Below are 71,015 nucleotides of genomic sequence, written 5' to 3' on the forward strand. Positions count from 1 at the left end.
CAAGCGTCTAAAAGAGACTGCGAGTGGGTTCACTGAGTGCCAGGTGTTGCCCAAGATACTGAATGGGGCGTTGAGGAAGCCAGGCCCCTGCCGGGTGGGGAGGCTCCCCGTGAAAGCAGTCCCAGCTCCGCTTGTCAGCATAAGGCAACCGCTCCACGCTGGGCTCTCATCGGGCTTCGCTCAGACATCGTCCCACCGTGGTCAGGACTGAATTAAAGGGGCCAAGGCCCAAGGGGACAGGAGGCTGCCAAGGGATTAGGGCAGTGCCGTGGAGAATCTACTGTTAGCTTGGGTCTCGGAGATAAGTAGATGAACTCACGGGTAGGAGAAGGGAACAGCCTTCCCGGCAGAAGGACAACAACGTGTGTAAAGGCACAGAGGCTGGGCAAGAGTATCCAGGCCATGCAATGGCTTAGAGGTGGCCAAAACTCATGTCAAGACCTAACAGTGTTGAGGGGTTGGGAATTTAGCTCAGTGGCAGAGCGCTTGCCTAGCACGCACAAGGCCCTGAATTCGGTCCTCGACCCTGAAAGGAAAAAAAAATTAATGGTGTTGAGAAGTAGTGGGACCTTTAAGAGGTGCTGGGTCTTGTGGATCCCTTCCTGATGAAGAGGGTTCCCGTGAGAGTGGGTCCGTTGCCTTGAGAGCAGTTTGCTCTACTTCCCTTCTTTCCTACCAGGCTCTTGGACCTCCAGAACCATGAGCCCAAAGAAACCTTTTTTATGTATATAAATTACCCAGTTTCAGGTCTTCTGTTGCAGCAACAGAAAACAGGCTAAGACAGGTCATCATGGCTGCTTGGTGTGGGCTGGAATGTAGGGAGCAAAGGTGGACCGGAACTGGTCTGTGCTGTGACGAGGAGGCCTTGAACAATACATCTGTAAAAACCGTGCTCCTCAGACACTTGGCAAATGCAGAGCCCTGTGGAGGCCCTTCACATTCATCATGTCCTTGAATGGTTGCTGTAGCTCCAAGTGCTATTTTTATTTTGAGGATAGGAAACTGAGGATCAGAGGGGTTAAATAACTTGCTCAAGGTCACACAGCTAGTAAATTGATAGCCAGCCCACGCGGTCAACCATGGATGGTGCTGGAACAGGAAGATTCCCACGTCCCTTCCCCAACTGTTGTCCTCCACAGACTGTACCTTTTACAGGACTCCATCTCCACTTTCCTGCCACAGAGAGTGGCCTCTGTGGGCTACAGGGTGTGTTTTTTCTTGCCTTTGTTCTGCTGAGTCACTTCAAGGAGGCCATGCAGAGCTAGCTTTTCCCACTACATTAGAGAGCCAGGGGCAGGGAATGTGTCTCAGTGGTAAAGTGCTCGTCTAGCATGCACAAGACTCTCCATTTAATCCCCTGCATTGCAAAAAATAATTAAGTAAAAGTAAAAATTTAAAAGTCAGTTCTCTGCACAGGACATGGTGGTGCATGCCTATAATCCCAGCTCTCGGGAGGCTGAGGCAGGAGGATGGCAAGTTTGAGACCAGCCTCAGCAGTTTAGCGAAACCCTGTCTCAAAATAAAAAATTCAAAGGACTGGGGATGTGGATCAATCCCTGTTACCACCCACCCCCACCAAAAAAAAATAAGCGTTAATTCCCTCTTTAATACTTCTCAGTCCTGTATTCAGGAGAAAAGAATGCCTGGCCCCTCAGAACCTTTTATGGAAGTGGGAATTATTGAAATGAGAAAATACAGCTTCCCTCTTTTGGCTGGGTCCATTTGAGGCACTTCCAGACAGACAGACAGACAGACAGACAGGTGCACAGGGCATCCGATGTGGCATCTCACACAGGGTTTGAATGCCTGGGTTCAAACCCTGTGTGGCTGCCTGGGTTTGAATCTGAACTGCTCCACTTAATAGGTGGCCTTGGGCAGGTTCGGAAGCTCAGATTCCTCTTCTACCACCCAGAGAATGCCCACGGTGCCTGCCTTCGGGGAATCGGGGGTGGTTAGAGAAGATGATGTCCAGGATCTGGCATGTCATGAGTACCAAAAAACCAAGGTCAATTTGTTAGTGGAAGAAAACAGTTTTGATTCACTTAATACACACCTTGGGATTGTCTACTGGACCCAGCACTATGTTTTGGTGACAGGTGTCAAAACAAGTTCCCGGCCATGCAGAGCACAGCCAGGGTCAGGAGAACAGACTCTGTAAGGGCCAGAGGAAGGAGAGGACTGCCCTGCTTGGGGACTCAGGAAAGCTTCTTAGAAAGAGTGAAATCTGGACCCAGTTTTCTAAAAAGTGTGGGGTTACAAAGAAAAGGAGGACAGGGTTCCAGGTGGAAGAAATAACCAAAGCCAAGGTGTGGAGGTAAAGAAGGAGGAAGCCCTTTCACAGCGTCAGAACAATGTTGCCAGAGCATCTGCAACTTCTAAATTCTTCAGGGTCATGACAACAAGCTCCTCCCACCCCAGCCCCAACCCTGTGCATCCTAGCAGATGTGTTTTGCACAGATGTGCTCCCTGTATTCTCTGCCTGGTCCTGTGAGTCGGGCGAGGGTAGCTGCCCCTCTGTCCTGAGGCTTTCCCACCCCGGCTAGGGCCCCCAGAGCCTGACATCTGCGTGAGACCCCAGAATACGACCCCTGAATGCCGGTGCGTGGTACAGGCCTGGAGCAGACCAGATTGGGGGCTGAAGGAAGGACGCGTGGACTTGAATCCCCACTGCTACTTGCTGGCTGGGTGAACTTAGGCAGGGGTCTCCCGGTCTAGGAAATGGAAGTAATAAAAATTGTGCCTGGTCTTTCTTCCCAAGCACCCTGATTTCCCTTTGCTACTCCTTGTACTGCCTCAAACACTAGGAAATGTGAGGGCGTGGCCTTGGAACAGAACTTCCTCTAGCTGCCCAACTCATCAAAGCACAAAAGGGGCCGGGTCTGGAGGGCCTGGGTCCAGGACTGGGAGAGACCCTGGGAGCTTGTTTGTTCCCCTGGGTGCGCCTGGGAGACCAAGATGAGCAGTTATTGTCCCTGAGGCCTGCGGACTCTAAGTCTCTTCTTTGGCCTCCCCTGCCATTCTGAGAGCGTCGCCTTCCCCCGCCCAGTGCATACCAACACAGAACTCAGAAACTCACAGGCTTGTTGTAGCGGTCAAAGATGAATGTCCATGACTGGGTGACTGGCGTTGTTATCAGTGCTACTCTGTTCATCTTCACAGTCCAACCATGAGGCCAATGGTTGTACCCATTTAACAGATGAGAAAACAGAGGTTCACAGAGATAAAGTGGCAAAGCAAAGAATCAGTCCTAGATGTGTCTGATTATAATGTCCCCAGGCCCTACACAGTCCCTCCCTGCCTGAGGGCTGCCTCTGTGCTGGTGTACCTCACCAGAGTGTTACCCTTCAGCTGAAACCACACTGCTCTCCAGAATGCCCGCAGCAGCTCAGGTATTGGACCAGCAAAGCAGGGCAGGATCCAGGAACACGGTGTTGGGGATCATCCAAACCCCCCACGTGAGCATCCTGCAGGCCAGGCGCTGTCCCTGCTGTCTCAGGTAAAACTTTGGAAACCTCAACCCCTAATTACCGCCTGGCACAGGGCACCTAGTGGTTTCCGGATGGCTTGTATTGACTTGCGCAGTCTTCATAGGACATGGGTCTGGGCTAAATTTAAGCCCGTCACAGACAATTTAACAGTTTTCTGTGGGGGGGTAATTTAATGGTAAACCATAATTACCGATACAACTGATACCTTAATTCCCAAAACAATCTGTGGAGGTGTGTGGAATTCAAATCAGTCCAATTAGAATTCTATCTTCTCATAATAAAATACAGCATAATTGCTAATTGCCCCCCTGGCTTGCAATATTTTAAGGCAGAAAAAGTTAGTTTTGTTTTTTAATATGGCTTTTATTTTAAAGTGTTTGTTTTTAATTTTGGACCATTGCCCGTGAAAGGGAAAGGATCCAGGTCTCTGTCCTTGGGGCTCCTGTGGGTCTCAGCACTTGCCCCCTCAACTGGATCAAGAGGCTCCGGGGAAGCCAACTGTGCATGGGGCTGTGCCCAGGTCGGGGGTCTAGCTCTTAGCCAGGCCAGGATAGTCTCCGTGGATATAAGCCATTTAAGCTGTAGCATACTCTTGACTTGACAAAGTTCTTGGATGAGTACCAGAGCCAGACATGTAGAAGTTCAAAGTGAGACTAGGATTTGGGCAAGTTAGCTACCTTCTATGACTCAGTTTGCTACTCTGTAAAACGGGTATAATAATTGACCTTCTTCACAGGGTTGTTGTGCAGATTGACACAGTGTCTGACAGGGGTGAACATTCCCCAAATAGTTACTGCTGTTATTATTATATATTCATTTGTTCCCTCAGTAAATACCTCCTGAGTACAAGTGAACTGTCCCTTATTGGAAATGCTTGGGACCAGAAGTGTTTCAGATTTTGGAGTTTTCGGATTTGAAAATATTTACAAGTTGGGCATCCCTAATCCAAAACTTCCCAATCCAAAATGCTTCAAAATCTAAAATTTTGTGTCATGTTGGTGCTCAAAAAGCTTCTGATTTTGGAGTATTTTGGATTTTGGATTTTCGGATTAGGGATGTTCCACCCATACTGTATGGGCCAGGCACAGTTTTAGGCGCTGAGGATATAACAATGAACAAAACAAAAAGCCCCGCCTCTGTGCACTGACATTCTGGTAGGGGAACCTGATAATGGACAAATGAATATGTAAAAGTCTGATAGAGTTGACATGGTGGCATATGCCTGTAATCCCAGCGATCAGAGAGGCTGAGGCAGGAGGATCATGAGTTTGAGGCTAGCCTCAGTAACTTAGTGAGACCCTGTTTCAAAAAATGAAAAGGGACAAAGCTCAGTGATAGAATGCTTGCCTAGCACCTGCAAGGTCCTGAAGAGAGAGAGAAGAATCTGTGAGGGCAGGGATGACGGCTATGTGTGGTCAGGGTGACACGGCCAGGAAGACCAAGATGGAGGAGGTGGCACCTGAGTTTATCTACCCTAGGAGACTGAATTTTCAGAATAGGAACGGAGGCTCCAAAGTTCGACCCCAGGTGCCATGCACATACCATAACAGCGTGGCAGAGGTGAGGCGGGGGAATGGTTTCCAGGAAAGGCACCATTGGTCGGGCGATGACTACCATGGAGGAGGCTTGAGCACCTGGGGTCCTGGTCATAACTTTCTCCCTTAAATCTGGAAGGGTCCTTGCCATCGCCTGGAAAGGCCACACAGCAAAGGAGGAAAAGCTCAGGCAGTGGAATTGGAGAGACCTGGTTTCAGACCCTGGCCCCAGGTGACCTGCTGTGTGGTCTGGGACAGCAGCTTCATCCCTCCCAGGCTGCATCTTCTCTGGTGAGGACTGGAAATAAGATTTAGTCACAGGGTCATTGTCAAGGCCTGTGTGGGATCATGCATGTCAAGGAACATGACGCATGGGCACTCAGGAAATGCCAACTCTGCTCCCTGCCCAAATGGAGGCCAGAAAAGAGAGGTGACTTGCCCAAGGTCACACAGCAAGCTGTGGCAGACAGTTGGCAGGGTTTGGTCCAGTGTTCTCCTCAACCATGACAGCCAGGACCGACCTTCTTGTGTGGCCAGGTGTAGGGTCTTGTCAGGGCAGTTGCTGACAGGCAGCAGGTGGAAAGGAAGTTTCCTAAGGAGGGAGGATGAGAGACAAGCAAAGAGGGACCCCAATTCGAGGTGCACCAGGGTTAGCCCCAAACAAGCCGTTCCAATTTCAAATTCAGGCGTCCATTTGCTTTCAAGACTGGGCACGATGGAGACTCCCCCTAGAAGCTGCAGGGCTGGCTTTTGGGATTGAGGGAGGTCGGAGGAATGGGGAGGCTGCTCTGGAAAGGAGACGAACTGCCCCAGGTCAACGCCCTTGTGCTGAGAAGCCCTCCGGCATTCCCAGACAGGCCCTCCCCTCCCCGTTGGGCAAATCCCACTTCCCAGCTGGGATCCGAGGGGTCTCCAAGATTAAAAACCCGGTCACCCACTGGTTATGGGGCAAGTGGCCCCTATTACAAGAGGCCCTAGGGGCCTGGGAACCCAGCAAGAGGTGGGCAGACACCTGCTGACTCCATCTTAACTGGGGGCAGGTCTATTCTTTGCCCAAATAGAGGTGGGGGCGTGGGCCCTACAACTCGATGGTAATTACCACTCTCTGGCTGCCACTGCCCAGACCACCCCATTGATGGAAGCCTGGTTCTGAGCCCAGCAGGGCTTAGCCTGCTGCTCAGGGGCCTTTCTCGCCACTGAAGCATGGGGGAGGGGCTCAGGGCCAAGGGTTCAGCAGAGACAGGGACATTCAAAGGCGCTGTACCTGGAAACCAGGCCAACGGTCTGGGTAGGCTCTTGGGGTTTCATGCAGACTTTTACCCAGGAAATCCCTGGTGTACCCTCAGAGGCCTTCTGGATAGAATTTGCAACACCCGAGTTCCCTAACTCACAGCCCTGGGGTGGCAGGCGTGGCTGGTACACCACACAAGGACATCTTCGAGTGTCACAAGACACACCCTTATTTCTGCTCCCACCTTCCTCGACACTCTTCAGGGAGAGTGATCTCTCCTGAGGGAGCACTCTTCCAGGCCCATGACGTCACTGGCCATTCTTCAGGGGTCCCAGAGTCACGTGAAGTCACAAACGCCACTTCAGTTCAGACACTAGACTGTCAAGTCAAGACTGTAATCAAAACTGCACCCAAGTGGATGACCGGCTCTCGCCCTCCCTGGCCAAAACCGTGGAAGAGAGGAGGCGGGTCGGCTTCTTTTGGTTTCTCAGCAATGCTGTCCCCACCCTGGTCTCCGGCCCCCGTGGGGTGGGAACCCTGGGTTGAGTAGGGAGGAGGCTAAGGCCGGGGCAGCTCTTCCTGATCTACTGGTAAGCAGGCTTTGTCCCTTTGGGCTGACCTTGACCTATGCTGAAGGTCCCTCTTCAGGCCTTGGTTAGGAGAAGAAGTCCATAGTGGGTCTGGGCACTATTCCTGCAGCAAGCGTGGCCCCTCACAGTACCAGTGACTCTGATAACACAATATCTAGTTTTGTTTCCCACCATGATGGACACTCATTCTGCAAGCTCATGGTAGGTCCATATATGGTGGACACTGGGAAAATTCCAGAAAGGTGGAAGACTCAACTTGTCTAGATGTTTAGAGTCCTACGCTCAGTCATTCACCTCACAATCATCAGGAGCCCAAAGACAATGCAGGAGAAGACAAACCACTTCTACCTCTAGGTTATCATCAGGAAGTCTGGTACTTGCAGTCTAGAAAACACTTCCCAAGCCCACATCTCTCAGAGTACCCATTATACTGACGGAGAGACTGAACCTGAGAGAAATGTATGTGCCTGTTATAGTAAGTAGTAAATTTCAGGCTTTAATCTAGCCTTCTAATCCCAACATCAGAGCTCCTTGCACTTCACTACGGGCCTCCCCTATGCATTTAAGGCCACCAGCTGACTCTATTATCTGTGTGGGCGAAGAGCGAGGCAGGGAATCTGCACTCTGAGAATGGACCCTGAGGAAGGGCAGGCAGGCTAAATCTTTTCCCCAGGGTCACCAGAAAGCAGCCAGGCTCAGGTCCTTCCCAAGACCAGGTCATTGCAAGGCAGATTATAGCTCCAGCTTGAGGGACCATGTAAGCCCTGGAGTCCAGGACACCATTAGTGAGAGGAAGACACAGGACCGATTAAGATTCGGAATTGTTAGAGGGAGTCGAAACCTGCCCTGAAAGTTGAGAGGAATACCATGATGTCTGCTAGGAGCTCCCAGCTCACATTCATTCTCTCAGCCACCCCAACATCGGGAGAGCTTTTCTTTACTCAGGAGTTCAGACAGAAGTCCCAGAATAGATTCTCATTGGCTCTGGTGGGCCAAGTGCCCCTCCCTGAACCAATCACTGTAGCTGGGGAATTCCAGAAAGTGATTGGCCAGGCCTGGGTTGCCCGGAGCAAGGCAAAGTGGGTCAGTTCCCTGGAATGATAGGTAGTGTGGGTAGGAGAAGTGCTACTACCAGAAGAAAGGGGGGAGAAGTGGGGAATTAGGTAGGAAAGAGAACTTTATATGACAGATAGGGATTTCTGCTTAAACACTGGCAGTGGGAGTCAACAGATGCTTCCACACAAGGGAGACATCAGCACCGGGGTACAGGAAGGTGGATTAGGCAGCCGTGCAAGTATTGCTACTCTGATTTGTAATCAGTGGATTTCAATTGAGCCCACGGAGCATCTGCAAATTTAAATCATTTATCAATGAGGCATGATGGTTCTGAGGGCCCGGTTCTGTCATTTACCCATGACGAAGAGGAAGTACTTCATTTTTTCTTGCCTTCTCTTCTGCAAATGGTAACACAAGAGCTGCTCCCAGGTCTGTGGTGCACATGGAATGAACTGATCCACATAAGGTCCTTCAAGCAGGCCTGGTTGTAATGAGACAAGGAAATAATAGGAATTGCTATAGTTGTGTGTTATGCAGTAATAATAAGCTGTATTTGGTATTTGCCTGAACTTGTAAAACTAAAATAAAGGCTCCTGGTGACAAACTTGCTGTGTGGCAGGATGACACTCCTGAACAATGCCGATATGAACCTTTATCTGTGATTGGAGCGGGGGCTCCTAGTCTAGTCGTGTTCTGGTCTTTATCAGTGAAGACCAGAGCATGACTGGGCTGAAAATCACTACTTACACCCCTGGACTTTTGGAGCAAACTGTCAGCAGCACCATAACCAGAGGACTCCATGTCGCTCTGTCTCGTGACTGCCCCACCTCCTGTCCACTCCATCACTGATTGCTGATCCACCGCTGTCACCAAGGCCAGACGACTGACCACCTCTCCCACGGCGACGACTGCCACCCAGCCTCACGCTTATCAGACACCCAAGGACATCCAAAGACATCTGAGGAGCTGAGAGAGGCTGCAGCTGAGAAGAATCCCCTCTGTCTTGCTGACTGACTTCTTGGCTAAGAGTCGTTGCATTGAGTAAGTCCATGGGGACTGGACTCTAGGTGAACAAGGGAGTGAAGCTTCAATGTATTTGTGACTTGCTATCATTAGGAATGTTGAGTGTGCATTGCAAGAATAAAATCCACTTGTTGGAACCAAATTTGATTCCTCTCTTACTCACTGATCAAGACACTGGTCAGCGTGTTGGCTTCAGTTTCCAGGAGCTGGGAGACCTCAGGTCCCCAGAGAGCCTTTGGCTCTGGTGGCAGAGACCTCCCCTGGCTGGCCTGGCAGCAGGATTGAGCCCTGAGCTGTGACTGCTTGCCCGCGGCCCTCGAGCCTGGCTGGGCTGACAAACAGGAAGGCGGCAGGGCTGCCTGCGTGCCCCTGCCGCCCCCACAGCGCTGTGTCTGGCCCAGCGCTCCTCGCTGCTCGAGGCTGCGGTGAACTTGGACGGTGCGGCTCTCACCGCAAACCACGGTCCGTCACAAATTGCCCTGCGGTGAGTAGCGAGCACATTTATAATTGATGAAATCAGGGGGTGGAAACTCGCTGCCAAGATGTTTAGTAAACAGAGCCCTGGGGCCCCCGGGAAGGCGGGGGGCCTGGGAGGAAATAGGGGGTCAGGAATGGGGGGCTCGGTTTCCTGTGAGGACACGGAAGGCCTCACCACCAGTTTTTGTTTTTATTATGAAATTTATTTTGAAAGGTTTGAATCCTACGGCAAAGTTGCAAGACCATGATAAACGTCCATATTCCTATCTCCTCTGTTATTCCTGACATTTATTACATTACCTTCTTTCTCTCTGTGTAACTAATATAATAATAATCACACCATTATTGCTAGTCTTTTATTTTATTATTTTAATAAAGGTCCACCAAATCACTTGGATAAGTGAGCAGTCAGAAACAAGGTCATCTACCAGTACCACATATTAAAGATGATGGTGCAGGATTCATATATTCCTGGAATATTTTATTATTATTATTATTATTATTATTATTACTTAGTTGTCGGTGGACTATTTATTTATTTATTACTGAGGATCCAACCCAGTGCCTCACACATGCCAGGTAAGTGCTCTGCCACTGAGCTACAGCCCCAGTCCTCATCTTTTATTTTGCTGAACCATTTGGAATTCGTAGTGATCTTGACCTTCCCACCCCACAAAATATTTCAAGGACATTCTCTTACCTACAGAAGAATGATCAGCATCAGGAAGTTTAACATCCGTACAACATTATGATCTAATATACAATCTATTTTCAAGCCTCATTGATTGTTCAATACCGTCCTTCGTGGCTACTTTTTCTTCCAGTTGAACCTGACCAGTTCTTCAATAGGGTCTCAGGTGATTGTCACACTTGGTCCCCGCCCCCTCCACACCTCTGACCAGGAGCCCACAGTCAGGTAGGAGTAATGAAACAGGGTCAGGTCAGAAAAGAAGGCCAGGCTTGGAATGACAGGGGGCCAGACACAGAAGCTGGCTAAGCCCTGAGAGCCCTTAGAAGCTGCTTCTAGAGGGTCCCCAGGGATAGGAGTCCACATGAGCAAGGAGAGAGACATGTGGATCGATCACTGCAGGTGCTGGGATCCCAGGGAATCCAGGAAGTTCCCAAAGTTCCTGTCACAGCAGCCCATCACTAGGCTTGGGTAGGTGGAAGCAGGAGAGCTTTGTTAGGGAGATGGGAAGGAGACTGCTGAGAAGGACAGCCTTGTCATTGTGTTATATTACTTAGGTAGTTTGAATATCCATTGTTAACTGTTTATTTAAAGCTTACCACATACCAAGAACTCTCTAGATGCTAGGGAGAAACCGGAATAGAGCCTCTGTCCAGCCCTATGGTGTATATATCCTATTGGGACATATGATCAGTTACATTGCTATCATCAAAATAGTCACACAGTTCCTGTCCCCTACACAGCAGGTATAAGAGAGTAAAATTCCTTCCTCCATAACTGTTTGTCTTGGCCACAGATTCACTGGACCCCAGCAACTGTGATAATCACCCTTCAATGTACTAGCCTTGGCTTTGAAGTCCCTGCTGTTCTCCAGAAGAAGCACATGGCCTGGGGAGTAGCTGGTCCAAGAGAATGCAGAGATACATGGATCAGGGCTGGAGATATAGATCAACTGGTAAGAGTGCTTGCCTCACATGCACATGGCTCTGGGTTCAATCCCCAGTACCGCCAAAAAAAAAGAGGGAGAGATACATGGATCAGACTGGAAAGAGCAGCCTGAAGCTGCCCTGCTCCACCTGATCCCTAGATTCATGGATAAGAATAATACTTGGGTTGAGATGTGACTCAGAGATAGAGCATTTGCCCAGGATGCACAAGGCCCTGGGCTCCACCCCAGCACTGGAAGAAGAGACAGAGAAAGAAGAAAAACCTCCAATTGTTTGGAGCCTCTGAGTATTGGGATGTTTGTTACACAGCATTATTTCAGTAACCGCTGACTAAGATGGGGAGAGAGAATACAAACCAACCAACCAATAAATGTATGTTGTCAGGTGGTGATAAGAATGGGGAGACCAAGAAAGCAGAAGGGGAGAGGGTGAATGCTGTTTTATAAATAGGGTGGCAGGGCAGGCTCCCTGATAAGGAGCAGAGAGGAAGTGGGGGGATGAGTCATCGCTTATCTAGGGCAGGCAATTTCAGGCAGAGGAAGCAGTGGTGCGAGGGTCCCAAGGCCACCAGCATTTAGCAGAGAAGCCTGTGAGGCTGGAGCAGAAGGAGCCAGTAGGGGGCAGGAAGGGGTGACAGGAGGTGGCTCAGAGAGGGGGCTGGGACCAGATCCTGTGGGAAGGACTTGGAATTTTATTCACACCATCTGGTGTAACTTGTTCCTGGCTGTCTGATGAAAGAACTGGAGCACACAGTTACATTGCTATCATCAAAATAGTCACACAGTTCCTGTCCCCTACACAGCAGGTATAAGAGAGCTGGCTGAGCTCCCTGGTTTGGGACCTGTACCCAAACAAAGTACCAGTGTCAGCCACATTCAGACATGCGTCCCAGGGGCCTTTCCTCAGCCCTCATTCTCCTGCTTTCCCTGGAGGCTCCCCTCCCTTGTCTTCCAGACCCTTCCCAATCTTGACTCTCCTCCCACCTCTCTGGCGCCCCAGATTCTTCTCTGCTCCCCCTCTTGCCCCATTGGGCCTGCTGCAGTGCTCAGTCCTCTGCTCGCCTCTCAAAGTGGGGCGACTCCCAGCTCTCCAAAATGTCACTCCTCAGTCCCTGCTCTTGAATGGCTGCTCACCCTCTGGGAGGAAGGAGCCCTCCTCTGCCAGTCCCAAGGGCCCCCTGCAGGCCCGGCTCAGCTGGCCTTGCGCCTGCTCCCTGGGTCGACCCTCTCTCCAGCCACGCTGGACCACAGGGCCCTGTCCTGTGCTCAGGCACATTTTGCTTCCAGGTCTTTGTCAAGCAATACCTTTTGATCAGTAGCTAGTTTCTGAGGGCCTACTGTGTGCAAGGCACTGTCCATGGTGCTGGGCACACGAGGAGACTCACACTCTAAAGTCCACGGGGGCCTCTCCACTTCTACACCTCTCCTGCCTTAGGGCTGGGCCGCTCAAGTCTGTGACTAATGTCTCCCTGCTGCTTTGTTGATTGACACTGGAGCATAGCTGCATGTCTTGCTTTGTGTCTGATTTATTTGTTTGTTTGTCTGTTTGTTTTTGCGAAACTTGGGATTGGACCTATGGCCTCGAACGTGCTGAGCAAGCCCTCTAGGTCCCCAGTCCTTTTTTATGCCCTCTTGAGACAGGGTCTCACTAAGTTTCCCAGGCTGTTCTCAAACTTTGATCCTCCTGCCTCAGTCTCCCCAGTGGCTGGGGTCAGAGACCTGCAAGTACCACTGTCCCTAGCTGAGTGTTCTTTTGGATGAAGATTTCCTTTTTTGATTGTGAAAGTGATACACACTCTTGGAATATACAGAAAAGAAAGAAGCAAAAACTGTTACATAACCCAAGGACGCAGAGGAGCTTCCTTTACTCATAGGCAGCCTCAGCTGGTCGCCTTCCTCATAGAAGAGGCATCTGATTCCCCAGGGGGAGACACCAAAATTGAATGGAAACCTTTTCTGGAAGCAGGTGGAGTTTTCCAGTGTTGGGGAATAGTGAAGAGAGAATTTAAGAGACTTCAGATCTTAAATGGAAGGTGAGGACAGGGGACACACAGCAGGGAGACAAGAGTCCCTGAAGTCCAACAGAGCAGCTTATAATGGCAAATGAAACCCCAGAAGGGCTCTTTCCCTGTTTACGTCTGTGGGAACTTGAGTGAGCCCTGGGCCTTTCTGAGATGCCCAGTTTGGCCAAGTGAACAGGTATCACCATCCATCCCCCCTCAAGGAGCCATGGGGGCCCCAAATGCCATAAAAATCCTTTGTAAGGTAGCATGTGGGGCAAAGGTATGAGATTGCTGCTGTCCCTGCACAAGCCCCTGGTCTGAGTCCTTCATCCTGGTCTGGGTGCTGAGGTCTTGAAGATAAGAAACATACTTATTCACAGTTCTCTTTAGGATGCCTTAGTGCCTAGCACTGAGCAGGGTGGGAATACAAACATGTTTATTATGCACCTACTATATGTCAGATGCTCCACTTGGGCCTCACACAAGAAACTTTGGAGCTCATGTCCATCCTTTACAGATGTGGGAGAAATCAAGACTCACAAAGATGACTTGATATTCCCAAGTAGTGGCAGATCCTGGATGCAGACCCCGAGGAATGAGGAGAGAGGGGACAAATGAAGTGAAATAGGCCAGTGGTCAGCATGACCCAGCGCTGCTCTATATCTCTGGCAGCACCACTGTCTCTCTTAGGGTCTCAGGAATCTCTAAGCAGCCCCCTGACACAGGGCGTGTGCAGGGCAGACCCCAGGGCCTAGGTGGGCTGTGTGGACCGGCCTTACCATGGGCTCTCCAGCTTGACCACCTTGCTCCAGAAGCTCCGACCTCTCCCCAGGGTGCAGGATGCCACTCTGGGGCCTCCTGGCCTAATTTCTTGCCATGCTGCTCAGGGATGGCAGCATCCCAGCTCTGCTATAAATAGCACCTCTCCTGAGCCCCAGACGGCCAGTTGGCAAACACTGTAATTTGCTGAAAAGTTTGGAATGTGTCTAAAAATGAAGAAGGCAAGTGAGACCAGCCTTGAGGGGGAGCGACTGGCGTATCCATTTCAGAGCAGGGCTGAGCCTCTCTGCTGATCCTCGCCAGTGTCTTCACAAGGACACTGCAGGCGAGGCATGGGGAGGGGGACAAACATGAGCTAGGAAGTAAATATTATCATTTCCACCCACAGCGGCCACCTCCTGCACGGCCTCACCTCTGACCCTCCTGTCCGAAGGAAGAGGGGGCTGCCTCTGCTCAGCCCTTGCCAATAGTAAAGTTGAAGAGGACATGGTGAGGACATATGGATAGTGAGCGCCAGAAGAAACACCCATAGAAATTTCATCCAGCTCCCCTAATTTGCAAACGAGGAAGTGATTTGACAAAACCCTAATAACAAGTTGAAGCAGAACCAGATTTCGGCAGAGGTGCCAAATGTTGGACCCCTGGCCTCCCCCATGGAGAAAGGAGAGGCTCTCTGGTCATGTTGAGGGTTGACACCAGGCTAAACTGCTGTGCTTTTCTGATGTTCTGGGCTGATGTCACTCCACTCCAGGGACACATAGCCATTGTGATTCATTTTGAAGAATAACTGAGGCTCGGGGGTCCAACTTATCCTCCCCCCAAAGTCAAAGAAAGGCATGACCAGAACCCTGACCCCCCAAGAGCATCAGGGCTTTCCCACCTCCAGGTAGAAATGTGCAGCTTAAAAAGTCATTGTTCATCGTTGTCTGTGTATCTTCTAGAAGGCTTCAGATTTTCCTCTACAGGGAAAACCAGAGCATCAAAGATTGGAGTAGACTGAGGGCCCAGAACTCAAGATGGGGCTCCAGATCCAGCATCATCTCCCCATGTGACTTTGGGCAAGCCACTGAACTTGGGTTTAATCACATGTTAAACTGTGAGCATCGTTTTGTGATGCATGCATTTGTTCTCTCTCCTTTAACAATTGTACTTGCAAGACATTCTTATTCCATTTTACATATGAAGAAATCGAGGCACAGAGGTTAGGGAATTTGTCCAAGATCACACCATTTTTTTAAAAAGTTTGAAACCCATTGCACCAGATGCTCTGAAATCCCTTTCAACTGTAATAATTCTGCCTTTTATGGTTCCAAATACAAGAGTAACTAGCAATGGTTCAGTTGGTAGTTCTTGGCTCTTGGCTGCCAAAAGATTTTGTTCAGGGGCAGACACAGATTGGGAGTGAGGAAAATTTATATCTGGAGAGGGACTGCACATGAAAAAGAGCCAGGACACCACCATCCTTGCCCAAGGGGAAGGTCAACTCTGCAGAAGGCACCTGGCTCCACGCAGGGTCACCTCATGAGAACTGTGATTCAACAGTGACGTCTCGTGGTCATTTATAGAACTGCAACCCATCGGAGTTCAGGACCTGATTTCCAGGGAAGATCAAGAATACAATGAAAGGGAGAAGAGAATTACGGTGTTATAAACTTGGGTGTTCACTTAACTTATGTGTGAAGCTTTAAAACCCCCAGATGCCAGGGCCTTACTCCGGACCTAGAGGAGCAGAATATCAATGGCAGGAAATGTTTCTTAGATGTTTCTGTTACAGCATGGCTGTAAGGGGTGCTGGAGTGTTGGTCAGAAGAACTCAGTTGCAGCACCACTGACTGTGGAAGCTACTGGAACTTTCTGGGCAGTTGACAAAACTAGATCCCTTCAGCATTAACTGCAATTTTCTTTATTAAGAAATAAAACTGTAGCAGCTAGTTTAAAAAAATTTTATTATGGAAATGAAATCCATGATTTTAGAAAAATGTTAGCATAGTTCAGTCCATGAGTCGAAGATACAGAAGAGTCTCTCTTTCTTCTTTGTCTTCCTCCTTTCTTTCCTTTTATTTTTTTCTCTTTCTTTCTTCTTTGATGCAGTAATTCTCAACTGGGGGCAATTCCTCCCCAGGGGACCTTTGACAATGTATGGAAACATATTATAGTTGTTGCAACTGGAGGGTATTACTGGCATCTAGTGAGCAGAGGCCAGGGATGCTGTGACCCATTCTGCAATGCACAGTGTGGTCCCCCACAATGAGGGATCCAAAATGTCAGTAATGCTGAGGTTCAGAGACACTCTTTTTATAAACACAAAGGACTCCCATTTTCAGGAACCCAAGAGAAGGGACTGATTTCTTCATCCTGCCCACTAGGACCCCGTAAGGGACAGCTTCTTAGTACACACGGAATGACAGAATACAGTGAGAGGGAAAGTATCTGATGGAGATACATCTGACAACCTTCTTCACATGCACGGTTCTGGATACCTTTTAAATGGCACTGACTGCCCGGTGCAGAAAAATCGTGTTTGCCAGATGGACAGTGCCCAACGCCCTTGAACACCTCTGAGGAGATGGGAGAGAGGAGTGGTAAAGAGGGTTCAGATTCTGATGGAAAGGGATTACATATCAGCTTCCCAAGCTGTATTATCTCGGGCAAGTCACACAACTTCCCTGGACCTTAGTTTCTGCCTCTGTGAAGTGAGACTAATATACCTCCTCACCGGTTACACAGCATTGTGTGTGTAGCTTAGCCAGGAGCCTGGCTCTGTCAGTTCTCATTAAACGCTAGCTACATGGGCTGGGGTTGTGGCTCAGTGGTCCTGCGCTTGCCTAGCATGTGTGAGGCACCGGTTTCGATTCTCAGCACCACATATAAAGAAATGAATAAAATAAAGGTCAATCCATCTAAAAAATATTTTTAAAAAAATGTTAGCTACTGTCAGGGTCTGATTCTTAACCTTGATGGTCAACTTGACTGGACTGAGACACACTTGGAGATTAGTGAAACCCACTTTTGAGTGTATCCAGCGACTTTTGACATGAGGGACAGCAAACTGAGAGGGGAGAATCAACCGGAATGTGAGGACACCAGCCAGTAGGCTGGGAGCCCAGACGGAACAAAAGCAGGAGGAGGAAGCCTGCGAGGGGTGGGAGCTTGATTATCCCTGAGCAGGTGTGACTTTTGTGGCTGCCACTGCCTGTGGACGTCAGGTTCCGGCTTGTTTAGCTTCTTCGTTCCTTCAGTGTGGACCACAGCAACTCTTGGGAGCTTCCAGGCCTTCAGTCTCAGATTGGGGCTGCATTATTGGTCCCTCTTGTTCTTTTCTTTTCTTTTTTTTGTACCAGGGATTGAACCCAGGACACTTAACCATTGAGTCACATCCCCAGCCCTTTTAGTTATTTGTTTGTTTATTTTTACAACAAGATCTCACTAAGTTGCTGAGGTTGACTTTGAACTTGTGATCCTCCTGCCTCAGCCTCCTGAACCATTGGGATTACAGGCATGCATCACCATGCTTGGCTGTTCCCTCTTCTTCTGAGGTTTCCAGTTTCTTAGATTGATCAACTACTGGTTCTCCTGCAGATGACCACTGTGGGACTATCCAGCCTCTGATTGTGTAAGCCAATTTTATATATACATCCTTTAGAGAACCCTGACTAACACAGATTTTGGTACCAGGAGCAAGGTCTGGCTAATTCCTGAGATTCCCTCAAGCCATCTTTCCTATCATCCTGGTGCAAAGTTCTTGGCTTCTCTTTAATGGTGATAATTTCCTCAGCAAGCACAACTTCCTTAAGCCCCAATTTTATATGCTCTTTTCTGGCCAAACTGTAGTTTTTCCAATCTTTCTGTTCTTCTTTTTGCTTCTGATTCTCACTATAAAACCGGCCGAGAGTATTCAGCAATACCCATTCCACCACCTGAATGCTATACAGCCTTGAAATTTCCTTTGCCACATTAACTAATCCATCACCTTTAAATTCAGCATCATGTAAAATCTCAGGACACTGACAAAAGTAAACAAGTCCTTTGCAAGAATGTAACATAGATGTCCTCTAGTTCAATACCCAATAGTGTCCTCATTCCCATTTGAAAACTCATGAGCACAGTCTTTACTGACTGTGTTCCTGTCAGTATTCAGGTCTGCTTAGCTCCCAGCAGAATTGCCCATTAAGCTCCACTTACACCAGCCTAAGATTTCTCTTACCTGCATCTTCAGACTTCTCCAAACCCTCCCTCAAATCTATTACAAAGGGAGCTGAACATTCTGGTCAGCGATAGTCACAGCAATGCCCCCACTCCTTATACCAATGTTCTGTTAGTCAGTTTTTCATCACTGTGACATAATACCCAAGGGAAAAAAAAAACTTGAAAGAGAAAGGACTTATTTTGGCCCACGGTTTCAGATGTTTCAGTCCGTAGTTACTTTTCCCCATCACCTTTCAAACATGCCATCAAATTATGAAACCATTAATAGATTAATCCACTGGTGAGGTCGAAATCCTCATGGTCCAATCATTTCCCAAAAGCCAGCTCTCTGGCATTGCTGCATTGATAGCCAAGTCTTTGACCCATAAGCCTTCAGGGGACATCCAGATCCAAACCATAACAGTGTATTCTTTTTGATGTCTAGACTTGCTTGTGTTTGGCCACTGCCTGAGACATGCTGTCACTTCCATTGGATCTGAACATGAGGAATAATGAAGCTTCTCTAATGAATCCAACAGATAGAAATAGAAGGTTCTAGACCCACTGACTCAGATGCTCTGAGGGAGGGGGCTGGAAATAGATATTTGTAATCAACTCCTAAGTGATTCTTACAGTTGAGCAAATGTGAGAAACCTGGCTGTAGTAGAAAGACTTTGGAGTTAAGCTGCCTGCGTTCAAATCCAGGCTCTGCTATATACTGACTGGGTGACCTTAGGCAAGGGTTCCTCCAGGGGTGGAACCCCAGAGACACTTGTTTTAAGGTCTCCCGGTGCAACCAAGGGGGAGAACAGAGACTAATGGCTGGGAAACACTTTGCAAACCATCCCATTGTGCAAAAGTCCCTTTGTGTCATTACATGGCTCCTTATCCATGCTGAGCCTCCATCCTTGTCTTTAAAATGGGGACAGTAATTACCCACTACACTCTTGGTTCCGTCTATCCTAGCTTTTGTTATTGTTGCTGTTTTGTTTTATTTAGGTTTTCCCATTAGTTCTTTGCCATATCCCTCATCATCAATGAAGATACTATATATTTTCCTTATTTATGGTTTTCATGCTTTATTGTTGAACACCCTCTACCTCCACTACACATCACCTGCATGAGCACTGAGATCTTTGTCTTTGCTTCCCTTATGTTTTCTACTGTATCCCAAGCACCAGTGAGAACCTAGTAAATGTTCAATAAACATTTGTTGAACAAGCCGGGTGCCATGGCACATGCCTGTAATCCCAGTGACTTGGGAGGCTGAAGCAGGAGGATTGTAAGTCTGAGGCCAGCCTCAGTAACTTAGCGAGGCCCTCAGCAACTTAGTGAGACTTTGTCTCAAAATAAAAAATAAAAAGGGCTGGAGATGTGGCTCAGTGGTTAAGTGTTGAGTTCAATCCCTAGTACCAAAAAAAAAAAAAAAAAAGAAAAGAAAAAAAGAAAGAAAGAAAAAAAAAGCATTGAATGAATGAATGAATGAGTCACTGTCCCTGGTGCAACGGTCAGCCATTAATAAAATGTTGCAGGTATTGCCACTGTTGCTGTGGTTGTGGTCTGGAACCTTCTCGCCTGAACTGCTTGCCTCTCAAACTGCTTGCAAGCCTAGCCAGGTCCTCCCAAAGCCAAACTGACTGTTCCTTTCCGTGAGAAACACCCTGTGTCCCTGTTTCTCAGGCCACTTTGTTCCACCAGCTCCCCTTGATTGCACAGTGCCCAAGTACCAGCGGGAAAAGGTGGCAAAGTTTCAAGATTTCATTTGGAATTCTTTTCGGATGAAATGTCAGAAATATTAGAGAGGCAGAGTCATAAATCTGATCCTAATATAGCATAGAGCTTATTAATGAAGAATAAATCACCCAGGGAAACCTCCCCGGAGTGCTTCGCCGGGGCCTGAGGGGGAGATGGCATATTTATGTGCAGCGAGATCAGGTCTTTTACTTTCTCAGATATATGGCCGAGGCAGATTTGTCAGGGCAGTAGCCTTAACATCAACCAATTATATTTTTTTCTAGCATAAATTAATCTGTTCTATAGAAATTTCCTAAGCATTTATTAGATTAGGACCACATCCAAAATGTAGAAGATTAACACACACAGACACACACACACACACACACACACACACACACACACACAGGGTGCACACCACTGTGGGACTTTGGGAGGCCCTGAAATGGATAATAACCTGCCCGCCCACACCCCATATACTCTCCCATCGAAAAAATCAGAGTGATGATATTGGAGAGACCAAACCCATTACACAGGTGGAGAAACCAAGGTTCAGAGAGGGTACATGCCTTATTTAAGGTTTCAGATTGCCAAGGCTGATGTAAGAGAAAAATCCCAAGTCCTTATTCCCACCTCTAAAAGATGCCCATGTCCTAATCCCCCAATCAACCTGTTAACCTTATATGAAGAAGGAACCTTCCAGATATTATTAAATTAAGAATATTAAGATATGAAAATTATTCTGGGCTCTCTGGATGGGTCCAAATTAATCTAAAGGATCCTTGAGGACAGAGGGAGGCAAGAGAGTTGGAGAAGGGGATATGCTAGTGGAAGCGGAGGCCAGCATGGTGTGGGGCCACAAGCCAAGGAACAAGGCAGCCTCTGGACTCTGGAAAAGGCCGTGAAACAGATTCTCCCCGAGAGCTCCTGGAAGGAGTGCAGTCTGCTGGCACCTTGCTTTAGAACTCTTTACCTCCAGAATCCTAGGATATTAAATGTGCTGTTTAAATTCGTAGTCACTTGTCACAGCAGCAGTAGGAAACTATTACGATATGGGAAACAGAAGCTTTGTCATACACTTGGTGGTGTTGGCTTCTGTCTGTGCACAGTGCTAGAGAGGAATCTCAAACCTGAGGGTCACCCCAGACCATCCCTGCCAGCAGTGGCTCCTCTTGTCCAGAGGTTTCGAGGCCATTGCCCCTGCCCGCCTTTACCTCTTTGGTGACTTTATTACCCTCCACTGCTGGGCTGCATGAGGGTTTGGTCCCTCGGAACCCTGCAGCTTTCTGTAACCTGACCCACCTCCCTGTCTGCAAGGGTTTTTCACTACTCCCCGGGCCTCACCCACTCAAAGACTTTTCTCCACCTAAGCAGCTAAGGAAACTGACCCAGGGCCTTTCCCCTGTGACCTCTCCTTGGGTCTCAGCCACCACACCATCACCTCATCACCTGAGAAGCCTCAGGAGCCTCCCACTTGACACCTCTGCTGTGGGGGCTTCTCCAGGGTGTGGATGCCTCTCTCCATGCCTGAGCACCCAGGGTCAGAGATGTGGCTGAGAGAGCCCTCCAGGGAATGCCGGGGGAACAGACTCAACGGAGGGAGGGAGGTGGAGTCTTGAAAAGGGTCTGGCAGTGGCCGGGGTACAGCCCTTCTCAGTGCCAGGCCTGGCTGGGGGCTTATTCCCTGACACCCCTCTCCCCATAAACACTGCCTTGCCAAGGCAGATCTCCCAGCGTGGGCCCAGGAATCTGCAATTGGACATACTCCCCAGATATAGCTTATTACACAAAAATTATGATATGGAAAGCTCGGGGCTCTGAAGTCAAGCCACCCTCCGTCAGCTTCCTAACTTTCTGGAACCTCGAGCTGTGAGAACATGATTTGACCTCTCCCGGCCCCAGTCTGCTCTTCCATAAAGTTGGGGGGTCTGGTATGCATGTGATAGGAATTAGAGGGTTAGCACATATACACACAGCACAGAGGTAGATGCCACGGGTGCCCTGCCCACACCTCCCAGGGCCCCACCATCCTGGAGTCACGTGGCCCCAGCCTCTGACCACCTGCAGCCCGGGAAAGTGCCAGAGAACTCTTGCCTCCCACTCCTCCCAGCGGGCTCAATCAACAGCCTTCAGTGGAATAGCTCCAAGGCATGGATTTCAAACTGGCTCCCCAGGTTTCCCAGCAAGATGACACTCAGGGCCCCTACAGGGGTGACCTTCCCTCCCTGCCTCACTTCCCCACACCCCTAGTGGATTTTGTGAACATCTGTAAAATCAACAACTTGCCCTTGAATCTCCTTTGCAGATCAGTCTCTGGGGGACCCCAGGCTGAGATAAGCCAGAGCACAGCATCTGGTACCAGGAAGTGAGTCCTTTTCTCTCTCCTCTTTGACTTTCAGTGTAGAGAACAGGTTGACCTAGACCAGACAAAACCATCACAGGGCTTTGGGTAGTGCTGTGACTCAGAGGGGTAGATGCACGACCTTGCTGTCCAGGGACTGGCGATGCTATCATTGTCCCAGGGAAGCCATCTTCCTTCCCTTGTCTAGATCTCCAATATCTGCTAATGGTGGTGGGCAGGTGGGAGCCATGTCCCCATCCTTAAGAATCCTATGTCCCCTAATCCTATATCTCTCAGTCTGAAATTGCCCCAAACACTACCCCCTTTCCTACCCTACCTCCCTTTCCCAGTTCCTCAAGCACAAAGCAAGTAACCCTCGCCCCACTCCTTAAGAGACCCCGTCTGGGCCTTGAAACGCCAAGCCAAGCCCCAGCTGGCTGGACCCTGGCCACATGAATTCTAGCTCCCAGGGGCATTGAAGTCACCTCCCAGAGAAATCTCTATGATTTCATCTTCTATTTAATCTTTATTTCTCCTCATACTTTTTAGAACTTCAAATAATTTCTCGTTTGTAGTAACTAGGAAGCCATAAATCGCCCCTTTATGTCTAAAGAAAATCAATTGTTATTTGACATTTTACCTTAATATTCCCGACTTCCTTCAACTGTAATAAAGCTTCCATCTGCCTTTTATTTTACAGGCAATTAGTAAGTCACCTTTTTAAAATTTCTCTACATTTTCCATCAAATGAATTCTAGGATGGAAAGGGGAGCGCTGTTTTATGGGACTGAACTCACTGAGGAGAGGGGATTTATCTGTAGCCTTCGAGGTACCAACACTCATTAATGGGTTTTATTGATTCAGGGGCTTTTTAACCCTTAGCAATAATACAGGTGTCACCTGCCTGTGGCAGTTGGGAGGGGGCGGGGACACTGGAGAGGTGGGGAGAAGCCCACACAGTTCTGAGCTCTGGACCCAAGCAAGGAAAGTAGAGAAATGGGTCCTCACCCTTTGAAACATGACCACTAGTGGCCCAACCACACATCGGGGTAGATGGTAGCCCAGACTCCCTCTTTTCCCTGGAGAGAATGTTTTAAGATTTGGGGTTTTTTTTCTCCCTGATTTACCACAGAGAATGCAACACTGGCCGCCTCCCAACATGCACACGCTTCATGGGATCAAAAGAAAGAGGGCTGATCTTGGGGCCTGAGGGCCTGGGCCTGATCTGGCACTTTTAGCCCTGGGCTCTTAGGCAGGTCATTGAATCTCTGGGGTTCAGTCTTCTCCTTTGTGGAGTGGAGAGAAGAACCTGCTCTGTGGTCACCTCCCAGGGCTGCTGAGGCTACACTCCACATCTGTGGGAAGACCCTGTGGAGGGTCAAGAAACCATACAAAGAACCAAGAGGAACCAGGGCCAAAAGCAGGACCCTCCGGCCTCAAACTCTACAATGAACGTCTCTTTGCTCTTAAGAACTCACCCTCATCTGTTCTGCCCTGCATTGCACAAGCCTGATGGAACTTTGGCCCCAGTCTTTCCCCAGCAGGTTCTCCAGAACCTTCAACAACCTCCTCTTTCATTCCCCCTTCCTCACAGGCCACCGTCTGAGACCCAGAGCCTAGAATGCCTTTCTTGGTTCCAACAGAGGGACTCAAGAAGCTGTCAAGAGACAAGGGTCCAGTAGCTGAGGACAGGGTCTAGGGAAAGTGTGAAGGAGATGGCAAATGTCTCTCCATGGATAATGCAATTAGATGAGGATGGTCAACACTACTGGTGGCATCCAGGTGGCAGGGGTGTGGATGTTTGCTGTAATTCTTCCACACTGCCATATGCTTGACATTTTTCATCAAAAGGCCAGAGAGGGAAAAGTAAAGGCCCAGTCTGAGGCAAAGCTCCCCGGGTGGAGCATCTGCCTGTGGTTGGAGGAGGGAACAGAGGGGAGCCAGAGGAATCTGCTGGTGAGACCTGCCCCATTATTTGCAGGCACGGTCTAAAATGAAAATCCAGGGTTCCTTCATAAATGATCGTGAATACCAAGACAGCAACAGCAGAGCGTTAAACTGAGCACCTCTCTGAGCTCAGAACCCTGGGTGGCTGCATAGGTCACCCACCTGTGAAGGCAGCCCTGTCTGCTTGGATGAGAGGCCCATTTTGACTAACCCCTTCTCACCTAACTCTTCCTTTCTGATCATAAAAGATCAAGTCTCTGAACTTTACATCTGATGTAAGTGAACAATAAATGAGTAGGTTGGTGTCTTTTTTTAATAATAATGAGAGTCAAGGCTCACGTCACGCCCACCACAAGCTAGGCCCTGACTCAGTACTTGACATTTACTCCCTCATCAAATCCTTCCCATGAGACTGGACCATTACTGCTCCCATTGCACAGATGAAGAGACTGAGGTACTGAGAAGTTATTTGCCTAAGGTCTCAGAGCTAGTAAATGGCAGACACAAGCTTTGGTCCCAAGGAATCTGGCTCCAGAGTCAAGTTTGTAACCACTGTTGTCTCTCCTAAAGGATAGTTAGAGACAGTGACAGCCTCCTGGATGGAATCTGTGCTTGTCCCAGGAAGGCAACCTTCTTCACATGTCGGTCTCAGTGCTTCTCAACTACAAGGTCGCCATGCAGACCCTAATATCATATGACTAGTTCCAAGAACCAAAGTCTGTGAATAATTATGCTTCTTTGTGTTCCTCATTTGTATGGCAACTGGCTTTCCTGGCTGCAGTGGGCTGCAGGAACAACCAGCAACAGAGTCATCTCCTGCAAGGTCCCCTGCATGGGTTCTTGGGACCCCTCTGTGAATATCATAGCAGAAGCAGCAGGGCCAGAGTGGCAAGAACTGCAGTACTTTTTTGTTGTGTTTTGGTACCAGGGACTGAACCCAGGGGTGCTTAACCACTGAGCCACATCCCCAGCCCTTTTTATTTTTTATTTTGAGACAGGATCTCGCCAAGTTGCTCAGGGCCTGCATAAATTGCTGAGGCTGGCTTTGAACTTTCAATCCTCCTGCCTCAGCCTGCCAGGTCGCTGGGATTACAGGTGTGCGCCACCACCCCCAGCCAAGAACTGAAGTTTTACCCTTATTAACGTGGGTTTAAACAAGTGCTGAATGCTGGAAGGCTAGAAGACACGCTGCCTTTTATTTCATGGACTCCTCTCATTGCAACTGCCTCGGGGGCATCATGGACCGCCTGGTGGCCACAAGTGGAATTGCAGTTATAGTGTCTGGTGAGTCAGACCACACAAGGATTTCCTTTTTGCCAGCCAGAGATAAGCTATACCCTCAACTCCATGAACACTGTCTCCCCTAATCCCATATCCCTCAGTCTGGAATTGCCCTAACCGCTACCTTCTCTGCCTCTATCTTCCTTTCCTAGTTCCTCAAGCACAAAGCCAACAGCCATTTTCTGCTCTTTAGAGACTCCTTGCCTCTAAATCTGGAAGCCACCATATGTCAAAGGGTCCTATGTGCAGTCATAGCAAGTGGCAGGAGATTGACTGTGCTGAGGTGAGATAGGAGGACTCCGCAGGGAATGGGGAGCCCTTGACTATGTGTAAGAATCAGTGGGGAAGACAATAGAGGAAGGACACCCCAGGAAGAGGAACAGAATTTGAGCCAGGTCTTGTAAGAAAAGAACTCCAGGTTGCACTCTATGATGTCTTCATTTTACCCTCACAAACAACTTTTCCAGGGAGATATTATTGCTCACATTTTCTAATGTGAGGAAATGAAGATTCTAAGAACTGAACTTACCTGCCCAAAGTAATCAGATAGGTAAGTGGCAGGGCCAGCTTGTCTGATGAGAGTTGTGGAGGATTTGAGCCACTAGAGATCAGGAGATTTCTAGATCACCCCAAAGAAACAATGAATATGCAGGGTGGATTCAAGTGCCCTCAGCCCTTGACATTGAAGCATGCCCCCTCAGGACCACAAACAGCAGGGACGAGCCCCTTCCCACCAAAGTAACTGGCACTGTCTGGGCTACACTCCGTGCAGTCTAGAGGGCCGGAAAGATTGAGATTTACGACGGCCATGGCCTGCATGACTTAATGGTCAGGAGTTGAGCTATTTCATCTCATCAGACAGTTTTGCTTAGAAATAGCCACATAGCTTCATTCCAGGATGGCTCTCAGTCATGAGGGGGTGACCTGCATATCTCCTAAATCATATTAATATCCAGGGCAGCAGGTCTCTGCTTCCTTCCCTCTGCAGCGTCTTGTCTTTTGCCATTTGCCAGGCCTTTTCTCTGTAGGAAAGTCTTCTGGGCCAGCAATGCAGATGAGCACAGAGGAATGGCAGGAAGGCCATTTTGATGTGGCCCAACTTAAGGCCATTTGCCCACCCAAACTGAGTTAGGCAAACAACCAAGGAGATGCAAATCAGGGCAATTGCATTCATATTCATATTCTCTGTCTCTCTCTCTCTGTCTCTCTCTCTCCTCCCTACTTTCCTAGAACCCTTAGGGTCAGAGTGCTTGCTGAGCAGTTCAGATAAAGGTAGGGCTCCTTCCTCCCCAGGGACTCAGACCTTTCCTAAAACACTCTGGAGGATTTGAATGAGATGGGCCTCAACAGCCTCTGTGTCGCCTGAGAGAGCCCTCCTCCCAAGCACAAATGTGGGACTTCCTCTCTGTGCCTTCCTGGGTGTCCCTTTTATTGGGCTAGCCCTTTCATTGGGCTCTAGGTATCCTGGAACTTCGTGGGTAGGCTGTGAGGGAGACAGAGCAGAGTGTCCCATCCTGGGGGCAGAATGGGTGATCTAATGGTAGGTATGTCCTGGGGGCATAGGCCATGGACAGTTTCAGTCATGGTCGCTGGCTGGTGTGTCTTCACTGGTCCTTCTCATTGTCCGTTTACCAGCCCTTCCTGCAGACCCCTTCCCCAGAACCCTAAATCCAGGACACTACCGGCACCCCCTTACTTAACTCTTCATTCTCCCCTGGGGTCCTCACCCTCTTGGCCTCTACAGAAAACAAAACCTTTCACTTTTCTTTGGTGCTGCAGCTTTATTGAATGAGGAAAAAATAGAAAAGGTGGTGAAATGACCAGGCAGTCAGGATAATGGGCCCCATTCAACCACACCTGGAGGCTAACCCCAGGCGAGGCGTATTAATGAGCACCACCAAGGTCTGTTTCAAATGTAAAAGACCCTAAGGCTCACCTGCGGGAACCCCTCCAGCCAACTCCTTTGTCCCAGAGGTGGAAAACTGAAGGTGGAGGTGAACCCAGATGGAAAGGAAGCTATAGCCTTGATACTTTTCAAGTCCTGTTTAACATAACTTTTGCTCTCTGCTCTACCCAGAACCATATATAAACTCCCATGCTGGCACACCCAAAATGGGTTTTTCTGCTATCACACCCCGCCCCATGGTGGGAGTTCTATCTCTTCTCATTTAAATAAATGCTGCTTCGGTTACTCTTCCCTTCTGTGATTGTCCGTGGATTTTATTTTTCAAAATTTGCAAGACCACAACCCAAGGAAATTGATGAAGATGGGACTCTAGTCTCATCTCCAAACTCTGGTTTCATTATGACCTGTTAAAAGCCAAATCCAAATAATCAGCAAAAGAATCCTCAAACCCTCCCAGAAGCAGATCCTCTGGTCTCCTGCCCTGTTGGAGTCCTGCCTCCCCCCGCCCCTTGACCTCTAGAATACATAATAAATAAAAGGATGCATTTCTAATGAAGTAAATAGAAAACAATTAAAATGGACCAGTTTCCACAACAAAACAACCATGTCGTCCTGACAGTCCCCGGAGGGCATTAGTAACCAACCAGCGCTTAGGTTATCACTTTACCTTTGTAAGGAGGCCTCTCGGAACTCACCTCTCCGAACCACCACCACATGAGATGGGTATTAATAATAATAGCTACCATTAAAAATACCTATGGTGCACTGGGTGTTTTTCGCTGGTTATTCTGTGTAATCCTCACACCGAAAAGTAGGCACCACACAAGTAGGGCTCTGAGGTTAATTCCAAGGTAATGCAGCTAAAAAAGTGGCAAGGCGCCGCCGCGGGGCCCGGGGCTCCTCACTCGCACAGAACGCCAGGGAGATTGGCCTTGATCCCTGGGTGCTCGCTCGCACAGCGAGGCGCGGTGGGACAGTCATCCTGAGATCGGCCGGCAGAGGGCGCCAGCGCCTCGTTGAGGTTCGGGCAGCTGGTAGGGCGCGAGACTCGCAGCCAGAAAGCCGCGGCGGCAGCCCAGGGAAGCTGCCGGCCAGCTCAGCTTAGAGACTGCTTGCTAGGCCGCGGTGCCTGGGCTCTCAGCGACCAGAGGCTGGACTACTGGGACCCGCGGCTCCTTTGTCGGAGGCTGCCCAGGAGCCAAAATTCGTGGGCAGATGGGGGCCAAAACACTGCTGAAGATTTCTTTTGCATCCAGAAAGTGAGACAGTGTCGCCCCTACCCCCTGGTCCTGCTCAGTCTGACTCCCAGACATGGGGGGTGGGGGGTGACTCTCTGGGTCCCTGAGACCTGGGTTTTTGTCTAGGTTGACTGAGGCTTTCTTGGTGCCTTTCTTTCCCCATCTGTGAAATTGATTACTGGGCCCCAGTCTTCTGAATCTATGAAGGGGAGGAGTCCTCTTCTGCCACTTCAGAAAATCTAACCTTAAGGGGCACATCCAGAGTGCTTCCCAGAGTAACCAAGGTGGGGGCGTGTGATCACCCTGCGGACACTGATGATCTCTGTCTATCCCAAACTAAGAAAACGCCTCTGGTTATCAATATGGGGAAAGAAATGAATGCAAACACACCCGGCTCCTTTGGCAGAAAAGGATATCAAATCCCAGGGTCTGCGGGAGTTGCAGTTGGGGTAGGTGCCCTCACAAAGTGAGGCCTCCATCCCTTCCAGCTCTGTGCGGCCTGCCAGGCTCCTCAGCCTTCTTCTCTCTTCCCTAAAGAGATATTGCTGTGAATTTCCTGAGTTCCATGTCCTCCCCTCTGCCACAGCCATCAAACCTGGTCACTGGAAACACAGCCTTGTTCTAAGAGGAAAAAATGGGACCAGAGGATGAGGTCCCACAGGTCTAGCCCCCAGAAGCACCCTCCTCCAAAGGAAATCTGGGTCCTTGGGACAGTGGCAGTGCCAGTTGGAGACAGTCACTTTAACAACCTCCCTAGTTGAGGAGGGATTCACAGTGTAAATTCTTCAACCCAGGGACAGATGGCCAAGCCCGAAAGTGGCCAGCTGCAAGGACAGCAATAGGAACAGGAGGGACTTGGTTGAGTCCTGAAACCCTGGAACATTTGCTACAATGCACTCCTCTAGAAAGATGCAAGCCCCCCAGGGCCCCCCACCAGACCCAAGATCACCTCTGCATGGACTGTCACACGTCTCCAAGCCTCAGAGGGGGCACGAGGGAATCTCACTTACTGCAAGAAAACAGCAGGTACTTGACTATTACAACCTTTCGCCTTGAACTTTCACTGGAGCCGGATCCCCTTGAGGTAAGCATGAGTGTACAGGGGTGAAGGGTCAAAGTTAGAGCAGGAGAGGTTTTGAAACCAGGGAAGTCAGAGAGCCCTGTGCTGTGGAGAGTGTTGGCAGCCCCTTCACATACTGGCAAAGCCTGTCCCACCTGATCTCTCTCTCTCAGTGCAGGAAACTTCCAGGGTTCAGGGGGCTCCCAGATGACCCTGGTCAGTCACATAGCCACTAAGGTCAAAACCAGGCCTTGAAGCTTTGAATTCTTAATTCAAGAAAGAAAGAAGTGAGAAGGGGGATAGTGGGAAAAGGAGAGCAAATGTCTTAGAGGCCAGAGGAGCACTGGCCACCAGTGCCAAGTGGATCTCCCACAGCTGGGGCAGGGGGTAGGGCCCACTCTGCCCTCCAGCTCTTCCTTCTGCTCTGGGGTTGTCCCCTGTTTCCCTGTCCCCAACAGCTGCAGCCGCATGGTTGCCGCTGCTTTTGCATTCTGGCTCTCAGAGGCCCTTCCAGCATGATCTCTCCTTACTTTCCTCCAGAACCTTCCCCTCCAGCCAAGCTGCTCTGTTCCTTTTCCCCATTGCTCTGACTGCTTCAGAATTCTCTTTTCCATCCCCTGTACACTTTCCTTCCCTTCGGGCCTCCTGAGTCTTAGCCCTCCTTCAGGGCCTGCTCCAGTTCATTCTCCCTGGACCTGCCCAGGCCAGCCCTGCAGGGAAAGCCTGTGGCCACACCTTGCCCCATACTCATTCCCCTCCTGCAGAGCCGGCTGGGCCTCCTAAGAAGTCAGCAGGTGCTCCTGTGGCCGAGGACTTCTCTGATCTCCTAGGTAGCCACTCAGCTCAGTGCCTGATTGTGGGTTGACAAGTGATTTTTATGTTTGCAGTCGTGTCTTCTACAGGCACCCCATGGAGAGTGAGTTTAGTTCTGAGAGGATTCCACCCCTGCATGTTGGACAAGCCTTGAAAGAGTCTATCGCAGGAGAGGCAGGCCCAGCCACTCCATCCCAAGTATAGACCTCAGCCCTGGCCTGCTGGGCAATTTGTTCTTCCATGTGTCCCCCTACCCTTATCCAGTCCTAGCAGCAACTTGGAATCTCTGTCTGTAGATGGTGGGTCCACCATCTTCCTGGGCCATTGTCTGAACTGTGAACTCTTTGAGGACTGCACCCTCACCAACTCATCCTACCATACCCACTGTGACAAGCTGGGTGCTATGACACATCAGTGTGGTCCCCACGTGTGTGCACCAACTTCACTAATAGTGGCATTAGCATACTTACCTTAAGACTCTGAGAGCTTTAGGGACTCACCCAGGGTCACCCAACCTGAAAGTGCCTCAAAGAAGATTCAAACCCAAATTTGTGAGATGGATGAATCCCTTGGTCTATCTAGAAAACCAGCTGCATGTGTACTTTACTCACAGAAGATGCACACAATAAAATATCAACAGAAGTGAATCTACCTGGCTGGGGAGATAGCTCAGTTGGTAGAGTGCTTGCCTCACATATACAGGGCCCTGGGTTCAATCCCCAGCACCATGAAAAAAAAATTATTAAAACAAGAAGAAGAAGAAGAAGAAGAAGAAGAAGAAGAAGAAGAAGAAGAAGGGAATCTACTGGGAGTGAAGAGTCTATAAGACTTACCAGGAGACTTGCTGGAAATAGAGCACCAGGAGGCCTGAGGACTCCTTGCATGTACAGGTCAAGTGGCGGGTTGAGCCAGACACATCCCCTGGTTTTAGCCCAAAGGGACACATTTCTGAATGACTCCCTGGAGGCTCAAATTCCATCTTTAACTACCATCCAGTTCCGGGAGATCTGGGACTTGGGAAGAGTTGGCTGGGTAACCATCCCTGTCCAGTTTCTCATGTTCTATTTCAGTGATGGCCCTGGTTTCAGTCAGGGACCTGTGACCAGGTATGCTCCAGGTTGAGGACACCCCTGCTCAGGCCCCTCCACAAACAGCAGTTTGGGAGCTCTGAAAACATCTCCTGACCCATCAGAGGCACATTCTTAGTGGTCCTGACAGCCGAGGTGAAGGGGGGACACCTCAAATGGCTTCCCAAGCAGAAACAGAACAAGTCCATAAGGCGGCCATGCTAATGGATCTGACAGACTAGTTTAGGAGATGCCCCTGGGACCTCCAGGCACAGATGGGGTGAAACTCTGCCCAGGGGCAACGCCTGTGAAATGTGGGGAGTGATTGCTAGCACCACTGTCTGTAGCCACCAGTGGGTGGGATAACTTGCACATTTTTGAAAATAACTAAATAAGCACATTTTTTAAAAACCTTCCTAATTGTAGATAGTTGGTAGAGTAGTTTTAGCTGTTATCCCTTTCCCTTTTTGGGGGGTCCGGTATTGGGGATTGAACCTAGGGGCACTCTACCACTAAGCTACCCTAGCCCTTTTTATTTTTTTATTTTGAGACAGGATCTGGTTAAGTTGATGAGACTAGTCTTGAACTTGTGATCCTCCTGCCTCAGGCTTCCAAGTTGCTGGGGTTACAGGCCTGTGCCATCAAGTCCAGCTTGTTATCCCCATGTCACAGACAAAAACCTGAACTTGAATAGGCTAAATTGCAAACCCAAGGTCAAGTGGCTTCTCAGAGCCAGACCATGCACTTGATTCAGGCCTAGCTGGCTCAGGTCTGGCGTCCTGCCCCCACTTGCCTTGACATGTTAACCGCCTGATTGGTGATTAGCTGCTTGGTCCTTTCAGTGAGTTGAGTTGGGCCCTGAGAATTCCATCCCACAACACAGGGAGCTCAGCACACGCTGGCTCTCCTTGGCGTGATGATTATATTGCTAACCCGCTACCATGAAGATCTGATCATGCTGCTCCGCTCCTGGCAGCCCTTCAGTACCTCTTGCCTGCCCCTGACTGTCCCCACCTTGACAACCCCCAAGCCACATCCCTGTTCCTTCGTCCCATGCCTGAGACAGGGAAGGCTCCCAATAAGGGGCTGTAGATGAAGGAATGAGGTATCAGAGGATCTCTGACTTTCAGCATTAGGGTTCCTTGTCCAAACCAAACTTGTGCCCAGCAAAGACATCTGACCAAGACCTCCTCCAGCCTACAAGTCTTTGGGTTGTTACCAGGGGATTTGGAGGAAGGATGCAGCTGCCTTTGCTGGTCCATCTCAAAAAATCAGAGATCACTCCCAGTATTTTTTTGATCACACTGAAGCATTTTACAGTAGAAAGGGTATATGATCACATTTCATCCTCCAACCCAGGCCTTGAACTTAGTATGACCAGGATTCTTTTTTCTATTTTAGAGATGCCCATCCATGCTGGGTACTATTCCAGGTACTTTCTTGGGCCTACGGGGGTGAATGTGACAAACACAGACCCTCACAGCAGCTGCCTTCCAACTCTGCCACTGGAAGGGGCATCGCAGAGTTGTAGTGGGGACAGCAAATAACCCATGGTGCAATGGTGCATTCATTGTATCTTTCACTTAAAATTTAGGAAATGGAATTTCAGGGTGGACAGGCCTGGGGCTGTTTTGAAGGGGTTCAGTAAGCTGCAGGTGGCTTTCTAACTTCCTTAGGTGTGTGCATGCAGCTTGGGCTGCAGTGGCCATAGAGGCTTTACACCTCCACCCATTGGCCAGGGTTCTGGTTCTAGGATCAGAAGTGAGTCCTCACGCTCAGGAGAGGCAGAAGGTCTGACCTGGGTCCACGGCAGATCTGTTGCAGTTCTGGTTTTCACCGCAAGATGGCGGCCCCCGTCTCACCACCTGGTTCACAGCGCTAAAATAATTCCAGCTGAACCCAGAAATCAGGTTTTCTTTCTCTCTCTCCAGAGTATGTGGGAGCTCCTCCAGAGATCCCAACACAGGACCCTTTGATCAGGAAGGGCATCAGAGGCTTTGAATGTCCAAGAACTGGAAAATTAACTCTTTGGGTGACAAAAAGACAGTTGCGCTATGGGTTAACTGATAGGTCATTGCTGTTTGAAAACATAAACGCATGTTCAGATCTCACAAAGAACCCACAGCTGAGGCGTCGATTGTGTGTGTGTGTGTGTGTGTGTGTGTGTGTGTGTGTGTGTATGAGAGAGAAGGGGGGGGAGGTGTGTATATGTGTGTGCGCAGGCGTCCCTGCGCACTGCCGCTCACCCGGCGTTGGTATTTCTGCCCAGATGATAGGCCCTTGCTGAATGGAAGAGCAGGTACACACAGTAGCATGTCTAAAAGCATTTGTCATGGACACACAAGTGTGCTGGAGCACTGAGCCTATCTGTATTTGATTTTGTGTGGCATGTGGCCCACACATAAGGACTCTACGCCAGGACTGTCAGGGTCTGGGGAAAAGACATGCGCCTGTGGACTTGTGTGTGCGCATGCGCCCCTGTGCACGGCCGCTCCAGGGCTTGGCCAGGCAAGGCCAACTTGTTCCCTTTCTCAGATATTCTACGTCTCTGGGCACAAAGTCCTTCTAGGCTGCTGTTGTCCTCGGCAAACATTGCACCTTCTTCTCTCCTAGGCCAAGCGTGCCTTAGGGGAGATTGTTTATTTCTTCAATTAAAACAAGAAAGACCCTGGGAGGCTGCGCACACTGGAAATAACCACATTTTAAAAAGCTCTGACATTCATGAAACCATAAACCAGTGGTGGTGTTGCAGCTACCCACAGGTTCTTCCCTGCCCTGAACTAAAGGATTCCCTCCTGCAGGACTTGGACAGTCCCACTCCTAAGGCTGGGAGCTCTGACCTCTCTGTAGCCTGAAAGGCTGTGTGTCCATCCTATGGGTAATCATCTGCCAATCTTAGTTCCCCTGGGTCTTTTTCTGCCTCAGTGAGGGATTTAAAAAAGAGGCTAAGATGTAAGAAACCCAAATTCTAGCAACCCCTCCCTGGCTATGTGACTTTGGACAAGGCCCCTACTCTCTCTGGGCCTCAGATTTCTCTGTGACCAAATGAAGTTGATGCACACGATGATCTTTCTTGATCTGTGTTCCTCTGATATGTAGAACCTTGTGCAGTGAGTACAGAGGAGTCAGCATTATTCCCATTTTACAGAAGATACAGAAGTTCATTAAGGTTAACTGACCTCCCTCCTAAACTACTGTTTTTCCCTGAAATGGGCAAAGAGAGAGCAGCGAGGAAGATGGACAGACTCATGCTCACCACTCCATTCTGTGGGCCCCTAGAGCACCCCAAACAGCCAGGAGGGGAGAAATGAGAGCTTGCTCACAGCCCTACATGGTAATGATCCATGTTCATGATGTCACCCTCGGGCATTACATTCCCCCTAAGGCCTACAGAGCCATCAAAGAAAGATTAAACCTTGCCTAGAATCATTGCTCTTTGAAATACCTCCTATTTTATTCTCCTGCTTGGAAAATTGATAACCTATGGATTTTCAATTAACTTTAAGTTACAAAGAATATTCAGTTTACCCAAGTGTCTCATTCATTTATAGTTCCCTTTGAGGAGGGGTTTATTATCCAGCTCAGGCTGTATCCCCCAAGGAGCCTGGCATTTTTATGGCATGACAGAGTTTGGGGATAGAAAAGCCCTACATCTGTAATTGAAGGTCCTGGCCCCAGATCTTTCTAAGGCTGGGACTTTGGCAAGTCACTATGCCTCTCGTTGGAGTCTCCATGTCCTCACCAGTAAAAGAGTGGATTAATGTCAGCTGCGCTCCCTCTGAGTCATTGCCAGAATCAAGTAGATTAAGAATGTGTTTGTAAATGTCATGTCTATGCAAACCAGAGTCGCTCAGAAAGCACTCGGAACTACTTGGTAAGACTCTTGGCTCAGCCAGCAAAACTATTAGCTTAGGCAAAGAGCACCAAACAGGCTCCTGGGATAATAGTGTTCCCAAGACCAACCTGCCCATGCTGGGTGCTGGGCCTCCCTGGACCTCAGCTTCCTCATCTGCAAAATGGGGAGCAGGGAGGTTGGACTAGATCAGAGATTGCCAACTGGCAATGCAAGAACCAAATCATGCCCACAGGATTCTTTTAATTAATCAGCAATTTTTTAGACTCATTATCAACATTTAAAAATTGAGAGATTGCCTTCTTAAAAAGTCCAAAATTGCCGGGTGTGGTGGCATACGCCTGTAATCCCAGCAACTCAGGAGGCTGAGATAAAAGGATTGAAAGTTCAAAGCCAGCCAGTCTCAGCAACTTAGTGAGGCTCTAAGCAATTCAGTGAGACCCTGTTTCTAAATAAAATAGAAAACAGGTTGCAGATTTGGTTCAGTGGTTAAGCACCCCAGGTTCAATCCCCAGAACCAAAAAAAAGCCCAAAATTCTGACTTCTCTTGAATAATGGAAAGATGTGGTAAAACTCAGCTCACGTTCACACATGGCAACACTGGGCAATGCCAAATAGCTGTGGGGTGCCTCCACCTCCCATCTCATCCCAGTGTCTCCCTGCCAGCTGGTATCTATGTTGACTTGCCTGGTCCCATGAGGGTTCTCAACCCCCAGAACTGAGTGATCTCTGAACTTTTAGACCTGGAAACATCACAGCTCCCCCAGGGAAGCTGGTCACCCTTCTCAGGAAGGGAGAGGTGACCAGAGACCTGCCTAGGGCCACCTTTCCTGCCCAGACCCAGCTGGGGAGGGACATATTCCTTCAGCCATTCCCAGGCCTGGTGGGCAGTGCTCTGGCCCCTAGAACGCTGGCAGTCAGAGCCCATAACTCACGACTGCGGTTACCCGCATGCTGATTTCTGTTTTAAAAAATACTGCTGGGTAAACAGTGAGGGAAACCCGAGCTGTTCCCACACCACATAAATCCCCGGTTTGCTGTCCTATCTGGTTAGTTGGTTTCCCCTAAATAATGGCACGGCTGCCTCCAAAGCAAGGGGCTGGAAAGCAAGTTCCTGGGAAGTGGAAAGTGGGCTCTGGAGTCCCCCAGGTGCTCCATCCAGCCCAGGCATAGTGGCCTCCCTCCTTCTCCTTCAGCACTTCCTGCCCAGGGACACTCACCTTTGTCCTCACTCCCTCCACCTGGCCTGCCCTCCCTCCACCTGCCCTCTACCGGCCCCCAGCTCCTCTCATTCACAGCACTTTCCTGGGGGACCCTGAGTTCTTGCAACAAGGAAGTTCACCGCTCAAGTAAACCTACTCCATTACCACACCTCCCCCTGGAAGGGCCCCTTTAAACTTTTCTTCCAGAACCTTCAGTCAAAGGACAATGTCCTGGCTCAAAGGTAAAGCCAGAGCCTTCTCCATTCTGAAGCCCTAGATTAGGGTGGCTAATTTTAGGGGCAGGGGTGGAGACACCCAGTTAAATTTGAATTTTAAATAAACAACTTTTTTAGCCACTATATGCCCCAACATACTTAACTGGGCACACTGTATTCTATCTGCTGGCCCTATCTTAGCTCCTTCTCTTGAGAACTGGTTCTGGTGGGGAAGGGGAAGAGGGAGGAGTTGTTGGGGCCTCCCATTTACCCAGCCTCCCTTGCAGGTCCACATGACCAGGTGGAGAGTTCTGGTGAGAGGGGCTGAAGAGTGATTGTCAAACAGGACTTGTAGAAAGTCTCCTTCAAATGGAGCAAAGAGCTGGGAAGAGTCCATGTGTCCCCCTTCCTTCTTGCTACTTGGAATACAGATATAATTGGGTGTAAAGAGCCAGCCTTGATGAGGAGGTCACAAGCTGTTGAAGGGGAGAGAGGTAGGGTCTCTGATAACTTGGAGGACTTGCCAGGCTAGCCAGACTGTCACCTCTGGACTTCTTTTAAGGGTGAGATAACCAACTCTGTGTGTCCCCTTTTGTTATTCCGAGTTTTCCTAGCAGATTTGTCCTGACCAGTGCAAGCTTCCCTGGCACATTCTTGCCAGGGCCCCACCTGACACCTTTGTAAGTCCACCTGCCTCTAATTCTTCTGGACACAGAACCCTGGGGTATGCCCATTTGCTGGCACCTGATGAGTGTTTGAACCTCATCTGTATAGTGATCCTCTACTTGACCGTTGAGGACACTGAGATTATGTGACCTCCAAAGCCAGGCCATTCTGTGTATTATTGTGTTTTTGGTCAGCACCAAAGTGTTTAAAAATGTAGACACAAGAGAAAACTGTCATCTGCAGAGTTTGTCTCCATCAGCACACTGTTTTCCAGGACTTGGGAGGCACACCATATGGGGTCCCTGAGATGGAATGTCTTGGCCCCCTTGTAGGTTTCCCAGGCACTGTGATAAGAGTAAGAATGGTTTGCTCATCTCTGTCCCATGGACCATATTATCTGAGCTTCATAAAGTCTTTTAGGGCAGTCTGGCAGGCAGGAGTAACCCTGCTGCTACAAAGCCTTCTGAGAAGCAAAGAGCATCTGTCCCTATTCCAAATAAATACCTGGCCCAGTAGTGAATACCTTAGTCCACCACCATTGCCAACATACTCAAAATTTGTCTGTCTCCTGTCTCTCAAGATCTTGCCAGGGAACAGGTGTCTTATCTGATTCACATGTCCTAGTGTGTGAGTGCATGCTAATTGCTTCATCTTGTCCACTTTCAGAAGGCATATAAATATTTTACAATGAATTTCTAGAGGTGCCCTTAAGCAGATGTTACCACTGTGTACAAACTGTGACAAAAGTTTCCCAGATCACCTGGTTCACTTCTCTCAGCAACCCAATGAGGAAGAAAGAAGTTTATTCCCATTTAATAATGGGGAAACTGAGGCTTCAGTGACAAAGTGAGTTGATGAGAGTCATTCAGCTTAATGGTAGAATTGGGATTTAAACCCATACCCTCCTGATTCCCAAGAACATGGTCTTGACCCTTGTGTTATATGGTCATAGAACACGGGGACTAGGTCGGGTGTCTTCCCCCTCCATCCAGAGGTAACCTGCAGGGAATCAGCATGGTCAAGAAAAGAGAAGGCGCAATCGTGAGCCTCTTGCTGGGTGCCTGGCCTCAGACAGCAGGTCCGCTATCCCCATAGCAGCCACACAAGGCCATGCCATCAACTCCATTTTGACAGTGAGAAAAATGAGACTCAGAGAAGAGGTGAGACCACACAGTCTATGAAAAAGCAAGATCCCACCTTGAACCTGCATCTTCTGCCTCCACGTCCAGACCCTTCCCAGACCCCTGGCATCTCCAGGCACACGTGGGTGGCATCACCTAACACAAAGTGGGACTGCTATGTCAAGGGAACGCCTGCTTGTCATACATGATAGAGGAAATTCCAAAAGTTCTTTGGGATGGCTCAGGTGTGGCCAGCCCAGGGCCCTCCTCAGGGCCCCTGGGGACCTCCTCCTGACTCAGGCTTTTCCTGTCCCTCCCCAACAACAACCAGAAGCCGCTGGGCCCCTCCCTTCCTGAAGGCCCCTCCGCTTGGCTGGGAGGCCACAGGGCTTTCTCGACAAACAGCCACTTCCATCCATCTCTGTCTCCGAGGCCCGCGGGCCTTGACAGGGCAAGGCTGACTTTGAGGGGGTTAAAGGTGCTGGTGCCCGGCCTTCATCTAACAAATGGGTTGCCGCGAGGGGAGGAACTGTTGTTGTTTTTTCCTGGCCTCAGAAGAAGGGCCTGTCAGAAAGATGTAGAGGCCACAGGCCCCCCGGCGGCGCCCACAGGGCCTGACAGACGCCGGCAGCTGCTGGGGCGCCGGGGTGCCAGGGCCCTGCGCTCCCAGCACAGAGCGCCCTGCCGCGCACCCGCCCCGTGCCCCTCCTGACCTCTCCGCCCACCCCGCCGTGACCCCGGCCCACCCCTTCCAGGGGCAAAGGGCCAGGCAGAGGGGCCTCCCTGGCCTGGGGTCCCTGAGCCAGATGCGGAGGCTGGAGCAGGAATCCGGTTACAGCCTGCCAGGCCAGGCCCCTGGGAAGGTTTTCCTAGGGAAGCTGACAGGCCAGATCCTCCTCCCAGCCCCCCATGGATTCCTCACAGAGCCCCCAGGACCTCACAAGGCTGTTTCCTGAGAATTTCCTCCGTGCGCCCTGGTTCCATGTACTCCCTCACAATCACCCAGGTTAACAGGACCTAGATCAGGCTAGGAAGGGAGTCCCTTAGCCATTGTCTACTCTGGCATAAGTGGTTTCATCTGAAATTCACAAGTATCTGTGGGGCAGCCTTTCTGAGAGTGCCCACACTGGCTGCCTGGGTTTGAATCCTGGAGCCTCCCCTTCCCAGCTGTGTGACCTGGTTCAGGTGACACCATATCTCTGTACTTCAGCCTTTTGGGAAAGGGATGTTGAGAACAGTCCCTGCCTGAGAGGGCTTTTGTGGGGATCCCCTGGGGTAATATGGGTAAGGCGCTAAGATTAATGATTAATATTGGCTAGGACTATCATCCCAGAAGAGGAAACAAAGAAGCAGAAGGGTGAGGGGACTCCTCCCAGGGCAAACTCAGCAAGCTGGACTTGGACTTACCTCAAACCCCATATCCCTTCCTCTGCATCTTGCCTGCTCTAAACTAGGTAGCCGGGCACTCAAAAGTGACTCCTGATCCTTCCATTTTAGCTGATTTTGAGCAACCCCGCCATCTGACTGAGCCTTGGTTTCCTCACCTGTAAAATATAATCATAAATCACACTTGACCCACAACAGGAGAATTTGGGTCTCAGAGGAGAATTGTGTGAGCAATAGCTCAGCCCTGGGCAGAGCAGACAGATGAGTCCAGTTTGTGGCTATGACCCGCCCCCTCCTAGTGGTCTACATCACCCTGACTGCCAGTTCCAGAAGAGGGGGTGTCTTCTCATGAATAGTGTGTATGTGCACATACCTTGCCCCACTTCTTTTTGCAGCATTTCCTGTGCCCCGGGATGCAGATCTAACTGGAGTCCAGGTTAAAGGTTAGTGATAGCTTCTCCCCACCCTGGGCCCCCTTGCTGTCTTTCCAGGTCTGCCACCCAGAGCCCTTCCCTGGAGTGCTGCCTCCAGGCTGCAGAGCTAGGCCCACTGGCCCTCCTCAGGGAACCCCGGGTGTCTTTGAGACAAACCAGGGGAAGCACTGCTGTTCAGGTTCATGCCTGTTCCTGCCCTGATCCTGCTGTTCTGCACTGTGGAAAGGGCCAGGCGGAGAGGTGCTCTGGCCCCTGTGTGTTTGGAACATCATCCTTCGAGAAATTACACTAAACCTCTGAGAAGACCAGCAGGGCATGAAGAGCATGCTGTCGGCTGAATGGTGGCCAGTTGAAATGGCACTTGGGCTGACCATCCTGCAACAGGCACCAGTCTAGAAGACCTATCTATGTGACTGTCTGCCAAAGATAGCCCCCTTCAGGGACAACTCAGGGAAGAAGCCCCTGAGTCTTATTTCCATGCTCTAATTCCATGACCTCGGGGAGTTGAAAAGGGAAGCAGATGGAGAGGTTAAGGGACAGGGAGCAGGTGGAAAGGTTAGGGGGACAGAGAGCAGGTGGGGGGAGGTCTGGAGAAACTTCAAGGACTTTAAGAGGCTTGCCTTTGCTGTGGAGAAAAATGACTTGGAATCCCTCTAGAGAAGAGTGTGGCTAATTGGCATGTAAGTTAGAGGTTAAAAAGTGCAAGAAGAATCAGATGGCCTCTTTTAAAGTTAGTGAGAATGTCACTATGGGCAAGGAGAAATGAATTTTTTTTTTTTTTTTTTTTTTGAGTGTGTGTCTGTCTTTATACCACAGACCATAGTGGGCCGCTGAGACTTGCAAAAAAGATTTCTTTTAATCCACCTTCCTTTTTCACAGGCAGCAGTAGAAGGGCCTTTAAATCAAATGCAATCACCAAGCTTGTCTCTTGTACTTATTCCCCACTTCACTCCCTGGAATTTGGCATTTGATGGATTCTGGATCTGACTTAAGGCTTTTTCCAAATCCAAGACTTGGGGAATTTTGTTAACAGTGCAATAAAAATAACTTTATAGTGTTACAGGAGGCACACTAAAGACTCTGTGTGTGTGTGTGTGTGTGTGTGTGTGTGTGCGTGTGCACTGCTCTCTCTCCTTAAAAAAAAATACAGACAATGTTTCTTTAAAAGTCTCCATCTGCAAATCCCATTAGATGTGCATATAAGGTTTCTGATGATTAATAGTTGCCTGCTCGGGTTTTGGTTGGAGGGGACCTTGTGTGCGCGGGTTAACCCCTCCCTCTCCTCTCTCACATTTCACTTCAGAAATTTGTCACTCTCTCCCCACCGCAGGATTTAAAAGTGTGTCTCAGCAGCCCTGGTCCAGCCCTCTGCAGGCATTTGCTTCGGGCTCCAGGACCATCTCCTCATCACTGGTGCGTCTGGGCTGGGACAGTGAAAATGTTTAGTGCCACCGGCAACAAATACATGTACAAGGGACCCCAGTAGGCAGGCTGGTGTGTCGGGGGGCAGGAAGCAAGCAGCGCAGCCCGACATAGGTGTGCACATACACGTGCGTGGAGCTGGCCACACGTGTGTGTACTTTAAGAAGAGACTTTAGTTTTGGTTTTTGTTTTGGTTCCTGGGGTGAATTTTCTGTTGAAACTTTCCCCTCCTATTTATTTATTATTATTAATTTTTTTGCATTTAAAAAATTTGAATATAAAAGGTGTAAAGAGTCAAACCTTTGAAAGGACTGAGGTGTGCAGCGGACAGCAGATGGATCCTGTGGCCAGCAGCTGCATGCGGAGCCCCCACCCCCCAGCCCCTGTCTGGGGCTGCCTTCGAAACCCCCACTCAGAAGGCAGTGGGGCCCCGGGGCTACCCCACTACCCGCCAACCCCATTCTCCTTCCACCAGAAATCAGACTTCCCAGCAACAGCGACAGCTGCCTACCCTGACTTCTCGGCCTCTTGCCTGGCGGCCACCCCACACAGCCTGCCCCAAGAGGAGCGCCTCTTCACTGAGCAGCACCCCGCCTTCCCGCAGCCTCCTGACTGGCACTTCCCTGTCTCCGAGGCCCGGCAAAGGCTCAACCTGGGCCCAGCTGGGGGCTCCAGGGAGATGGGAGCCAGCAGCCCAGGCCTGGTAGACACCATGGGAGGCCCGGGCGAGGACTACGGGGTGCTTGGGAGCACGGCCAGTGAGACGGAGAAGAAATCATCCAGACGGAAAAAGGAGAGTTCAGGTAGGTGGCAGAGAGAGGAGTAGACCATTCTTTTACTATGTGATACTGAGGAGGTTGCTCACCCTCTCTGAGCCTAGGAGCCCTTATCATGAATTTCAAATAATACTATCTAACCTACCTGAATGCAGGAGACTTGGGGTTTCTTCTATTCTAGAAGTTGAGGATTCTCTGGTGATGGGAGCTGTGTCTGTGTTCCTAAGCACTCCTGTTCCTGGGAAGGATGTGCCCGCAAGAGAATAAAGTGGGTTCAGCCAAGATTTGAAGGACACATGGGATGGTGCCTCTGGGTACGGACTGTCAAGGATCAGAGGGGGAATTTCCTGACCATTTAGCTGAGATCAAGGCTGAGGTTTAGGACTGAGGCTGGGACTCTGGGTGGCCCCACAGAGCCAGGACCCTACAGGACCCTACAGGAGCTCCAGGGAGCTCTAGGCAGAGAAGCAGGCCGAGGGCTGGGATGGGAGAGGCGAGGGACAAGGGAGAAAAGAGGACTGAGGTTGGGGCTGTTGCCCAGGAAGGATCAGGCTGCAGAGCTGGGCTGTGTCCAGGCCCAGGGGACAGCTCAGTGTGCCAAGGTCTGGCTGACCTTCAGGGAAGGCAGCACTGTAAGGGGCCCTGCTGAGGGAGCACCAGCCTTAGGGAGAGCTAGGGAAGAGGCCCCTGAGGGCCCGCTCTGGGCCTGGGAATTTGGGTAAAGCCCTGCTTGGGGATGGAGCCCCAAAGGCTGGAGGGTGGGGTTAGCCTGTTTGTTAAGACCCCAGGGAAGGCCTTCTCCTCCCCACTGTGGTTGTCCCTTGGCCTCCCCACAAGGTGCTTCTCTCACTGCCCTTTCACCTTTTGCCTGATCCCCTGGCCCCACCTTGAACAAGGCCATGCCCTGGCCTCCTGCCCGGCTGCCTTACTGTCCTCCTCACGGCATGCTCAGGGGACGCCTGTTGGTCTTATAAAGGGCCTTCCTGGAGCTAACTAAGGGCAGGCCAGAAAAGGAGCATGCCAACGAGCAAAGGAGAACTCATTGTGCTTTGCTTTATGCAGTACTTTTGACCTAGCACAGATTTCCTGAGTTTCTGCCTTTTGCCAAGCACACTAGGGGTGCTGAGATGAATAAAGCGGTCCTGTCCCAAAGAGCTCAAACCTAGAGCAAGAGGCCTATAGAGGCCTGTCAGCAATGGGATGTGCTCTGATCGGGACTTCCAAGGTGTGGTGGAAGCTTAGCTAGGCAAGGCTCTGCCACTGAGCTACACCCAGCCCATTGTATTTAGATTATTAAATTAATTAGCTAATTGTATTTATTATTTATTTAATTAATTTTGCTACTGAAGATTGACAGTGGGTGACAAAAACCACAGCACGATCGACCTCCTGACTGCTAAATAGAAGGGTCCTTTATATCTCTAGTGGTTAAACCCCAAGAGGCAGAGTTAACTATTCCCACCCCTGGATGGTGATCTGCTGAGCCGGGCCACTTTCTGCTTCTCCGGACTGAGGCATGCTCTGCCACTGGGCTCTGTGCCGAGTAGAAAAGCTTCCCCCGTGGTGGCGCCTGCTGGTGCTGCTCCTCCAGCTCCACTCCCATCCCGTGGCTGCATCCAGCCACTTTCCAGGGAACTGAGAGCCAAGGGTAGTGGGAAGGATGAGCAAAGCCAAGAGCCTGCTGGGCTCAGGCAAAATCTTTCATCATCTGGAGTGGCAGCAGAAGCTGAACGTGCTGTCTTCCCTTTGGCAAGTGGCTGAGGTCACTCCATTACAGCGTAGGCACACCTGCCAACCTCTGACCACCTGAATAGCACGTGGACACCCTCTGTGGAGTGCCCCACACTCTCGATAAGGTCAACCTCTTGGTAGGAGGAAATTTCCACTCAGGTGGAGCCCTGGGCTCTCCCCATGTGGGGTCCCTTGGGGAGCGATGGCATAAGTAGGGCCCAGCAAGCTGACTTTCCCTCATGTTCATGTGACCCCAGGCCCTCTCTCTGTTCAGCAGGGAAATATTGATTGCCCAGATGCTGGAGTCTTCATTTGAAATTTAACTAAAGGGGAAGAAGGAGGCAGGAGGGTCAGCTTCATAAGAATCCAAAGAAGGTGGAGAAGTAATGAGGAGAACTCATGCCTAACTCCAGAATATGGAATTTAACTCAGAAGGGACAAGCCCACAAAGAACCCCCACGCCACCCAGCTGATCCTGAGTCCCTGGTGGATCCTCTCTCTCTTTTAAATTTTGACATTTTGCTCATGTGGAATTTGTGCTGGGAACAGAACACCGGGCCATGTGCATGCTATGCATGGGCTCTACTATCCAGCCGCACACCCCCACCATAGATTTTTGCATTCATTTTGATCTTTTAAAACATCTCATGAGCTGGGGATGTAGCTTAGTGATAGAGTGCTTGCCTAGCCTTTGCAAGGCCCTGGGTTTGATCCCCACCACTGCAAAAAATAAATAGTAATAATAATCTAAAGCATCATATTAAAACATTGTTTATCTTGTTTACTGAGATTTTTGGTGCCTTTTAAATTTGTGCTCTGCGTGAGGGAGTGCTTCACCCTAGTCCTAGCTAGGCCATCTCAGGAAGGTCAACCAGTATTGACCTGAAATGCATCTTTCCGTAATGTTTCATTATTGGACAGACAGGTGACAGTGTCAGCATCCAACTTTTGAATGGGGAGACTTCGAGAAAGTTAACTTCTTGTTGCCTCCACTTCCCCAGCTGTAAGATGGGACTATAACAATAGCACTTTCCTTCAGAGACTCTGTGAAGGTTAAATGTGCTGATCCATAAGATTAATACTGTACCTGACCCATAGTAAGAGTTTATTAAATAGTGACTCTATTGTATTAGACCTGTATTCCTGAACCAGCCTTCAGAATACGGGGTGTGAAAGATAGTCCTATATTTATTGGGATATTGGAATTGAATATGTCAAATACACTGTTTCTGAAATTTTTGAGGCTGGGGCAAAAGACATGGAAACTCCTAGCAATTATTTTGCCCTAAAATATAATTGTCTTCATTTAGGATCTTGAAGCTCAGAGATCTTCCAGAGAGGCTGGGGGAAGGGGACTAAGTTGCACCTGGCAAATGTGTTCCATACTGGCTGACCCAGGAGGCCCCAGAAACTGAGAGTGTTTGCAAAAAGAACATTCTCTGCTCTGCCTTTTCCTTCCTCAGCCATCTCCTAATGCTCCCCCTTTGCTCCCACGGAACCTGAGTCTGATTCCCTGCAGTAAATGGTCAAGAAAGCTGGGGTCCCTGGCCCTCCCCCATCCAGAGACATTCTGTTGGTTCACAGCACGGAACCAGTTCTGGAGGATCCAGGCGATGTTATTCCACCCACCACTCCCAGCCGGGGAAGGTGGGTGTTAAAGACCCCTGCTGACAGGGACAGCTGTGAGGCCACTGTTGTTTTCCCCAAAACTGTCCTTGCTACTGTGGTCGTCTTTAATTTATGGGGATGAGGGATTTCGCGGTGATTTCCTGATGGGGTTCAAGGGAAGGTTGCTTGTGATCAGCCTGCCTGCAAGCAAAGCGGCTCCGCTGACGCCGTGGCCACCGCTGCAGCCTGGCGTCCCGCGCACCCTCAGCGCTCTCCCCTCTACTCCATCTGCCCCATCCTCCTTCAGTTCCAGTTGCTGTGCTTCCCTGGGGCTCCTCTTACCTGATTTCTCCCCTCCAGGATCTGCTCTCCACCTGCCTCTGTCCAACTACAGAAACCTTCAAATGTGCCAGAGGTTTTAAAGCTGTCCACGAATTGGCCCCTCTTTCTCCCCTTTCTCCACCTGATCTCCCCATAGGACTGGCCACCTCCCCACCTCCCCTTCTAGTCACTCTGTCACAAAGCCACACCTTGTGCTGGCATGGAAAATACATCCTACTCTCCCCTCCTGCCTGAATGCCTTGGCTGTTTACTTTCAAGAGTTCTGTCTGTTGATATCCTCTGCATTTAAAATCGCAGTTCAAAAGCTACCCCATCCAAGAGTTTCCCCCTTTTTAAGAAATTTATGACTATACGTGTCCACAACATCATATAAGTGAAAACTATAATCAAAAAGTTCAAAATTATAATATCTTCTTGAACTCATTTTGTTAACTGTAATTTGAAACTTCATAAAGGATTTCTTCACATTCTGGTAACACTTGTTCCTTCTTTCCTAATGGTTATAAGGTGATATCTCATGATTGTTCTGATTTGCATTTCCCAAAATCATTATGGATTAGTCACGTTGAGTATCCTCTACTATCCTTGTTGACCACTTGTTTATCTTCTTTGGAGAAATGTCTATTCAAGTTCTTCATTCATTTTTTTTTTTTTTTTTTTTTTTTGGACGGTGCTAGGGTTTGAACCCAAGGCCTTGTGCTTGTGAGGCAAACACTCTACCAACTGAGCTATTTCCCTAGCTCTCCCATAGGTTTTCACCTAGGAGTCTTATATTTTTAGGTCTTTCATTAAGGTCTCAGTCCATCTTTTTTTTTTTTTCCCCTGGGGATTGAACCCAGAGGTGCCTAACCACTGAGCCATGTCCCTAGCACCCCCCTTTTCTATATATTTTACTTAGAGACAGGGTCTTGCTAATTTGTTGTGGCTGGCTTTGAATTCCTCCTGCCTCAGCCTCCTGAGTTGCTGAGATTATAGGCATGTGCTACTACACCCCACAGTCTTCATCTTGAGTTAATATTTGTACAGTGTGAGATCAGGGTCTGGTTTCAAGCTTGTGGGTGTCCAGTTCTCCTAGAACCATTTGTTAAAGATGCTGTCCCTTTCCCATTGCGTAGCCTTAGCAACTTTGTCAAAGATCATTTGACCATATATATGAGGGTTTATTTCTGGCCCCTCTTACTCTGTTCCATTGGTCTTTGTCTTTTTTCCATGGTTCAATCACTGTAGCTTTGTCATATGTTTTGAAATTAAGAAATATAAGGCCTCTAGTTTGGTTTTCCTTCTTGAAATTGTTTTGGTGATTTAGAGTCCTTTGATATTCCATATGAATTTTAGGATTTTTGCCCAACAATGTCATTGGGATTTTGATAGGGATTATATTAAATTTGTGGGTTGTTTTAAATATTAAGTCTTCTGATTCATGAACACAATGTCTTTCTGTGTATTTGTGTTTTAAAGAATTTCTTTTGGGTCTGGGGAGATATCTCAGTTGATAGAGTGCTTGTGTTGCAAGCACAAGGCCCTGGGTTCGATCCCCAGCACCCCAAAAAAAAAAAAAATTTCTTTCAACAGTGTTTCATAGTTTTCTGTATTTAGGCTTTGGTTAGGTTTGGTTAAGTTTATTCTTAAAATTTGTACTGTTTTCAATTCTATTGTAAACAGAATTGTTTTCTTTAATTTCCCTTTTGGTGTGTTCATTCATAATGTATAGAAACAACTGATTTTTGTATGTTTTTATATCTTGCAATTTTGCTGAATTTATTAGTTCTAACAATTCTTTTCTATGTGGAATCTTAGGGTTTTTGTATATAAGATCATGTCATCTGTGAACAGAGAGATAATTTTACTTCTTCCTTTCATATTTGGATGACTTTTTATTTCTTTTTCTTGCCTAATTGCTCTGGCCAGTACTTCCAGTACTATTTTGAATGAATGTGGCAAGAGTGAGCATCCTTGCCTTGTTCCTGATCCTGATCTTAGAGGGAAAGCTTTCAGTTTTTCACCATTGAGTATGATATTAGCTATGAGCTTTTCACATATGCTCCTTATTAGGTTGAGGTAACTTCCTGCTATTCCTAGTTTCTTGAATATGTCAGAATCCTCTCTTGACCTCCATCCCTGCACACATGGAGTGTGCCTTGTGTATACCTCCATAGTGGCATCAAACCCAGTTGACCTAGCACCCAGACTTAAGGATGCATACAGTTGCCTCTCCTCCTGAAGCTAAAGGGTCCGGAAGATCAGAATGGTATAACATCCCCTATGCCTTCTTCCCTAGCTCCCGGTGACACATTTGCATGCAGGAGTTGCTCATTCAATATCTGATAAATGACCTCGATTGCATTTATTTTCTCACCTTCTCGGAGAGCAGCTCCGCTGCCTGGCGTGAGTGTTTCACCCTGGGTCATGTGTTTCTGTGAAATGCATCAGGACTTTTACAGCCTCACTTATGAAAAAGGTTTTCAAAGAGCCAGACTTCAATCATAAAACCAGCCTAGGGTCAGAGTGAGTGTGGGGTCTGGGTTCAGAAAAATGCATAAACATACAGGCTGGGCTGGCTCTTCAGGAATCCTGCATGGGGTACTGGGGTCAGATGTGGAGACAAATGAGTCCCCTTCTCTCTTCAAAGTCTCTCCCTGATGCTGGCTGCATCCCAGATAGCTCATGTTCAAACTCTGGCTAGGCAAAGTGACTTGAGCTCTGTTGGAGCCTTTGCCACCTGTCACCAACTGGGGTTGCCTGGCTTTGAAAGCTCTCTGGTCAAAGGTCATTGCAGTGCCGGGCAGGGTGTGGTTTGAAAGGTACACAGTGGCCTTCATCCCAATTCCGATCCAGAACCCCCAGCAAGAAAGAATCTTAGGGCCTGAGGTGACCAGTTTGGAGGAGAAAGTAACTCCATACTTGGCCATCTTTCCCCTTCGCATCTCCTGCCTCCTGGCTAGAGCTGCTGGCCAAAGTTCCAGCCCTTGCTCTGTCTCTGAAAAGCAAATACTGGGGCCCAAACAGGACTCAAGCCTTGGCCACGTGTGAACTCAGAGGCACTAGCACAAATTCTGGGCCTGCTCAGGCCCCTAACCAGGTATGGTCAGGACATTCTGGAGAAAGTCTGTTTCTGCTGAGGCAGCAGAATCTTGACCAAGATCTAAGATGGAAAGGATCAAAGGACCCAGGGACATGAGAAGGTCAGCGAAGGGACTGCTTCAACTCTGCCCACTGCTCCACCAGGTAGGGGTTCAAGTTGCCTGTTTCTCTGGTTTGAAAAAATCAAGGAGGTTGGATGGATTCTTTCCTCCTGAGAGGCAGGCCTCACACTCCCTGCAGGTCCCGGAGCGCCCCCTCTGCACAGAGATTGGAGCGTCACACCCAACTCACTGCTTCTGGCCAGAACCCACCATACCCTCTTCTATTTCTTGCTTTTCCCTGTTTTCTTTGCACAGTACAGGGGAACCACATGAACAGTGACCCTGGATCCTGAAGCCCCTACTTCCTTTGGTGACAGCTAAGGGTGACATCTGGAACTTATAAACATGAACAAAGCCCAATGCTGTCTGTGCCTCCCCAGCCTCTCTCAAAGGCTGCTCCCCCAGGCCGGGGATGGAGCTCAGGGATAAGGTGTTTGCCTAGTATGCACAAGGCCCTGGGGTCCATTCCCTGCACCACCACCACAACAAAAAAGGCTGCTGTCCCCTCCTCCTGTTGCCACTCCTACTTCTGCTCCCCCTGTTCCTGGTTCTTCCACACTCTACAATCCCTCCCATTCTCCCTCACCACGGCCCACCCTCACGGTTCCACCACAACCTGGGACTCTCTGCCAAGATCAGCCCTTCCCATTCCAGAACAATCTGCTTCTTTTCCAGAAAACATACCCCAAATTCCCTGTTCCCACTGCTGATTTCCTCAGAGTCTGGGACCACTGACATATATCTTCAGGCACCTGCAGGAGAGTAGAAGGGTCTGGGTATTCAGGCAGGGCAGGACTGGGTGAGAAAGTCAGACCAAGTCCAGGAGGTTCAAGATAGGAACGTCCAACTGGTCTTGGTCTGGCTCATCCCAGGTCTGGGCTATTTTGATGGACTTGGACTCCTTCTGAAGGTGAAAGTAGCAGAGCTAATGAGCATATCAAAGTGTCCCGACTGTGGCAACCCAGGGAACTGCAGGCACCGTGTTCAGGGAGTTTGCCAAAATCTCACTTACTAAGGTCATCCTCCAACAGTCCCTTTCTCTCCCTTCCCTGGCAATAGGGATCCAGACCTAGATCCTGACCCAGACCTGGAGGGGACACAACCTCCATTGTCTACCCCCATCCCTCGCTTCAGGGCAGTGTGACATGTGGCTACAACCCTAGACTTGTCCCAGGGGACTTGAGCAAGCCACTTAGTCTCTGGGTCTAATTTCCTTATCTGTTTAATGGGCCAACTGAAATTCAGAGCAGAGATTGGGGCTCAAATAGGACCTCAGGGATCCTCACAGAATAATTAATAGGACAGGGGCTGGAGTGTAGCTCAGTGGCAAAGCACTTGCCCAGCATGTGCAAGGCCCTGACTTCAACCCCCAGAACTGAAAAAAATTAATAATAATAATAATAATTTTTTTTTTTTTTTTTTACAAAGGATTCAACAGGAAGCAGCCTGATAGTTGTATAAATGGCTTCCTATCAAGGAAGTACAGAATCCAGGCCCAATTCGCCACTAACTTGCTGTATCCTTAGGCCAGTCCCTTACCTTCTCTGTGCTCACCTGTGAAATGACCAGGTCCAATAAACCTTCTCTAAGTCCCTTCCAGCTCTACTATTCTGTGATCCTGTAGTAGATATGAAAGCCCCAAAGAAGTTTCTCTACAGGAGAAAGAAATCCACTGTCAACAGCAAAGTGCTATTTGAATATGGGACATGTTGCTTTCTTTATGGTCTTGCATAGAAATATATGTAAAATAATGCTGTGGAGTGGGGAGTAGGAACACAGGACTCCAGAAAGGCAGGTTCCACTTGGTCTGACCAAACCTTCCTGCAGCTCAGATAAGGCTGTCTGCTAACTTTAGGAAGGCCAGCCAAATGTGACAGCTACTTATGAAATAATTTACCTTGGATTATGTAAAAGTTCATGGTGGAAACTGCGATTACACACACATCCTGTCTGCATTTCTTGGGGCACCGTGGACCATTCCCTGCTTGGGGTGGGTGACTCCTCCCAAACCACAGATACAACCAGCTGAGATTTTGCCTCCTCCCTCTGTGATCCTGATGAAGAAGGTGACTGCCCCCAAGAAAGAAGTGGGACCAGGAGAACCGATATGGATGGTCATTCTGTTACGGTGCATGGGAGCCTGGGCCCCTGGAAGGCTCAAGGAGCGGTGGCCAATAGTGTCCAGAGATGCAGATCCATATTCACAGATATAGAAAAGAAGTGAAGGGAAAATAGCTGAAAAGTCAGACATTTGAAGGACAGCCCTTTCACCCAGGGCTGGAGATGTGGTGCTTTCAGAGTATCTTATTTAAGCTGGTGAATCACCTCTCAAACATCATATCCAATGGAATCAGAGTCTCAACCATGTGTCAGGCACTACGCTAGGGAGTTGTACGTGTTATTAGTCTCATTTTTACCTTCTTATCAGTTTTATAATCATAACGGGGATTGCTGTTCTCATTTTGCAAATGAAGAAACTGGGGCTCAGAGAACTTCAGGGACTTGCCCAAGGTCATAAATCTCCTCCTTGGAGCCAGCACCTGTGGGCACAAAGGCCCAGGCTGTCCAATGGGTCCTCAGATGCATCTGCAAATGCAGTTCCCCTCACTCAGCTCAGGACAGGGAGTTCTGGATGTGGGAGGCAGAGAAATTCTCTAGCCTATTCCCAGTCTTTGGGCTGAGGACTGAGGGAAGGTTGGAGAGAGTTTTTTGTGACAGAGCACATGGTAAGAGATGGAAGGGGCCCCAGAGTTCATCAAGGCCAGATGTTGTCAAAAGAGACAGGGAGGGCTGGGGAGATAGCTCAGTTGGTAGAGTGCTTGCCTCGCATGCACAAGACTCTGGGTTCAATCTCCAGCACCGCAAAAAAAAAAAAAAAATAGAGAGAGATAGGGAGAGGAAAAGAGGGTGTCAGGGTTTGTGTATCAGGAAGGAACTCTGACTTCAGCTCTCCAAGGGAAAGTGTCCTGTCCTATCCCATGCTTCTACACATGAAGAAACTCAGTGCCTCCCCAATGAAGATGTACTCTGCCTAGGGCGAGAGTTCCTTACATGTGGTAATGTGCACTTGAACTGTGCCCCTGACTTGGCAGACTCTGACACCCCCAGCCAGAAATGGCAAGAAAGTGTTGATAGTTCTTCTTTTCCTGTCTGGTTGAAAGTATTACAGTTTTTAATACTGTTGCAAAACAAAGAGAACCATAACTTCCATTTGAGATTCACGGATTCTTCTCCATACTTCTGATCCGTTTTTCAATCCTGACAGTGTAAAAGTTTATGCCACTCTGGAAAGTTAACGAGGGACAAGTGTTCCCCCAGAGCATGGGGAGGCATTAGGCCCTGAAGCCCCAGAGCCTAAATCAGATCAAGAGACAGAGAAGAAAGTGGGAGGAAGGGAGGGACCTGGCTTGGTGGTGGTGGCCAGCTGCCCACACAATGAGTCCTAGACCAGCTGAAAAGGGGTCATTTCCCTTTCACCACTTTTTTTTTTTTTTTTCCCCTGTGGTGCTGGGGATTGAACCCAGGGCCTTGTGCTTGCAAGGCAAGCACTCTACCAACTGAGCTATCTCCCCAGCCCTCTCCACTTTTCTTACTAGGGACTCCTGTGTTCAGAACTTGGGGGGACATGGGGAGTTGTTTTCTGGAATACCACAAGGCAGCTGCACACACCTAGGCAGGCCTGAGAAAAGGGGAGGATGGGTAGGGTGGCAACTCAGGGCAGTGCCCCCAAGAGCCCTGGAGATGGAGTCAAGCAGAGTTGCTATGGTCCCTTTCCAGGACCTGGCCAGGGCCAGCCAGAAGATAAAGAATCTGATGCCAAGGTTGAGAAAGGCTTGGTTTTAATCAGGTAGATCTGGATTCAAATCTCCCTTCTGTGGCTAAAAGGATGCTGGGCACACTGGCCAAGCTCCTGGGCCTCTCTGAGGCTGCTTCCTTTGTATAACCACAGATGGTTCAGTATGTGCCAGGTACAGGAGCTACTGGCTAGAAGCAAGAGTGAGGAAAGCAGTTACATCCCTGGAGAAAGAGCTATTAATCAAATTATCAAGGCAAATCCGCATAGCAGTGCTAAAGGAGATAATAATAGTACCTACTCTCGGGGGAGATGTGTGGCAAGGATTAAGCAAGTGAGTGTTTCTAAGCACAGCAAACCCTTAAGAAATGCCAGCTCTTTTTATATCAGCTTTCCCATGACAGCTCGTGGAGTTAAAACACTGGAACAATATATTTGTCCAGCAACTTTAGGTTTTAAAAGCATTTTCCACACACATTAGTTCATCCAGTCTTCCCAAAATAGCCCTGGGAGGTACGTGTTTTATTTTCTCCAATTTCTTGTGAGAAGATAGAAGCCCAGAGAGGTTAAGTAACTTCCTCAAAGTCTTCAGCAAGGAGATTCAGGATCCAAACCTCTGTGCAAGTCCTCTGGGCTGTCAGTTCGCTGCAGCTGTGACAAGGAAGGGCTGGGGAGCACTGTGAGCCCTAGGACAGGAGGAGGTTGTGGAACACGACACCAGGGGTCTGAGCGGGGGCTTGTGTTTCCTGGCCTCACTCTGGCGCCCACGGGCCGGGATGTACCCCGGGGAGGCGGTCCATCCGCTGCGCGCCCGCCGCCAAGAGGGGGTGCGGCGCTGGCCGCCAAGGCCGAGGGCTCCTCGGGGACCCGGGCCCGGGGCTGCACGTCCTTCCCCTCCAGCCCACGCTCCGGCTTCCGGAGGGGTCTGGCCTGCCTTCTCCGGCCTGGAGCCAGAGGCCTCCGGGCAGGCAGCCCGCGTTGGGGAACTCGTTCCCTCCCCTGTCCCCAGGAGAGGCTTGCAGGCAGCCACCGCAAATCAGGCGCGGGCACCAGGGCCAGGGCACCGCGACACCCACCAGTCAGGCATCTAGACTGCAGGAAGCACCCTCGGGCCAGTCCCGGGGTTCCCGGGGCGGCCGTGGCGGGAGATGGCCCTCGCTGCCCTTCTCTCCGCATCGAGGGCCGCCCACCCCGCGCTTCTCTCGGTCCCCCGCAGCCTGCCCCGGGGACGGAAGTCCGGGAAACCAAAGTACAAACGAGTTGAATGGGAAGCAGAAGGAAAGAAGCAGCCAGGCTCAAAGTTCTAAATTGGATCTCCCGGTTAATGTGGGGTTTCTACCTCCCAAGTCTCCTCCGCAATTTGGCAGCTCAGCCCAGAGTGTGGGCGGCTGGCCTGACTTGCACATCCCGTCTGCATCCCTCAGCCCACCACCCAGGTCGGCTTAGGGCTTAGACCGGGCCTGCGAGAACCGAGGACCGAGCGAGCCCTGTCCGAGTTGGTGAGGTGGGAACCAGACCCCTGAGGGGTCAGCAGGTTGGGGCACAGCTCTAGATAAAGCCCCTGATTCTGAGCCACAGTCTCCAGGTCTGTAAAACCAGGCCAGTGAAGAGAGAGCCAGAATGCTAGAGCTCGGCAGGAATGGTTGTGGAAGCCATTCGCTGGCCACGTGGCACGCATTGTTGGTTAACTGTGTAGGTGAGGAGGTTCGCTGTCCGTCCACCACCATGGTGAGAGTGAAAACCCAGCCACCAGCTCATGAAATAATGACAGGGCACAGCCCCTTTCATCTGCACGGGACTTTATAGTTTATAATTCTTCCTATACATCTTGCATTGGAACAGTGTATGCGTCAAACTGCCTGGGTTTCATGTCTGCCTCCACCACTCCCTGACTGGATAAACTTGATCAGTTTGAACTTTTCTGTGCTTAGTTTTCTGGTCTTTAAAATATGGCTAATACTAGAATCACCTGGTTGGGTTATTGTGGTAATCAGGGGACTAATGCATGCCAGGTGCTTGGTAGAGTGCCTGGCACAGAGTTTATGTTCCCCTGGCCCCGTTAGCTTTTATAACAGATTCCCGCTGTGTCTAACGCCAGCCTCCTCTCCAGGTTTCAGATGGCTTTCCAGACTTGGCCCTCTGAGGCTGACTCTGAGTCAGTAGGTATGGGGCAGGGCCTAGATCCAGCCTGTGTGACCAACTTCCCAACAATGCTGATGCTACTGGCACCCTGAGAACGTTTGGGTAGTGAGGTCTTAGAGTATGCACCAAAATTATCAGGAAGTCTTTTAAAACAAATTGCTAAGTCCCCACCCGACCCCAGTTTCAGATCTAATGGGTCTGGGGTGAGGCCCCAGGATTTGTCTTTTTAAGAAGTTTTCAAGTGAGTCTGATGCCTCTGGTCTGCCACATCTTGAGAATTTGTTGTAGAGTATCTGATTCACATGCTACAGCCACTAATGTCATGCTACGGGGTTAGCTGGGGGCAGAGATCATTAAACAGCCAAGAACAGCTTTACATCCTTTGGAAATAGAAGAGTTGCAGGGCAGGGGTTAGGGCTGAAACAGGGAGCCCAAAACACTTCCCAGTTGTCAGAGGGGTGAGGCACTAGGTGGAATGAAGGGACACGGAAGCTTCTTTCTGAGCATCCTCCAGAGCAGTTTGCCCAACTGAGCCCCCTCAGCTCACATCTTCCTACCTGGGGCCCTTTCTCCCCAGACAACCAAGAGAACCGAGCGAAGCCAGAAGGCAGCAGCAAGGCCCGGAAGGAGAGGACAGCCTTCACCAAGGAACAGCTTCGGGAGCTGGAGGCTGAGTTTGCTCACCATAACTACCTGACCCGGCTCCGGAGATATGAGATCGCGGTGAACCTGGACCTCTCCGAGCGGCAGGTACAGCCTGGCAGCTCCTCACTGCTCTCTCACCTCTCCCTTCTCTCCCTTCCCTTCACGCTTCCCTGGACCTTCTTTTCCTTCTCCCTCCACCCAATCCGAGGTTCTTAGCTGTAGCTGTACCTGAGAATCAGGGGAGGAGATTTTAATAACACTGATGTTTGGGCTCCACTCCTGGGGGTTATTGTAACTGATCTGGGATGGAATCCAGGCACCCAGATTTCTCAGAGATTACCCCAGGTGATTTTCTTGTACAGCCAGGGTGAGAAGATTGGATCTGGTTATTCCCCAAACTGCAGTGGACATTGGAATCACCTCAGCACTTGTTTAAATGCAGATTCCAGAGCTCTGGGGAACAATTTTGCAGTAATAATGAGAGGGAATGAGAATCTGCATTTGTGATAAGTTCTCCAGGTCATGTAGGTATGCCGCTCGTTCCTGGGCACACTTGGAAAAAACTTCCCTAGCCTTTTGTGGAGAGGCCTCTCCTTGGAGCATCACACCCTGCTCATACCCATGTTGTGATATAGAATAACAACAGCATTCTATAGCAGCTTTTGGTTGACAGAGCACTCTGACAGAGTTCGCTTTTGAATCAGAAGACGTAGATCCTGTCTCTGCCAAGTCTGTGACCTCTGGGTCTTCATCTGTAAGATGAGGTCATAATCCTAGACTGAGACCAGAAAACGTGCTGATCAGAGCTATCTAAACTGAAGAGTGCTTTATAAATGTTCCTTAGGATGAGGCTGATGACCCTCTGCTCCCAGACCTGTGGGAAGGACAGAGGGAGGGGTATTGACTCAGGAAAGGTGGGGCATGAGACAGGTCAAAGCCAATGCAGAGGTTCCTGTACCTGTCTGGGACTTCTTCTTGAAATACACAGTGGGCCTCTTGGTTGACTGGTGCGTCCTCCCTTTAGCCTCGATTCCTGGGGTCTTGGGAAAGTGGGGAGCAGCAAGTGAGGGTTTCAAACTGGGGTCCCTGGAGTTGTACCCTGGCTAACTTGAGCATCAATGTGAGGAAGAAGTCACCCCAGCCCTGGAGTGACCAGCCTCCTTTGCTTCCTCCCTCAGGTGAAAGTGTGGTTCCAGAATCGAAGGATGAAGTGGAAGCGTGTGAAAGGGGGTCAGCCTGTCTCCCCGCATGGGCAGGACCCTGAGGATGGGGACTCTGCAGCCTCTCCAAGTTCAGAGTGAGGTTCTTCATGGGGAAAAAAAAAAAAAAAAGACTAAGGACTGAGCCCTCTCCCCAGCAACCCCTGCCCTGTCCCACCTTCACTTTCTCCCGCTACCCCACAGTAGCCTCGCCACACCTTACATTGACTCAGAGACGAGGCTGCCCAGTGTGCCCGGGAGCCATGAGTTTCCCAGAAAATGCTGCCCAGCGTCGCTGTCTTAGCAGCCCCTCCCCAGGGGCCTTTGCTTCCCACACTCTCATGGAATCATCCAGTGCCAACTGAACTGAATGAATCTGGAAATAGCTCCAGGGACGCTGCTTCTCAGGGTCTCTTGGCCACCAGCCACACCTCCTCCTGCCACCTTCCTCCTGCATCAGCCAGGCCTCTCTGGTTCTGGACACCACCTGGCCTGCAGAGAAAGGAACCTTGGAACCAGCTGATGACTCATAAAAGCAAATGCTCCAAAAGAAAGGAAATGATGGAGACACACACACCCTGGCCCACTTTCCCACTTTTTCTCTGACTCTACATGTGAGGCTTTGGCAATTGTTAGTTGTCCCCAAACCCCAAGGGAAACCAGCTCAAGGAGGGCTAAAGACAGCAACTCAGGGACTGCAAATCAGTAACCTGTCCCTGTCTCCAAATGTGTTGGCTGTTGAGTGGGCAAATTTATGAGCACTGACTGGAAGAAGGCAGAAAAATAGCCTGGCGTAGGTCCTTACATCCCCATTCCTGCAGGTTTGACAGGTGACTGAGAACAAACCCAGGATGGCACCTGCTGCTCAGTTCAATGCAGGAATTCAGCTGGGGCTCTTGAGCAGAGGTCCCTAGAAGTGGAGCAGCGATTCCTTTTCAATCACAATTTCCAGATTGAAAACCTCTCCAGATGCTCACACTGTCCAGAGCTGGAAAGTGGCCCCCATGTCCCGGAGGTGGGGAAAAACACGGGCTCCTGGGGGAAGACCCAGCGATGTGGAGCTCGCTCTGCAGTGGAAGTTTCTCTGGTTGCAGCAGCTTGTGGGCTCAAAGGGCTGACTGCAAACAGGACAAGGAAACAGTCTCTTTTCCTTCACGGAACACGGTTTTGCCCCTCCTGTGTGTCCCACAAATGCTGTTACTGTGGGAAGAACTGCTAGGTTCACGTGTGGGTGCTGCTCAGACCTCAGTCGCATCTTCTGGAGATGCCACTTTGAGGTTTGATGGCCAAGCAGCCTGGGGCAACTGCAGCCTTGGAAAAAGAACCCCCAACCCTTGATTATTGGTGCTTGGTGTCTGGATTCCAGCTGGTATTGTGGAGGAGGGTCAGCAAGAGTTTGGACTTTTTGTGTGTAGATTTAATCATTTATTTGTAAAAACCCCACTTCCCCACCCCCAGAAAGGACAAAAGCTGTGGAAAATGATTGCCAAATGAGATGGCTGGTTAGAGCATGTATAATTCTTTTTTAAAGCATACTTCATATATTTTCCTAAGATTACATCAAATTAACTGTGCAAGGTCAATTCACTTTGTAAGAAAACTCTTGGAGAAATAAAATCAATAAAAAAAGCAAAGTTTCCAGGCCCCTTTTCTTTGCAGCACTGAGAACCACAGTTCTTGTGTGCAATCTTCTGAAATCCAGTGATTTCCCAGACAATGTCTAGGAACAACGAGAAAAGGAAAGAAATCGTCACACACGAGGTTTTCTACTTTAGATTCTTCAAGAGGTAATCATTGAAAAACAAACTACAAAAAAGAACTTTTCTCCCCTACAAATGTACAAATTTCCCACTGCAAAAATTTAGCTTTCAGTTTCCCCAACTTATGACTTATCGAAGAGTCAAAGTTTAATAACCAAAAGATGAACTTTTTTGTTAGTAAAGGAATCTTGACCATAACTAACAAACAATCCCTAGTAAGGTTTTATTTCCCCCACCTCCCCTCCTTTTTAGGTGTTTAAATTCCTAGGTTGGAGGTTTTCATTGTTCAGGGTAGAAAATATACATATACCAATAATAATGACATAAGACAAAGTCCAATATTCTATGTTTTTTTAATTAAAGAAGAATTTTATCTCACCAGGATATCAACAATGGACAAATAGGACTGGCTAGAGGGGAAGGAGGGAACCAGGAGGAGACCTGACCAGGATTTTGCATTGAGGTAGCCTGGGCCAGGTATGAGAGGTGGCTGGAAGTGACATCATCAGGACTGGCAGGGGAAGCAGACCGATAAAAATCAATGTGCCAAAGGGAACCTTAGCTCAATGGGCTAAGGCTTAGGTTTAAAGTCAAGCGAGATGAATGTCTTCAGGCACTCCAACACTCCTTCCTACAAGAAACTCAACTCCTATACGTGAGAGGATATCACCTTCTGATTTTCCTCCCATGTCCCAAATGTTCCTTCTCTATCACCAATGCAGATCCTTTGTCCTCACAGGTGGTTCCCAAGATCTCCTCTGTCTGCCCATAACCTTCCCTACTCTTCATTTTCTCCCCAAATGATTCTATCACCCAGTTTTCAAATTTTGGTAAAATATACATAACATTATATATTTGATCATCCTTACTATTTTAATGGTATTAAGTATTTTTCTGTAGCATTAAGTACTTTTACATTGCTGTGTAACCATTGCCTCCATTCATTTTCAGAACTTTTTCATCTTCCCTAACTGAAACTCTGTACCAATTAAACACTAACCCCTGCTCCTTTCCCCTCCCCTCTATCCCACTACATTTGTAGTTTTTACTGTGTTGGGCACCATTTTGAATGCTTTCCATATATGAACCAAGTCAATTCTCTTAATAATCTTTTTTTTTTTTTTTTTTTTTTTTTTCAGTGCTGGGGATCAAACCCAGGGCCTTATGCTTGCAAGGCAAGCACTCTACCAACTGAGCTATATCCCCAGCCCTCTTAATAATCTTAAGAGGTAGTACTATCATTCCTTTTCACAGATTAAGTCCCCCAAACAGAAGTTGTATAAATCCCCAAAATTTTATAGCCAATGGGTAGTTTTGGTAAACTGTATTATTAGGCCCAATTATTTTCTTCCCTCTCCACCCAGGGAATATGTCTCCCTGATCCAGGCCATATGAGGTACGTACAATAGTGGGGGGTGCTGTCCTACCTGGTGGGCATCAGGGTCCTGTGTGACTCATTTTGGCCAACAGACTGTGAGCAGAAGTGACATGGGCACTGTCCAAGTAGAAGCTTTGAGTCATTGTGTGACTCTGCCATCATTCTTTTCCCTTGAACGAAGCTGAGATGGAGGTTTCCCCGTTAGCCTGGGTTCTAGAATGGAAAAGAAGTGGAACAAAGACAAATCTGACCCCACGGCTTTCACATTTGTCAATAAGGATATAAATGCTTAATGTTGTAGGCCACTGGGATTTGGGATCATGTGTCACTGCACAACCTCATTGAGACTAGGTACTCCAGGGATGAAACCTACTGCCCATCTGGGAGCTTTAGGTATTAAAGCTTTAGGTATTAAAGGCCGAGTGCCCTTTGCCACCTAGATGACTACAAACACTTCAGACTGAAAATCCTGAAGGAGAAACCTCCATCTCTCTCAGCTGGCCTGGCCCCTCTGCCTATACTCTGATTCTTCTGTGTTAGTTGGCAACACCGCAGTCTCCCCCATTTGCCTATACTGTGCACCTGGGACACACCCTTGGTGCTAACCTCTTTGCTCTTCAGAATAAATCCATGACCAGTTCTTGCTCCTACCCACAGCACCCTTTGTCTTCCTTGCCTTTGTTCAGACTGTCAACTTCTGCACACTCCCTGTCTCCCTCCTCAGTACTGGCATTTGATTTACTTGTGCTGGCTGAACAGTAACTGAACCAGTTGGTAAAAATCCTCCACTGTCTCTTGAGGGCAAAGCTGTGCTGGGGAAGAAGGGCCACCCACCAGCGACTCCCTGATGGGAGCCACTGACTGTGCCCAGAGACGCTGGCATAGTAGGAAATCAAACAACTGAGAATTCCCAGACAGTAACTTTTCAGTAATGGGTTTATCCATCCTTGAGAGAGCATCAGGGACAAGCAAGTGTGCTATCTGTCCCAGAGAGGTTGGAAGACAAGAGAAAGATGAAGTGAGTAGAAAATTCATTTCCAAATAAAAGGGCCTGAAGGGGCTCAGAGCTACAGAAATCTGCCCACCAGCCTGGGCCAGGCCCTGATGCATTTCTGACAGCTCTTCTGTTTAAAAAGAAAACCAGTGTCAGGTCCAGGTCCACTCTCCCATCGTGATCCAGTGTCAGTAACTGGGTAAGCCTATGTTGGGTGGCTTTCTCTCCTTCCTTTGAGTGGAAATGTTCTCCATTAATGAATGGCTGTATGTTCTCCAGCCAGGCAGAGGAGACTGTGCTAGCTAACCCCCCACAACCCCCAGTGAGGCAATTGTCAATTGTGTCCTCTCTTGGCCACCATGGCACTGGGCTCCCACCATGTTCTTTCTCTCACTGTTTGCCCATCTCAGTCCCATTTCCCCCAAACCCTGAACACCTGAATATTTCTGAAATCCCTTCAAGAATATCTCAAATCCATGCCCTTCTTTAATATCACCCACACCCATGTCTGCTACCATCCCTTTATCTCTGTCTCCCCATCTTGTATCTGTTCCTTTATGGCCATGATCTCAATTTATAATTTCAGTTTCTTCTAATTTTTGTTTGTTTGTTTGTGATCTGCTTTCCAAGGTGGAAACCATTTTATTCCTACTATAATGAAGCCTGGGACATAATGAATACTCAACAGATGGTTACTGGATGGATGGATGGGTGGATGGATGGATGGATGGAGGGAGGGAGGGAGGGAGGGAGAAACTTAAATTAGTGCTATCACCTGGATTCTCAACTCCAAAGAACCCGTTGCTGGATACATGGACCATGTAGGGGGAGCTCTGACCCAGAGGCTATTAGGAAGGCTTGATTCAGTCCAGTCCTTCAGAGACTACAAGGTCTGGCAGACCACACCCTTGAAGAGGGGACACCTACTCTGTTTATAGAGCCCAGGGGAACTCTCTCTGATCCTTTGGTCACCAAACCAAGACTCTCTGCTGATCATTTGCCCATCCTCTCAACCCATCTGAAATCTGGACAACCCTGTCCTCCTTGACCTGCAATTAGCAAAGAAATAGCTTTCATCCCTGACCCCTGACAGCAGCAAGACTCAGAGGAGTGCCTGATAAGAGGCCTGCAAGCTGCACATGTGTCTCGGAGGGTGATGCTTAATAGCTTGAAGGTGACATCAGGGTTGGGAGTAATATCCGATTGAACAGAGAGAGACATGACCTAACTCGTCTCTCACCACGGGCCTGGCTGCAAGAGATTCTCTCTCTTTATTAGTTTCCTAACCAGAGCTGCTGGCTCAAGACTCTGGGCTGTCCCCAGAGCTGGGGCCCACTGCTGGGCTTAACTCTAACGTGACTGGGAAGGTTGCAGACTTAGCTGGAGTCTGAGAATCCCCATGAAGCACGTCCACCATTGAATCTGGGCTCTTCTTAGCCAGAGGTCCTCCGCCTTCAGTTGGCTTTCTCTACCACCCAGCACATTTACCACTCTTTGAGAAATTCCAACTAGGGCAAATCCCAAGTTTCAAAAGAGTTCCTAATGGCACACAGGAAAACTTGCAACAGACTTCCATCATGCTCCGTGCTTCCCCAGTGGCTGCAAGGGATGGTTTTATTTGTGTTTTTAAAGATGATTTAAACCCAGTATTCCAGGAACACAAATCCTGTCTAAAGCACCCAGCACACCTGGCTAGAGGGCTGCAGGCCTGTGTCTGAGCTGGCAACTGTCTGGGGGCCAAGCTCTCTCTGGTTATTTTTCTTTAATGTTCTCCATATTGCAGGAGGAGAAATCCCTCACTCCTTATCACCTTCCTCCCCAGCTCCTGTCCCGTGCACAAGTACACACACACGCACATACACACATGGACTTGGGAGACTGACAGACTTAGGGGCCAGCATGAGTTCTGCCATAGACTTACTATGTGGCCTTTGGAAGTCACCAACCTACACTGAGCCTCAGTTTCCATATCCCAGTGGCCTGCAGAAATTGTGGTGCTTGATTTGTTGAAAAAAATGCTTCTACAAAAAAAAGAGAACATGCTTTACTCACAGTCTGATGGGAAGATGAAGTTCATTCCTTCATTCCACAAGAGTATTTCTCAAGTGCCAACTGTGTGTTAAGTCTTAGAGATGATGAGTGGAGGCATGAGCAGGCCGTTCCCAGGACAATGGGGTAAGGTCTACAGAGTACCTAGCACAGTACCTTGCTCAGAGTGGGCCCTTGGTGGGCACGCGCTCCTCTCTCTCACACACACACCTTGTCGTTGTCACCATTGTCATTGTCGTCATCATCTTGCAGTGCTGGGGATGGAACCAGGGCCTTGCACATGGTTAGCATGTGCTCTCCCCAACTCCCAGACACAACAAACTCTGGTCGATAAAAAGACTGAAACCCGGGGAGAATCAGGCAGGAGGAGCCTGGGTTTTAGTAGCTCTTCTCCCACTCATTTGCGGTATGAATTTTAGCAAGCCCATTACCTCCCTGGACCAATGCTCTGTCTGCAAAAGTGAACATTCTAATACTTGCGATGCCTTGAATAAAAATGATAAATGCCCTGTGGGCAAAATGTTTTGGAAACACCAAGCTGTAAACAGCTGTGAACAGCTGAGAGGCAGTGGAGGACAGTGATGAAGATCAAGGGCTTTGAAGATGTTGGGAACAGAATCTCTGCCCACTTCCAGTGTGGCCACACACCACATTCCCTAAGTGCACCCTGTGGTAGCTCTCAAGCTGTTAAATCAACTCCCCACACCTTCCACAAGGTGTCACTCAGATCTTGACCCAGTGGCACCTAGGGAGGGGCAGCCTTTTCAGAGCCGTCCCAGGAAGGCATCGAGAGTGGAGGCATGGGCTAGTGCTTGGCAGCATTCTCCCAGAGGCCTGGCAGTGCCACTCAGGCCATGGTCTTTTCTTACCTGTCCACTGCCCTTTCATTCTGTCTTCCCGAGGCTCTCCCCACTGGGACCTCGCCTTTCATTCCTGCATGACCAACCCATGAAAGAGCTTCCCAACAGTGGTGAGATGGCCTGTAGGTGGCCTGCCACATGGGTAAGACCCCCTCCAGAAGGAGAGAGCCAATGCTGAGGGCTGTTTCTTCTCAGAGAGGGTGAGCAGGCCCAGTCCCCTTAAAATTCTTCCCATCCTTAATCCTGACAGGCCTGAAGAGAAGCTATCGCCACAGCCTTGTGGGGCTGAGAGGACCCTGGGAGGCTGGGGGCACTGGGACGGTCAAGGCTGCAAGGCTGGGAGACCCTTCAGTCAGGACCAGTTTCTTTCAACTCAAGAATTTGTGACCCTTCTGGGCCTATGGTGCAGGATAAGGCGCCTTCATCCCTTAAATCCCCTCTGTGAGTCCCCCAGCGGATCTCTGTGGAGCAGATGCCAGGGGTGGGGAGGAGGACACAATGCCCCTCTTTGTTGGGGGGATCTGGGCCAGCAGTCAGGGGAGGAAATTAGACAGCGCTCCTGACAGCAGGCCCCGTCTGGGTGTCTGTGAAATATGGGCCAGAGGGGCTCTTTCCCGAGGCCAGCCATGGCTGCCGACCACCCCCATCCCTGCTCTGGGCAGAGAGGAAGGACACTGCCTGTTTGAAGAGAAATGATATATGACTCCCAGCTTCCTTCCCTCCTCTCCTGAGGGGCTGAAGAGAGTTCTGAGAGCTCGAGGGAGCTCCTGGCTGCTCCTGGTGGGTGAGGGTGTATAAACATGTGTGAACACGTGTGTATGTGTGTGTGCCTGTGTATGCATGCACGTATGGGTGTGTGCACAGTACAGTGCTTTCTTCTCTTTCTGAGTGTGTTTCTCTCACTCCATGGCCAGAAGAGAGGGCTCCAGATGCTGACCAAAAAATGTGAGCCAAGATGGCTCCTTCTTTTAGCATTCCCTGACCAGGTTGAGGACCTTTGGAACTTGCGGCCTAACCAAAATTATTTAGAGAGTCATAGTATGAGGGGAAGGGGCAGCAGCTGACTGAGCACCCTGTCCTCTGACTCCATCCTCCAGGAAGCCACCTCACAAGGTAGGAATTGTTTTTAAGACCAGCATACCTCCTGTCTTAGGGGGGCTTCTAATCCAGGCATGGCCCAAAGAGCCTCCAGCGGCCCCTGAACCATTTGTCTTCAAGAGAGGAAATGGGAGGATGTTCCCACACACCCACCTCCTTTGTGACCAGTCAGGTCTCCACATCTGGGCCACAGCTGGCTGCAGAGTTGCCCTTACAAGCCTGCTCTCTCTTAATGACAAGAAGACAGAACTGATGACAGAGTGCTCCAAAACCCCATCAACTCTTCAGCAAGCTGGGAACCATAAAGGATTGGCCTCAGTTTCTACATCTGTGAACTAGAGCTGAGGACCAGGGCAGCCCTGCCTTCTGAGAGGTCTACTGGGAGAATTAAAGACCAGAAGATGTGGAGATATTCATTAAATTGCAAAGGTTAGTGGCAGGTATACATCTAAAAATGTCTGCCGGGTATTGCTACAGGTGACACTTGAGATGGGTGGGTGCTATGAGTGTAAGAAGATAATTTTTTTTTTTTTTTACATCTGAGCCAGAGAAGTCTGTTCACTGTTGCTGCCCACCATAACTGTTGAGAAGGGTGGCTATTTTCAGGCCCATTATGCACCTGAAGAAACCAAGGTTTTTTTTTTTCTTTTTGCAGTGCTGGGGATCGAACCCAGGTCCTTGTGCTTACAAGGCAAGCACTCTACCGACTGAGCTATCTCCCCAGCCCAGAAACCAAGCTTTTTGAGTGGGGGGGGAACTTGTTCAAGTTCCCGAAGCTACTCTGTAAGGGAAATGGTGGCACCTAGCACTGTGTCATTTGGGTTGTTGAGGGATTTGTTACAAAGCCCCCTCCAAAGAGTCAGACTGACAAAGTTGGGATGGGAAGTGAACTAGGTGTGACATCACATGCCGGAAGCCTTGGCTTCCAGTGGATTATTGCTACATCCTGACCAGTTTCAGAGACTTGAGTGCTTCCTTTCCCCTGTCCTGTCTACCTGAGGATTTTTTGGGTCTGTAGAGCAACATTCTGTGCTCTGCCTGCTCTGCCATTCAGTCACCCCGTCCTTGAGCCAGGAATCTCCCCAGGAAAAAGCCAGATGGTTAAGTGACTCAGGAAGGTGTTACATGATGTAGGGAAAAGAATCTGGCTTTAGGGTTAAACAGATGCAGTCGGATTCCCAGTTTCTACTCTCCCTAGTGTGGGAGTCTGCCCAAGCCATGGTTTCTGAGCTTCAGTTTCCTTATCTGCTTTATCCATGACTCTGAGATGCTTTGAAAATTCAATGAATTAATTAATCCACATGGAAGAGCCCAGCCTGGGCCCCGGCACTTAGTCAATGCTCAGGGAGAGGGGGCACCTTAGTCTTTCCCCCATCAGGGAAGAAGTTACATGCAAGAGATCAAAGGTTAGTGAGTCCCAGGGAACAGGCAGGCAAGATCTTACCACCTCTGGCCACCAAGGACTTGAGAAAAGGAGTGAAGCTTCAGTGAGTTAGTCCAGAAAAGGTGGTGGGGACAAGTTTAGAAAAATGGGCAAGGAGTCCCTGGGAGATGCAGGGAAAGTTGCTTCTACAAAAAAAAAAAAAAAAAAAAAAAAAAAAAATCATTGTCAAGAAAAAAATTCGCTCCCTCCCAGGGAATCTTAAGAACAAACAAGCAACAACAGGTGTTGGCGAGGATGTGGGGAGAAAGGTACACTCATACATTGCTGGTGGGGCTGCAAATTAGTGCAGCCACTCTGGAAAGCAGTATGGAGACTCCTCAGAAAACTTGGAATGGAACCACCATTTGACCCAGCTATCCCACTCCTTGGCCTATACCCAAAGGACTTAAAATCAGCATATTACAGAGATACAGCCACATCAATGTTCATAGCTGCTCAGTTCACAATAGCCAGATTGTGGAACCAACCTAGATGCCCTTCAATTGATGAATGGATAAAGAAAATGTGGTATATATATACAATGGAATATTACTCAGCCATAAAGAATGATAAAATTATGGCATTTGCAGGCAAATGGATGAAACTGGAGAATATCATGCTAAGTGAGATAAGTCAATCTCAAAAAACCAAAGGAAGAATGATATTGCTAATAAGTGGATGATGACACATAATGGGGGGTGGGAGGGGTTAGTGTTGGGGTTGGAGTTGGGTTTAGGGAGGGGGGCAGGAATGGAGGAAGGAAGGACTGTATAGAGGGAGGGGAGGGGTGGGAGGGGTGGAGGAGAAGGGAAAAAAATGGCAGAATGAATCAAACAACATTACCCTATGTAAATTTATGATTACACAAATGGTAACAACATGTATCCCATTTGTTTACAATAAAAAAAAAGAACAAACACCATTATGTGCAGAGTTGATAGGGCCTTGAAGATCATCTTGTCCAGCTCCTTTGACCCATGGGGAAACTGAGGCCCAAAGAGAAGAGAATGCACAGAAGGCATTCATGGTAGACTCCCAACTCCCTCCAGTGTTTATGGCACCTCCCATGCAGCCAGGGTGGGGCCAGGAGAAGGCCTAAGTGTGTCGCAGGAGGGAAAGATAACCTGCTCCTATCCATTGGAGGGACAGGAAGGAGGGAGAGTCCGTTGGCAGCCTCCAACGCCTGGGCTCCCACCCTTCTGTCCAAGACCTTCAAGTCCTAGCGACCAGTCCGATCTGCCAGCGGAAGCTGGCTGGCCAGCCCTGGAGGTCCCTATCTGTCTAGACTGTTCCCTGGCCCATCCTACCGAGAAAGGAGAAATTATCCACTCAAAGGGGGGCTGGGGCAGGCAGGATGGCCTTGGAGGTCCCCGACAGCTCCGGAAGTCTGCACACAGAGTCTCTGGAAGACTGAGAGGTGTTGTCTCTGCAGAAAAGCCGTCGGACATTTCCGTGTGACGGTGACACAAACCATTCCTTCCTCCATAATCACCCTCGCTGCAGTGCTGGCTCAGAGCAGACAGCCTGCCGTACACGGACTTTATTTTAAAATCCCTCTTGCTTTTTTTTTATATCCCTGTGAATGCCTGAACTCCCAGGCAGAGGAAAGCACTCAAGTCTGTCCTTGAGTGTGCTGGTGGTGATGTGATGTCCCAGACGGGACCCTTGGAGCTCTGCGGCAGGAACAAACCCCCTGCTGATGTAATTTTAAAGAATAACCTCCCAATTTTCTCATCTCCCTTTGCTGGATACACCTTATCAAATGACAGGAGAAGCCAATGTTTGGTTAAATGGTTCAGAGGTTAATTCTCAACAGATGCAAGAAGTTTTTTTCCTTCTTTTCCCCATCCCTTACAGGGGATCTGGTCAGCTCTTCTTACTGGATTCATGAGGTTGGGAAGGGGAAGGATGGGGGAGGGAGAGGCATTCTTCCCATCATGCCCACGGAGGGAGTCCCTTCTCCCCCACCACTGTCAGCCCCTCGGGTCTCAGGCTGTGTCTGGAGCCTCCAGAGGACCATACTGTGGGCAGGGCCAGTCAGGCCTGGCTGCATTCAGGAAGGTACTCTGTGTCTGCCCTGTGAGTTAAATAGGTGCAACTTACAGAAGGGAAAATTAAAGGGAAGGAAAACACTACAAGTGAAAATCGCAAACTTTCAATTCTCCATGCTTTGGGCAAATTATTTTATTTTATTTTTTGGTACTGGGCATAGAACTCAGGGGTGCTTAACCACTGAGCCACATCCCCAGCAGGTTTTTATATGTTTTTTTAGAGACAGGGTCTCGCTGAGTTGCTTAGGGCCTCGCTAAATTGCTGAGGCTGGCTTTGAACTTATGACCCTCCTGCCTCAGTCTCCTGAGCCACTGGGATTAGAGGCAAGTGCCACCGTGCCTGGTTGAGCAAATTTTTGAGTCTCCCTGAAACTTTATTCATAAGAAGAATAGAAGAGGGCTGGGGAGATAGCTCAGTTGGTAGAGTGCTTGCCTCACAAGCACAAGGCCCTGGGTTCAATCCCCAGCATCGCAAAAAAAAAAAAAAAAAAAAAAAAAGGAAGAATAGAAGAATTTACATGGCAGGGCTGTAGGGAAGACTTAGGATTCTTCTGGGAAACTCGGTGTTCACATGCTGCTAGTTTCACCCCCAGATTGCTGGCCAGTGGCAAAGAGAGACAAGTACATTGCCTGTGGAGAGACCTGGGCTTCCTTGTCATAATGCAGTGATCAGCTTTGCTTCACAAGTCACAGGGTGCCCACACAAGGTGCTTCCTGATGAGATGCAGCATGGAATACCCTACGTGGCCCAGAAACGTCCTGGTCCAAAATGGTCAGCCTAACTATCGGAGAAGTCAGAGGATGTGGGGGAGAGTTATATAAGACAAGGAAACAAAGGGCAATTCCTAAAGGACAACTGGTCAAGTCTCCCTTCAAAAAAAGTCAATGTCAAGAAAATAAAGTGGTAGGCATGGATAAAGTCTGCTTTAAACAGAAGAAGGCTGAGAGATATGCCCATCAAGTGCAATCTGCAGTTCTTGTTAGAATTATGGGGTTTTCATTTACTGAGGTGAAATTCACATAGAATACAATAAACTTTTTTTTCTTTTCTTTTTTTGGTACCAGGGATTGAACCCAGGGGCTCTTAACCACTGAGCTACATCCCCAGCTCTTTTTGTTTTTTATTTTGAGACAGGGATTGCTGAGTTGCTTAGAGCCTCACAAAGTTGCTGAGGCTGGCCTTGAACTTGCAATTCTCATGCCTCAGCCTCCCGAGTTGCTGGGATTATAAACGTGTACCACCACGCCCAGTTATAATGAACCATTTTAAAGTGAACAAACAGATGGCGTTTAGAGTATTTACAATGTTGTACAACTACAGTCTCTCTAGTTGCAAACTTTCCCATCATTCCTGAACATCTCACACCCTTTAAATAATCACTCCACTCTCTTCTTCCTGTGCAGTCACTAGTCTGTTTTTCACCTGTATGAATTTGCCAATTCTGGATATTTCATAAAAAAGAAATTATAAAACATGTGACCTTTTGTATCTGACTTCTTCCACTTAGTATGTTTTTGAGGGTCATCTACTCTATAGCATATATTAACTAACCCTTGGTTCCATTTGGTGGCAAAGTAATATTCCATTGTGTTTCTATGCCATGACTTACTTATCCATTCATCTGTTGATGCATTGGGTTGTTTCCACCTTTTGTCTATTATGAATAATGCTGCTCTAAACATTCATATACAAATTTCAATGTGCCAGAGGTTTTCATTTCTCTTGGGGATTTAACTCAAAGTGGAATTATGGGGTCATTTCTCTTGGGAATATAATTAAAATGAAACTCAAATTCTATATTTAATTTTTTAAGGAAGCACCCAATTGTTTTTCAAAGCAGATGCACCATTTTATGGTCCCAACAGCAAGGTACAAGGGTTTCTATTTCTCCTTACCCTTACCAACACCTGTCACTTGTGGTGCTGGGAATTGAACCCAGGGTCTCAGTACGCTACCAACTGAGCTATATCCCCAGCCCTCTTTTTACTTCTTGTTATCAAAGGACATCTTTGATGCACAAAGATTTTTCTTTTTTCTTTTCTTGGTACCGGGAATTGAACTCAGGGGCACTCAACCACTGAGCCACATTGCCAGCCCTATTTTGTATTTTATTTAGAGACAGGGTCTTACTGAGTTGCTTAGCACCTTGCTTTTGCTGAGGCTGGCTTTGAACTCGAGATCCTCCTGCTGATGTTCAAGGGCTGGAAAAGGCTGTCCTAGCTCCAGAAGAGATAAAAAATTCACCTTTCCTCTGCCTTACTGTTCTATCCAAGTCCTCAGCCGATGGAATAGTAC

The 71,015-nt window shown here is 49.0% G+C and overlaps 1 protein-coding gene across 4 annotated transcripts; it reads left to right on the plus strand.

Moving 5' to 3' along the window:
- The first annotated feature begins 41,625 nt into the window (after positions 1-41,625).
- On the plus strand, positions 41,626-57,267 carry Meox1 (mesenchyme homeobox 1). Of its 4 annotated transcripts, XM_047543612.1 has the most exons (4): positions 41,626-41,679; positions 42,164-42,491; positions 55,840-56,012; positions 57,086-57,267. In XM_047543612.1, exons 2-4 carry the CDS (start codon positions 42,368-42,370, stop codon positions 57,206-57,208), a joined length of 420 nt encoding a protein of 139 aa, XP_047399568.1. In that variant the 5' UTR covers positions 41,626-41,679; positions 42,164-42,367; the 3' UTR covers positions 57,209-57,267. The 4 variants fall into 4 exon arrangements, with proteins under 4 accessions (XP_047399568.1, XP_047399566.1, XP_047399569.1 ...); XM_047543610.1 differs by having other exon boundaries at positions 41,635-42,491; XM_047543613.1 differs by lacking the exon at positions 55,840-56,012 and having other exon boundaries at positions 41,635-42,491.
- The last annotated feature ends 13,748 nt before the right edge of the window (positions 57,268-71,015 follow it).

The sequence above is a fragment of the Sciurus carolinensis genome, chromosome 3, assembly GCF_902686445.1.
Source record: "Sciurus carolinensis chromosome 3, mSciCar1.2, whole genome shotgun sequence".
NCBI classification, from domain to species: Eukaryota; Metazoa; Chordata; class Mammalia; order Rodentia; family Sciuridae; genus Sciurus; species Sciurus carolinensis.

Excerpts from the sequence above, each read along its gene's own strand:
- Meox1 (XM_047543610.1), top strand. The coding sequence starts at position 42,023 with ATGGATCCTGTGGCCAGCAGCTGCATGCGGAGCCCCCACCCCCCAGCC. Across the intron at positions 42,492-55,839 it reads ACGGAAAAAGGAGAGTTCAG|ACAACCAAGAGAACCGAGCG; the intron begins GTAGGTGGCAGA and ends CTTTCTCCCCAG. Across the intron at positions 56,013-57,085 it reads TGGACCTCTCCGAGCGGCAG|GTGAAAGTGTGGTTCCAGAA; the intron begins GTACAGCCTGGC and ends TTCCTCCCTCAG.